Raw genomic sequence first — 72,089 nt, 5'->3', positions numbered from 1 at the left:
ATCCTTGATTTATATCTGAGAAGATTTAACCGAAATCTTACCTTGTAGTTCGGACCTCAGCCCTTCTCAGCAGAGTTCGTCTTCGGGGGATCTTCTTCCGGAGATGATGGAGAGCGGGACGCCTCCCCCTTTCGTACCGCCCAGCGAAGCGGGCGACCCTGAGGTGTCGTCGCAAAGGGTTTCTCCGAATCCGGCAGGGGCGGAAGATAGCCATGCGGCCCCCAAGGTTCTCCACGTCCGGCCTTCGAAAGAGGCCATAGGACAAGTCCGGCACCGTCTGGTGCTCGGTCGGAGGAGCTAAAGATTCTGCTGGGGCGAGCCTCTATCTCGGAGGAGCACCGTGCATTGATGGGCACGGTGATTGAAAGGATTTCATCCGCAGAAAGCGGATTGCATGAGGCCGTCAATAGTTTACTGACATGTTTTGAGGTACGTTAGATAATGTATACTTGTGTCAGTTGTGCATAAGTAAGGTGCGCCCTGTGTAGATAGTAGCCCCTGAGACTCTGTGCATCGTCCAAATTGACGGCGCGCAGAGGATCTTAATCCCATGTCCTTTAAGTGGCACCTTTATATATAGGTGGCTAAGTGTCCGGAGTCAAGCCGGATTGGTGATTTTGCCGAACTGAAGCGGCAACTTGATGTGGCGGATGCCGACATCGCGCTTGTCAACAAGCAGCTTGATGATGCTCAAGGTGTGTAATTCATCGGTCGGCGGCTAGTAAGAAGAGATTTATGTCAATATCTTACCGTGTGTGTGCTTGACGCAGATGGTGCGGCCGCCGTGGAGGGTCTTAGGGCGGAACTCGCCCGAGCGAAGGAACAAGCCAGAAAAAGCGATGCAGCCACCGGAAAAGCCCTTGAAGAGCTGAAAGCCGAACAGGCTGCCCATTGCCGAAGCAAGGAGGAGATGGCCGATATGGCCGTAAAGTTAAAGAGTGTTGCTGACCGTTGCAAGCTTCTTGAGGAAGAAGGCCGGGCAAGGCAAACGGGCTTAGAGAAGGCCGTTGCTGATGCCAAGGATGCTCGCTCTATGATGAGAGCAGCAAAGGAAGAGCTGCATCAAGCCGGACAGATTGCGGATGGAAAGCCATTTACGCTGCGGAGGAAATTTTGTGATCCGAAGTTCGCTCCATTGGACCGGATGTGGAGTGTGGAGGACACCTATCTGGATTTGGCGGCGAGTGCCGCCGATGCGACCGAACACTTTCGAGATCAAAAAGATCACGAAGTGGAAAAGCTTTTCTGGTTGCAGTTCCTCAATCCAGAGCGTCCACTAGCAGTGGACGATTGCGTGGCTCAATGGGCCGAACTAAATAGGTTGTGCGGACTCGCCATGAAGTATGTCATGGGTCATCTGTGGCCGGGGAGGTCGGAGCCGAAGAGTTATTTTAGCTTGGTGCAGCAGCTCCTTGACGCAGTGCCGCACATTAATGCAATGAAGAGGTCAGCATGCATAGAGGGCGCACGGATGGCTCTTGCCCGTGTCAAGACATACTGGGCAGATATGGAGACCACCGTTGTTGCATCCCGGGATTCGGACAAAAGCCAAGTACCCTCCAAGCACTATTTTCAGGAAGTCCTTGAAGGCGCTCGTGTAATAGAGACGCAGTGCTCGAAGGATGCTATTTTATGATAGCATATGTAATCATAAAGCAGTATTTTGATAAATTTTAGTGGCATTTTTTGACTTGTGCCTTCAAGTATTTGGAAGATGGAAGTCGTTGGCTTCAGCCCCCACGCACATAGTGCGGGGGTGCGCGCAGAAGACGCATTTTCACATTTAACCCAACGTCTTGGTCCTACAAAGGAGGTGATAGCGCAGCGGGCTAGGCAACCGGACTATAATGCTTTAACACTTTCACTTAGCCATAGGACCTTGATAGTGGGACTATTTAGGTAGCCCCTTAATGGCGACTGCGCTCGCCCGAATTCGGGGCGCATATGTGCCTGGCCGGGAAACGGCACTTAGTCAAAGCGGAGGAATCTGATAAATTCCGATAAGTCATCGAGTGGCTGACCAGTCTCACGCTACATCATGACAGTCAGTTTTCGGCTTTCTCTACTGAGGTGCTCGCCCGGCCGAACCTGGGCACAATCGCAGTAGTTCTCCTGGTGCTACCTTAGCCGATAGAGCGGAACGTAAGGTAGCCGAACTCAGGAGCCGGGCAACCCAACATTTGACCAAAGACATGATTCGGAGCTGATGCATATAGTGCCAAAACTCGCGACACCGAACACTCCCTATGGTGTTCGGTCTTTGTGAGTGCGGGCGAAACAACACTCTTTATTATTTTAAAAAGCCCCTAGTGTCCAGGTACGTGCAAAAATTCTAGCGTGGCCACATGCCAAGACGCCAGCCTCCTCCTTGGTTATAGCAGAGGAAACCGGGGGATGTATAGCAGCTAGATACAGTAATAAAGGTTTACGCAGGGTCTTAATCTAAAAAGAATCCTTAGGACGGGTCCCTACTGCACGTCTGCGCATGTGTCTCCGCTGTGCCGTATCGTGGACGGGCGCCGCACGACGTTCATCTGTAAGAAAGAGGAACTGAATTGAAAATGGGTCGTGCGGAACAAAAATTTGATAATAAACAAAGTATAAACTAAAAAATATATAAAATTGAGCTTTATTGTCTCTACGTATAGCCCCTAGTACGGGGGTATATGGCCTCTAAGCCTGTGTTGATGATGGACTTGTGCCGAACTCATCTATTCCGGGTCCGTGCCCTTTAATGACCTATGTCGAAAAGTCTTTTGGCTGGTGAGGCCATTTTATTGTGCAGCTGTCTAAGCGGCCGCACAGTCCTCCGTTTTGGGGGAGGCGCACACTAGTGCGTACCCTTCAAAGATATGACGCCTCGTGGACCGGGCATCTTAAGCGTGAGAGATGCGTAGTGCGGTACTGCGTTAAAGCGAGCGAAAGCTCCGCGTCCCAGTAGTGCTTATAGCGACTTGAAAACCCATACAATGGGTGTCCGAGCCAGGTAATACCCCTTGAAAGGAGGTTTTGCTGCGGCGGATTCTTGCTGGGTTTATCCCCATGCGATGGATTGTATCCTGATATATCAGGTTTAGTCCACTGCCGCCGTCCATAAGGACATTTGTAAACTGGAATCCGCCAATTATTGGATCGAGTATCAGGGCAGTCCAGCCTGCGTTTTTGACATTTCTAGAATAGTCTAGCTGATCAAAAGTAATTGGTTTTAATAACCAGTGGCGGGACCCCTTAGGTATAGGTTGTATTGTGCGTACCTTTATGGGTGCCACACGTTTTGTTACGTGAAGTAACACTAGTAGAAAACCGGCCTATTGTCCTGGTTCGTAAGGGCCTTTAGTCCCGGTTCCTGAACCGGGACTAAAGGGTCGTTACTAATACCCTCACCCTTTAGTCCCGGTTCAAACCAGAACCGGGACAGATGGGCCTCGACGTGGCCTGTGCGCCGAGCCCAGGCAGGAGGGCCTTTGGTCCGATTGGTAGCACCAACCGGGACAAATAGGCATCCACGCGTCAGCATTTATGTGGCTGGTTTTTGTTTTTTTTTTTGAAAGGGGGAGGGGATTTGGGGGGTTTGGGGGGTTAATTTAGGTATTTCATATATTGTGTTAGCTAGATAGCTAATTAATAGAGAGAAGTGTCCTCTCTTATGTCCGTGCTTGGTCGACGTTACGTATTAAACATACGTATAGAGAAGACTAGGCATATGCTAGCTAGTAAGCAAACGAAGGAAACAGAAGATCGTCATGAACATATATGCATACAGAGAGAAGTGATATCGACCACATCTCCTTCTCCGAGAGATTGGTCGAACAACAAGTTCTCGTATATCTATCGTCCGACACTACCGGCTACATATATACAATAATTATCTTTAACAAATATAATCTCTTAAATTACGGACGCATGGTCCACATAGTATTCTCCGTCTTCAGCGATCACGTGGTCAAGAAAGAATGCCGCCAATTCCTCTTGAATGCTCGCATGCGATCTGGTCCTAGGAGTTCATTCCGCTGCCGAAACATCTAATTTGAAGAAGGGGGTCAATATATATATATATATATATATATATATATATATATATATATATGAATGAATGAAACTCAACACAAATGATGGTAATAAACAAAAATTGTGAATATTATTTCTTACGCACTTCATATTGTTTCTCAGAGTACCCGCCCCGCTCACAGGTCGTGTGGCGGATGGACTCGCAGACGTAGTATCCACAGAAATCATTCCCTTGTTCCTGCCACAACCACTTTACAAGAAATAGAGGTCAATCAAACAGATAAGCAAGAATGCCAAATGGTATTGATGAAACTAGCGCTTGAATCAATAGCTAGGAGACGCGCGGAACATGGTACTATAGTACTTACTTTCGGGTATATAAATTCCACCTCCTTCGGCAGTCCCGGGGATTTTGTGCTGAATTTTCTCCAAACCCTGCCAGACAAAAGAAAACAACTACTTGATATCAGGAAATGAACAATTTGTTGATATGGTGGATAATGATCGATTTAACTTACTTCTTGAGGATTTCAGTCATGTCCGCATACTCCTGGGGATCTTTTCGTCTCGAGTCCAAGACAATTACTACTCCCTTCTCAAGCCTAATCTCCAGGAGAATATAGTTGAAACTGCGCACGCATGCATAACTCATCAATTACATTACTATAACCTGGACTAATATATAAGGGAAACTGAATATGCACAAGACAGTAACACTCACTTGAAGTTGTAAGAAAAGAGTATTATATCTTTGTGTTCATTTCTTTTGAATGATCGTAGCAAGTTGACCTCGGTATCTTCGGGCCTTTTTTCAACCTCAGTTGCATCTATGAGATATGTGTTAACGAACCCAATATCACCGATTTGTCTTTTCTTCAATTCGGCGATCTTCAATCTACATAATATAGTGAGGATAATTATAAATACATGCAATGAAAGAGCTGAGCTATATAGAGAGACTTAATGACAGAAGTAGTAGTACTTATAGACTGTAGCAGGTGACCGTTGCTTTATCGAGGGCCAATTGATTGAAAAACTGATAGAACTCCTCAAATGGAACATGCAACAGTTCAATTCCAACGAGGTCATGCTCCGGTTTAACTCTCACATACAAAGTATTCCTCCCCCAGACTCTCTGCAGGTTTTCATGTACTACTCATGCAATCTTCGCATCATCATTGTTAGAGATCTTTCATCTTTGACGAGAGGCTTCCCATACTCGTATATGTGTATCTGCACGTCCAGGAAACCATAATCTACATTGTCGGGCAGGTAATCGTCAAGATTGGTATAACCGGGCGCCATCCTCGGATCGACGCTAGGCACCTTGAGCGGGGGGCACGATTTCTTTGCTTGTTCGCCGAGCTGGGCAATTTGTTCCCCAGCTACTCGTCGTTCTTTCAGCCTTTGATCACTGACTGTACTTCCCGACCGCGACGCTTTGACCCATGTATTTGCAATAATGCGCTCATAGTTGCCTTCCGGCGGAGACTTGGGTGGTTTTGCCAGGGCAGCCAGACTGCGCTTCACTTTCACCAAATCTACCTTCTCCTTCGGAGGTGGATGTCTCTGTGCTTTCAACCCTTGAAACCATTCATCCTTCTCGGTTCGCGCGATCCTCGCGTTCTCCTCCGGGCTCATCTCGTATGGTAACTTCTCTGGAGATTTCAGAGAAGGACCAAATTTGTATTTTCTCCCGCCTATGGCTGTACTGCTAGACGCCGGCAGAGCAGACAGAGCGGCAGTCTTCTTTACTGCTTGCTTTTTGCGACGCAGAGGAGAAGGACTACGACGCGCCGGAGCAGCTGCCGGAGCGGCGGCGGGTCTCTTCCGCCCTTGCTGACGAGACGGAGAAGGAGTAGGCTGGCTGCTCGGGCGCGCCGGCGTAGTTGGAGAAGGAGGCGGAGTGCCGCCATGCGCTGGAGAAGGAGCCGGCCGAGGGCCCGGATCGTCACTCGCCGGAGGAGGAGGCGGTGGAGGAGGCGGAGTCCCCTGACTCGCCGGAGGAGGAGGAGGCGGCGGAGGCGTCTAGTTTGGAAGGTTGATGAGCTCCTTCCGCCATAGGCATGGAGTCTTCAGAGCAGAACCCAGCCGAGTCTCCCCTTCTCCGGTAGGGTGGTGAAGCGGGAGGTCCTCAAATACCTCCGTTATTTCATCCACCATCACCTTAGCATATCCTTCTGGAATCGGCCGGCAGTGAAAAGTTGCGTCGGGTTCATTAGGATAAACAGAGCCAACAGCCGCCTTGACCTTCATATTCATCCACTGCGTCATAAGGTGGCAATTTTGAGCCTCCGTGATAGCATCCACGGGATAGCTGGCAGGAGCCGTCAAGACAAGCTCTGGCTGAAGCAGCTCGGTGGAAGCCACGCTGCTTCTCCGCTGAGATGGCGGGGTAGCTTCAGGGGAAGCTTCGGCAGTTCGTTTCTCCCGGTCTGCTTCTCGTTCCTCTATCCCGAGTACCCTTTCTTTAAGCGCCTGCAGTTCGGACTGCTGCACTTTCTTCCTCCTCTCCTGGCTTTTGTAACCGCCTGCGTCTGGAAACCCAGCCTTCCACGGAATGGATCCTGGCGTGCCTCGTGTCCGTCCAGGGTGCTCAGGATTCCCGAGGGCCTTTGTGAGCTCGTCGTTCTCTCTGTCTGGAAGGAACGTCCCTTCTTGCGCTGCTTTGATATAGTACCGAAGCTTCTTCAAGGGAATGTCAAGTTGCTTGTCCGTCCAAATGCACTTCCCTGTTACAGGGTCCAAGGTTCCGCCAGCCTCGAAGAACCAAGTCCGGCAACGGTCTGGCCAGCTCATTGTCTCTGGTTCGATCCCTTTTTCAACCAGATCATTCTCAGCCTTGGCCCACTTAGGCCGGGCTACCAGGTAGCCACCTGACCCCGTGCGATGGTGAAGCTTCTTCTTCGCAGCATTTTTCTTGTTTGTCTCCGACATCTTCTTACTCTTTTCCGATGTCTTGTGGGCCACAAATGCAGGCCAGTCATCTCTGATCTTCTCGTATATGCCCTTGAATTCTGGTGTCTCTTTTTTCTCGACAAACCTATTCAGGCCTTTCTTCCACCTCCTGAATAGGTCTGCCATCCTCTTAAGAGCAAAAGACTTGATTAATTGCTCTTGAACTGGCTTCTCCGGATCATCCTCTGGCGGTAGGGTGAAATTTGACTTCAGCTCAGTCCAAAGATCATTTTTCTGCAGATCATTGACATAAGACACCTCAGGGTCTTTGTTCTTATGCTTATACCATTGCTGGATGCTGATCGGGATCTTGTCCCTAACCAGAACCCCGCACTGAGCAACAAATGCCTTCTTTGTTCGGATGGGTTCAATAGGTTGGCCGTCGGGCGCGATTGCTATGATCTCAAACATTTCATCTGAGCTCAACTTTCTCTTCGGGCCTCGTCTCTTTACCTCAGTTGTGCTCGATCCGGAGGCCTAGAAAAAAGAACAAAGACTTAATTAATATGTGTACATACCAAAACAATGAATGCATCAATTAGCTAGTCAGCGCAGGCTTAACTATATATACCTAGCCGGACTCGGCTCGGTCGCCGGACTCGTTTCGGTCACCGGACCCGTCCTCACGTTCTTCTTCTTGCACCGGCATTAGGTCACCAGAGCCAGCTTCTTCACCCTCTCCTTCCAGAGTACCATCGGTGTCGTTGAGATACAACGAGACGGCATCACTTCCTTCTGCGATTATGTCCCTCAACAACGCTTCTCTTGCTTCGTCTCGGGCGATAGTGTCCATAGTTTCTACAAATATTTACAACATGGCAATTATTATTCAAACATGACAAATGGATATATTAGTGGCAAACGTAGAACTAGCTAGCTAATCAAAGTAAGGAATCATATATATTAATTAGTGGCCTAGGCGCTGCTTCTCTAGGGTTTGGGGTGGCCTCGACAACGCTTCAAGGGTTTGGGGTGGCCTCGACAACGCTTCAAGGAGGGGGTAATATCGACCCCCCCCCCACGTGTTGAAGCTATCGGGAGGGGGTATATCAACAACGACGACACAACATCTATGTCCCTCGACGACCCTCGTTCCTGATAAAAAAAAGAGGAAGAAGAAGAAAAAAGAGGAAGAAGAAAAAAAGAACTCCTCTATTCTTTCTCCTCCTCTTTTTTTCTTCTTCCTCTTCTTTTTTACCCTCTTCTTCCTCTCATGTTCGAGAGGATCGCAGAGTGGTCGGGAGGTTGCCTAGTGTCAAAGGATTCAACAAAACCATGTCTTCATCATTAGGCGAAAATAACAGGTGCATGATGGTACGAAGCTCTCCAATGTTATTTTGGAACGGAGTCCCAGATAGGATAATTCGCTTTTTCGTACAAAGTTCAGTTGCTGAAATTCATACAAAAAGGCAAATTATCCTATCTGGGACACCATTCCAAAATAACTTTGGAAGACTTCGTACCATCATGCCCTGGTTACTTCCGGCTAATGATGAAGCCATGGATTTCTTCAATACTTTGACACTAGGAAACCTCTCTCGACCCCTCAAACCCTCGACGACCCTGGAACCCTCGACCCCTAGACGACCCTGCTGGAACCCTCGACCCTGGAACCCTCGACCCCTCGACCCTGAAACCCTCGACCCTTGACCCCTTAACGACCCTTGACCCTCTACCCTAGTTCCCGACCCTCGATCCCTCGGCGATCCTCGACACCCTCGTTATATCGACAACGACGCGGCATACATATACATGGGAAAATAATGTTATCGGGGAGGGGGTATCGGTACCCCCCCCCTCGTGTTGAAGTTTTTCTTCTTTCTCCTCTATTCCTTTGTCTTCTTCTCCTCTTCTTTTTCTTCTTATCCCTCGAGAAAGGAAAATAAGGAAAAGGAAGAAAAGAGAAAGAAGGAAGAAGGAAGAAGAAGAAAAAAAGAAGAAAAAAAAGAGGAGAAGAAGAAAAGAATAGAGGAGAAGAAGAAAAAATAAAAAAAATCTATTTTTTCTTCTTCTCCTCTATTCCTTTCTTCTTCTCCTCTTCTTTTTTCTTCTTTTCCCTCTCATTCTTTTTCTTCTTCTTCTTCCTTCTTCCTTCTTCCTCTTTTCTTCCTTTTCCTTATTTTACTTTTTCCTCTACACTAACCTAATTAAAATGCACTAACCTAAAATCGATATCTACTAACAACCTAAATAAAAAATTAATACATATATAAACAAAAAAATTTATGAACATTGTATTCGTACATACATATATAGCCACATCCATTCATCATATAGCTATAAACAAAAAAATTAATACATATATGAAAAAACATATATATAAAAAATTGCTCGACGGCGGCGGCTCACAACGGGTGCTGCCGGCGAGGGCGACGGCGGCGGCGGCGAGGGCGTCGGCGACGGCGACGACGGGCTCGGGGCGGCGCCGGGACAGCCGGCTCGGGGTGGCGGGGGGACAGCCGGCTCGGGGCGGCGGGGGGCAGGGGCGACGGCCGGGGCGGCGACGATGTCGGGGCGGCGCGGGCGACGACGGGGCGGCGCAAGGCGGCGCGGGGCAGGGGCGACGGCGACGGCGACGACGGGCTCGATCGGGGCGGCGACGGGGACGGCGGGCTCGGGGCGGCGCGGGGCAGGGGCGACGGCGGGGGCGTTGACGACGTCGGGGCGGTGCGGGCGACGACGGGGCGGCGCGGGGCGCGGGCGGCAACGACATGCACGGGCGACGACGACGAGGTGCAGGGCGTCGGGGCAGAGGGCGGCGTCGGGGCGGGATCGAAGAACTGAACGAAATTTTTCACAAGTCTTGCTTATATAGACGGCGCATTGGTCCCGGTTCGTGGCACACATCGGGACTAATGCCCCCCTTTAGTCCCGGTTGGTGCCACCAACCGGGACCAAAGGTCCCTTTTCAGCAGCCCAAAGGGCGGGAAGTGGCGGCCGTTGGTCCCGGTTGGTGGCACCAACCGGGACTAAAGAGGGGGCATTGGTCCCGGTTGGTGCTACGAACCGGGACCAATGCACCCTTTGGTCCCGGTTCGTACCTCCAAACGGGACCAAAGGCCTGTGCTGCCCCGAACCCAAGTATTTAGTCCCACCTCGCTAGTTGAGAGGGAGGCGCACCTGTTTATAAGGTGCGGTGCGCCATCCCTCTCGAGCTCCTCTATAAAGCAGGCTTTCGGGCCTAACACTGCAACATGTGCCTGTGGGCCTAGTGGGCCTCCCTCGGGCCTGAATCCTGGCACATGGTAGGGTTTCTAGTCGTATTCAGGCCGTGGGGGCCCAGTAGGTGGCATTTTTTGTTTTTTTTGTTTCTACTTAGAACTAAATACTTATATTTTGTAGTGATTTCTTTTTTATTTTAGGTCAAAAAAATTATAAACTTTCTGTTAGTGCCATTAGTTTTAAAATTTGAATAGTTTAACTTTGAATTTTTTAAAATTTGTGTGAATCACTAGTTTATGAATAACTTTACTATAAAAGATTCCTGCTATTTAATATTACAGTGTTTATGAATATCCCTTTTTTGTGATCCTCTAACATGCGATCGAATTTCAGCTTCTCCTTTTCACTTTCGCATTGCGTCCTTGCATCGACAATTACCTGGCGAAGATCATCATCATTGGGCACATCGTCTGGTTCCTCTTCATCTTCAGCAGCTTCACCCGTTGCAGCATCATTGGGCACATCGTCTGGTTCCTCTTGATCTTCACGAGCTCCCCCCGTTGCAGCATCACGGTATTCAGGGGGAACGTAGTTGTCATCGTACTCTTCTTCTTCATCGTCTTCCATCATAACCCCTATTTCTCCGTGCCTCGCCCAAACATTATAGTGTGGCATGAAACCCTTGTAAAGCAGGTGGGTGTGAAGGATTTTCCGGTTAGAGTAAGACATCGTATTCCCACATTTAGTGCATGGACAACACATAAAACCATTCTGCTTGTTTGCCTCAGCCGCATCGAGAAACTCTTGCACGCCCTTAATGTACTCGGAGGTGTGTCTGTCACCGTACATCCATTGCCGGTTCATCTGCGTACATTATATATAATTAAGTGTCCAAATTAATAGAAGTTCATCATCACATTAAAACCAAAGTACATACATAGTTCTTATCTAACAACATATAGCTCTCCAGAGCATCTAATTAATTAAACCATACATTAATTAATACAAAGGCGATCATAATCGCAACCAAGGTAACAATTGATCCAACGGCATAATGATACCAAGCCTCGGTATGAATGGCATATTTTCTAATCTTTCTAATCTTCAAGCGCATTGCATCCATCTTGATCTTGTGATCATCGACGACATCCGCAACATGCAACTCCAATATCATCTTCTCCTCCTCAAATTTATTTTATTTTTTCCTTCAAGAAATTGTTTTCTTCTTCAACTAAATTTAACCTCTCGACAATAGGGTCGGCTGGAATTTCCGGTTCACTTACATCCTAGATAAATAAAATCTATGTCACGTTGGTCCGCATAATTATCATAAACAATAAATGAACCAATAGTTATAAAGATTAATATACATACCACATCCGAATCATAGACAGGACGAGGGCCAACGGGGGCGGATACCAAAACCATCGCACTATATAAGGTGCAATAATAAAAGTAAGAAAATGATACAACTATCTATCTAAACATACAAGTAAGAATATTTTTCCTTTCAGAAAGAAGATAAGAGCAAGAGGCTCACCACGGTGGTGTCGGTGATGAGATCGGCGCGGGTGATCGACCGCGGTGAAGACAGGGGTGGGGCGTGACGGACCGCTAAATCTAGACAAATCTCGAGGAAAATGGAGCTTTGAGGTCGAGCTTCGAGAGGAGAAAGCTTAACTAGTGTGGCTCGGGCATTTCATCGAACACCTCATGTGCATAGGAGGTGAGCTAGAGCACCACAAGCCCCTCCTCTCGCCGGCCCAGAAAAACAGAGCACTCAGTGCTCTGCTCCGGCGCGAGGGGTATATATAGGCGGCACCACTCGTCCCGGTTCGTGGCATGAACCGGGACTAAATGGGAGCCTTTGGTCCCGGTTCAAGCCACGAACCGGGACCAATGGTGGTGGGCCAGGAGCCAGGCACATTGGTCTCGGTTCGTCCCACCAACCGGGACCAAAGGGTCAAGACGAACCGGGACCAATGGCCCACGTGGCCCGGCCGGCCCCCTGGGCTCACGAACCGGGTCCAGTTCTAGATTGAACCGGGACTAATGGGCTAACCCACCCTGGACCGTTGCCCCCTTTTCTACTAGTGTAAGTTCACTGTTTTTACTTCTTGTGGGAAGTTCTTTTGTTTCCTGGTGCTCTGCTTCTGGGGTTCGTCCTTGTCTTCGCTTGGTGTGTCGAGCCCCTTGTGTTCGGCGTTGAGTCTTCCGGATTGTTTAAAAACCCAGCAATCTCTGTGGGTATGGTTAGCAGGCTTCCCAGGAGTACTGTGTATCTGACATATCCTGTCCAGGATTCTGTTTAAGTTGGACGGATCATCCCTATTATCCTGGAGGGGTGGTTTTGTTCGATTTTGTCGCGAGCCTTTGAATCTGGCATTGACTGCCGCGCTCTTCGGACTTTTTTCTTTTGTTCGGCGACGATCCTTGTTGCGTCGCGGTTTTCCGTTTCCATCCCTGATTTCGGATGTACTTGGGTCGCTGGGGCTGCATCTTGCCAACCAGCTGTACTCTCCTACGCAAAAGCGGGTCATGAGGCTTGTGAGTGCGGCCATTGTTCTTGGCTTTTCCTGGCCGAGGTGTCTGGCGAGCCATTCATCTTGGACATTATGCATAAAAGCTGCTAAGGCTTCGGCGTCTGGACAATCCACTATCTGATTCTTTTTAGTAAGGAATCTATTCCAGAACTGCCGACCTGATTCTCCGGGCTGTTGAGTTATGTGGCTGAGATCGTCTGCATCCGGGGGCGGACATAGGTCCCTTGAAAATTTGCTCGGAAAGCATCCTCGAGCTCTTCCCAACTTCCAATTGTGTTTTCGGGAAGGCTTTTAAGCCAGTGTCGGGCTGGCCCTTTGAGCTTAAGGGTTAAATATTTGATGGCGTGAAGATCATCTCCTCTAGCCATATGTATGTGGAGGATATAGTCCTCGATCCAGACTCTGGGGTTTGTTGTTCCATCATACGCCTCTATGTTGATGGGTTTGAATCCCTCTGGAAACTCATAGTCCAGAACCTCATCGGTGAAGCATAGGGGGTGTGCGGCGCCCCTGTATTTGGGTGTGTCGGATTCTGATGATGGCTTTTTTGCATTGCTTACAAGAGCTTGCTTTTTTGGCCCATAAATGGACTTGGCTGGGCCATGATGCGACTCCTTAGGTGGGTCGCATACCGATTTGAGTGCGATGCCACTTGCCGCCTTATTGGGTCGTCTATCCGACCGCATGGCTTTTTTATTTTTTGAGTGCGAGGGCTCTAGGGCCTCTTCGTCGAATTCGGGCAGTAGCTTTCTCTTTGGATAGCTTTTAGTACGGCGACCGTCGCCGTATCTGTCTGCGGTGTTGATTATTATGTTCCATTTAATACGGAGTGCATCTTCCGCTGTCTTTAGCTTCCGCTTCTGCTTTTTCAGGCTTCGTGCAGTTGCAACAAGCCTCTTTTGGAGACTTTTCTGCTCCATGGATTTATCCGGCGTAAGGTCGTCCGGAGTTCCGTTATGGCCGGGGGAGGGACGTTCGGTTTCTCTATCCGAGTTGCCCTGTTTGGACGGTTGCTCTAAGGCATGCTCGTCATCTACCGGTTCATCCTGCTCTATGGCTGGGTCTTTATCGAGACGGGGCTTGGGTCGGCGTTTGCGCCGACGCTTTGATTTCTTTTCAAGGGATCGATCCCCTGTTCCATCCCCTTTTTCCTCGTTGTCATTTCCTTTAGGGGTATCCACCATGTACACATCGTCAGATGGGGTGGCTGTCCAATGCCCTATGGGCGTTGATTCATCTGTATCTCCTGCATCGTCGTCCATGCTGTCGATGTCTGCGGAGTCGAAGTTGAGCACGTCGTTTAAATTGTCAACAGTAGCTACTAAGTGGGTGGTGGGTGGGCTTTGAATTTCTTCGTCGTCCGAATCCCAACCTTGCTGACCATAGTCCGGCCAGGGCTCTCCTGATAAAGAGAGAGACTTTAGAGAGTTTAGGATATCGTCGAAAGGCGAGTGCTGAAAGATGTCCGTGGGGGTGAACTCCATTATAGGCGCCCAATCGGGTTCGATCGGCAGGGGCGCGGGAGGCTCGGAGTTCGAAGAAGAATCCGGCTCCTCGGAGTCATGGGCCGTGCGGAGTGCAGGGCTGACGTTCGGCTTGATTGCCTTTGAGATCGCAGCCCCCGAGGTGACGTCCAACCGCTCATCCTCGCTTGGAGTAATAGGCTCCGAGTCTAGGGTCGGAAGCGGTGTATGCGCGGCCTCCAGGGCACTGTTCGGAGGCAGAGCTAGATCATGCCCCTCGAGATAGTGTGGCGCGCTTGGCTGTGGCTCGAACCCATCGAAGATCAAGTCTCCGCGGATATCAGCCGTGCAGTTTGAGCTTTCAAGCCTGACTTGATGGCCAGGGGTGTAGCTTTCGATCTGCTCCAGATGACCAAGCGAATTGGCCCGCAGAGCGAAGCCGTCGAAGACGAAGATCTGTCCGGGGAGAAAAGTCTCACCCTGGACCTCATTGTTGTTGATGACCAAAGGAGCCATCGGGCCTAAAGGCGACGACACAGAGGAACTCTCAATGAAAGCACCAATGTCGGTGCCAAAACCGGCGGATCTCGGGTAGGGGGTCCCGAACTGTGCGTCAAGGTCAGATGGTAACAGGAGACAAGGGACACTTTGTTTACCCAGGTTCGGGCCCTCTCGACGGAGGTAAAACCCTACTCCTGCTTGATTAATATTGATGATATGGGTAGTACAATAGTAGATCTACCACGAGATCAAGGAGGCTAAACCCTAGAAGCTAGCCTATGGTATGATTGTGTATGATGAAGTTGCTTGTCCTACGGACTAGAACCCTCCGGTTTATATAGACACCGGATAGGGTTAGGGTTACACAGAGTCGGTTACAATGGTAGGAGATCTTGAAGATCCGCATCGCCTAGCTTGCCTTCCACGCCAAGGAAAGTTCCTTCCGGACACGGGACAAAGTCTTCAATCTTGTATCTTCATGGTCCTGGAGTCCGGCGATCCGAACACCCCCTAATCCAGGACTCCCTCAACTATCCTGCTTTGTTTTCCAATACATCTCGCAGGTCCTACGTGTAGCCCCGGGCCTTGGTATTATCGTTTGATTGGCGGCGGGGTGCAGTCTGGACTTTGGGCTGGTACGTCGTTTTGTCGCGGCCACGGGGTGGCTGGTCAACCACATCATGCGCTGGTAGCGTGGGCTTTGCAGCCTCTTCCTCGAGTTGAGGCAGCAGCCTGTGCTTTGGGTAGCTTTTGCTAGGGCACTCGATTCCGTGTTCCTCGACATCTAGGACCTCGGTCCATCTGTTAGTTAGCAGACCTTGATCAGCTTGAAGCTGTTGTTGCTTTTTCTTCAGGCTTTTTGCAGTGGCTATAAGCCGGCGTTTGAAGCGCTCCTGCTCGACGGGATCCTCGGGCACGATGAATTCTTCGTCGCCAAGGCTCACTTCGGCTTCGTAGAGAGGCATGTAATTATCGTCCTTCGATTCTCCATCAGTTGCCTGTTCTTTAGGGCTAGCTTGCCCATTCTCTTGCTCGGCCTGCTCGAAGCCTGGCTGGGTAGGATTTTCTTCATCTTCGGCACCATCCGGATTGTTATCTATTGTGCCGGTATCACTATTATTGCTATGGCGGGGCTTGGAGCGGCGCCGATGACGCCGGTGTCTAGATTGCTTCCCCAAGGGGCTATCTTCCGTTGCCTCATCGCCATTGTTTTCTTTAGGGGTGTCCACCATGTAAATATCATATGATGAGCTGGATGTCCATCGCCCTACACATGGTGGTTCCTGTTCTTCTCCTGCATTGTCGTCCATACCGTCGATGTCTTCGAAGTCGAAGTCAACCACGTCGGTTAAGTCATTGACAATGGCTATGAAGTGGGTGGTGGGTGGGGGACGAATTTCTTCGTCGTCTGCTCCCCACTCGAGCCGGACACAGTTCGGCCAAGAATCTCCTGACAAGGACAGAGACCTTAATGAGTTCAACACGTCACCCAGGGGTGAGTGGTGAAAGATATCCGCGGCAGTGAACTCCATGATGGGTGCTGACGGTGTCCTGGACTAGGGGGTACTCATCATGTCGTCTCCCGATCATTTGGATTGGGCCGAGGACCCCCATGGCCGTATACTCATCGGCCAGTTCAGACAGCTGCCGCATACAAGGAAGATTCCACAAGACTTGGTGATAGAGACAAGGACTCCTTCCCACCGGCGTATTCGACTAGGACTCTTGTTATCCTAAGGCCTCTGGTGCATTATATAAACCGAGGTCGGGCTAGTCGATATATCATATACAACAATCATACCATAGGCTAGCTACTAGGGTTTAGCCTCTACGATCTCATGGTACATCAACTCTTGTAATACTCATATCATCAAGATAAATCAAGAAGGACGTAGGGTATTACCTCCATCGAGAGGGCCCGAACCTGGGTAACATTGTGTCCCCCGCCTCCTGTTACCATCCGCCTTAGATGCACAGTTCGGGACCCCCTACCCGAGATCCACCGGTTTTGACACCGACATTGGTGCTTTCATTGAGAGTTCCGCTGTGTGATCGGCAAAAGGATCAATGGCTTGTCTGCAGTTTAACTGCGACGTCGACTTCTTCGTCGCCGGCTCGACTGGTCACCTTGGCTTAACCAAGGACTATGCCCTGCCTCCGATCATCATGATCGGGCAAGTGCCTTCATCAACATCAACTCCGATCTCTATCAAAGATCATGGAGGATTCATCCATGGAGCTCGGGGGCTCAACATCAACATTGTCCTCGGGCGATCGTGCTGTTTTTCTGTACAGCGAACTTGCATCCGCCGCCACCACCTCCTCGAGTGTCGTTTAACGATCGCTTCAGTGGAATTGTGCGGAATTGAGTCTACAACAACCCTGGAAAATTTCGTCGAGTTCCGATGGAGGAATCTCTGGCAATCCACGATATACCGGAGCCCTGCCGAATCCGGACGGGAATCTGGATGAGTTTAGGGCGTGGTGTCCAGCTTCTAGATCGGACGTACTTTGGAAGATCCAACCGTTGATCGGCTGCGTAATTCCTACATCGACCACCCCTCAAAATTTCTGCTCGATCCGACCGTCCAAACTACGGGAACCTTCCGATTAGTGCATCACTTTTCGGATTTGTTTTCTGCGCGAATACAGGTCCGACCCGAATTCATGTTTGTTTGTGAACGTGACATTGGACAACCTTTTTAAAGGAATTTTCTTCTAGGGTACTATGCGTCATTTTTAAACACGTGCCCATAAAATCCTAAGCCTCCTCTGAGGTAATCTTCACCATCAAGCTGGTGTCAAACCAGTCCGGCAATATTGTTGTACGGCGGCAGACCTGCGCTAGACGGGTCGTCACTTCATTGAGCCGACCTCAACTTCTTCAATCATCTCGGCAAGCCGAACAAGAGTTCGAAATCGCAAAGGATAAATCATCACCAACATCGCCGCCCCACAGATCACACGGGCGCGGGCACACCGGCATCGCCGCATGGTCACTTCATCAAGCCGGCATTGACCACGTCACGACCTGCATCGGCATCGCCGCACTGTTGCCTCTTCAAGCCGATGTCCATCACGCCGAACTGCTTCAACGCCTCGGCTGACATGGCAGCTGCAACGTCTCATACCGACCTGCTCCGTCACCTCGTCTGGACCGGGGGCTTCACCATATCTTCATCAACATACTCTGGTGACTTCGGCGTCACCAGCCGACCAGCTTCGTCATGTTAGCTGGACCGGGGGCTTTGCCTCGGCGAGCCAACCTTTGCCAGCATCGCTACGCCATCGCCCTATCGTCCATCAGGCAATGGGTGTGCGGATCGAGTCCCAATTTTGGGAGTAACCTCTCTTGAGATTGCCACAACAGATAAACCAGGTGCTATTAATCCTAGTTTTTTTCCTGCTTGGGTTTATTTTTCCCAAGGAATTATTACTCTGGTTTGTTTCATCACCTATACACAGGTCTATCAAATGGTGGCCGCATTAACGACGGCCGCGTGGTGGTTCGGTCAGTTTCCGTATACAGTTCGGCGAATGCCGCATCCGGAACTCGGACCGGCCTGTGAATTCAGGCTTTGCCACGCCTTCACCGCGTCACGCCGATGCCCTGCATCGACATTGACTTTGGTGCCGGGCCACGTCTTTTTGAATAGATTATTTTTTGTGAAAAGCAATTATGCAAGGATTATATACATATTTATATTATCTTTTTGGACCTCACTATTTTATGTGTGTAGGTAATCAACTTTGGCTGCGTCATGCGATCACTTCGGCAAGCCGACATCATCATCCCAATCGGCATAAATTGGCTCGCATGATAACCTTGTTGGTCGAATTGCCATACCGACATATTTGGTTGCCTCGGAGACTTTGGCGTCATATGGAGGGTGCTACCTCGTTGGGTGTTCGGCACACGGCCATATTCCTTTAATCATTCACTTTGCATAAATTATTAATTACGCAACACTTTTTTTCTTATTATTACTGCTATCTCCGGCTTGCACTATTTTCTGTGCATAGGTAAATGATCCGGGTTGGGCGGCACTGTCACCTCGGCGCACCGACGTCACCTTGGCTAGACCGGGTGCTTCGTCATCACTTCACTTACCCACGCTGGGGATTTCGGCATCACTCTGCCGGCCTGCATTGGTCGCGCTATGTCACCACTTCGGAGTGTCGAGCTCTTCGCTCCGCCACCTCGGGACCGGCTTGGGGGATGGAACCTTGTCCCGCATCAAGCTCGGACCGCGTCATCAATACCGAACACATTAACAAGCTAAGTTGCCTTCATGCTCAAAGTTTTAAATTTTTAACTTGTGTCCGGTTCGACCAAGCATTATACTTTCTTGGGAAAAAGTTGCTTGTAAAAAATTTCCTTGTCAAAACTTTGTTGTGACACACAAATTCAAATACCCCGTTTACTTGGGGGCTTCCTTTATGAAGCCTTTCCTTTTGCAAATGATTATACTTGTACGGCTTCGTTCCTTGTTCGTGTATTATGCCACAATATGCACCATGTTGACTTAAGCGATTTGCAAGCTGGGTTGCCTCGCTCCTGTGTTTACCCCTACATTCCCGATTGTTTGGCTAGGGAGTAAAGGGAGCACCTCTGCGATTGTCACGATCGGGTCACCCGAGCCGGACCTCAAACAGGGTGAAGCTGAAAGCTAGCGCTCTTATTGTTTTCAATTATGGTTATCATTATTCTTTAAAGCATACGTGTCATCACAATAATCATCATAGATAGGAGGCATGCTTTCATCATAGTAAATTTGCTCATCAAAGCTTGGGGGACAAAAAATATCATCTTCATCAAACATAGCTTCCCCAAACTTGTGACTTTGCATATCATTGGCATCATGGATATTCAAGGAATTCACACTAACAACATTGGAATCATGATCATCATTCAAATATTTAGTGCCAAACATTTTATAGATCTCTTCCTCTAGCACTTCAGCACAATTATACTTTCCATCATACTCACGAAAGATATTAAAAAGGTGAAGCATGTGAGACAAACTCAATTCCATTTTTTATAGTTTTCTTTTATAAACTAACTAGTGATAAAACAAGAAACAAAAATATTCGATTGCAAGATCTAAAGATATACCTTCACTTACCTAGCCTCCCCGGCAACGGCGCCAGAAAAGAGCTTGATGTCTACTACGCAACCTTCTTCTTGTAGACGTTGTTGGGCCTGCAAGTGCACAGGTTTGTAGGACAGTAGCAAATTTCCCTCAAGTGGATGACCTAAGGTTTATCAATCCGTAGGAGGCGTGAGGATGAAGATGGTCTCTCTCAAGCAACCCTGCAACCAAATAACAAAGAGTCTCTTGTGTCCCCAACACACCCAATACAATGGTAAATTGTATAGGTGCACTAGTTCGACAAAGAGATGGTGATACAAGTGCAATATGGATGATAGATAAAGGTATTTGTAATCTGAAAATATAAAAACAGCAAGGTAACAAGTGGTAAAAGTGAGCGTAAATGGTATTGCAATGATAGGAAACAAGGCCTAGGGTTCATACTTTCGCTAGTGCAAGTTCTCTCAACAATAATAACATAGATAGAACATATGACAATCCCTCAACATGCAACAAAGAGTCACTCCAAAGACACTAATAGCGGAGAACAAACGTAGAGATTATGGTCGGGTACGGAACCACCACAAAGCTATTCTTTCGGATCGACCTATAAAAGAGTTCGTACTAGAATAACACCTTAAGATACAAATCAACCAAAACCCTAATGTCACCTAGATACTTCATTGTCACCTCAAGTATCCGTGGGCATGATTATACGATATGCATCACACAATCTCAGATTCATCCAACCAACATAAAAGTGCTACAAAGAGTGCCCCAAAGTTTCTACCAGAGAATCACGACGAAAACATGTGCCAACCCCTATGCATAGGTTCCCAATGTCACGAAACCCGCAAGTTCATCACCAAGACATACATCAAGTGTTCTCAAATCTTTAAAGACTCAATCCGATAAAATAACTTCAAAAGGGGAAACTCAATCCATTACAAGAGAGTAGAGGGGGAGAAGAAACATAAGATCCAACTATAATAGCAAAGCTCACGATACATCAAGATCGTGTGAAGTCGAGAACACGAGAGAGAGAGTGGCCAAACACATAGCTACTGGTACATACCCTCAGCCCCGAGGGTGAACTACTCCCTCCTCGTCATGGAGAGCACCGGGATGATGAAGATGGCCACCAGAGATGGATCCCCCCTCCGGCAGGGTGCCGGAAAGGGGTCCTGATTGGTTTTTCGTGGCTCTAGAGGCTTGCGGCGGCGGAACTCCCGATCTAATCTCTGTTCTGGAAGTTTTAGGGTATGACGGTATATGGGTGAAAGGAGAACGTCGGTGGAGCTACGAGGGCCCCACGAGGCAGGTGGGCTCGCCCTCCACCCTCGTGACCGCCTCGTGGCTCTTCTGACGTGGGGTCCAAGTCCATCAGGTGGGTTTCCTTCCAAAAATAACTTCTCCAGTTGATTTCGTTCCGTTTTGACTCCGTCTGATATTACTTTTCCTCGAAATACTGAAATAGGCATAAAACAGCAAATCTGGGCTGGGCCTCCGGTTAATAGGTTAGTCCCAAAAATAATATAAAAGTGGATAATAAAGCCCAATATTGCCTAAAACAGTAGATAAAGTAGCATGGAACAATCAAAAATTATAGATACGTTGGAGACGTATCAATGAGCAACCGAAGAAAGGTATCGGTGGGGGTACTATTTTCTTCGAAGATGCTTCTTACACTTCGTCAGTAATATAGCATAAGTTCCCAGAGCCGCTTTGTCTGTTACAGCCTTATGGCCTGATTGCCTGGTTATTGGAAACACCATCGATATTCTCGACAGGTGGAGTACATAACACTTTTCGGTCCTTGACCGAAGAGGGAGAAGACGACGGTCGGTTAAGACGCGTTTAAAGTTCGGGTGAACATACATATGATATAAGTACTTCGTACATACAATCATTCTTTTACCCAAGTCACTTGGGGGCTCTTAAGTTTATTTGAGCCGTTTTATAATAACTGTTTTTCTTCTTAGTCCTTGCAAAGTTTTTATTATTATTTATCATTCCTTTTTTTCGACACAAGTATGTGGTCACTAGCTGAGGAGCCTTATTTCTTTATCAAAGCCGCTAGAGTTTAGTTTGCTAAACTGGCCTAATGAGAAGTACTCCGCCTTCGGGATAGGAGGTTGAAGCTGTAAGCTGACCCGCTTGAAGTTTTGAGATATGATGTGTCATGTTAAAGCACGAAAGAAGCACTTTTTTCTTTCTAAAGTCCAATTTTCGATTTGGCACCGAACACCCGATCTAGTTCGGACGTCCAGTTTTTACTGAAGTTTTTTGGTTTTCAAGCCTATGACACTTTTAAACTATTTGTGCCTTTCCAGCATTAGTCTCGCAGTGCAACGCCGGATGCCTTTAGGGATTCGGCAAAAACATTCTCAGATATTTCTATATATGCATCGGTTTCGAACTGTGTCTTCGGTCAATAGTTGGGTTGCCCGGCTCCTGTGCTTACCTCCTACGTTCCGCTTTGTTCGGCTAGGTGTGCAAAGGGAGAACCACTGCGATTGTGCTTCCAGCTCACATGGTCAAGCACCTCAGTGGAGAAAGCAGAAAACTGACTGTCACAATAGGCGTACACTGGTCAGCGATCCGATGACAATGTTAAATGACGGGTCGTTCATGACATTGGCCGAAGTGTTTACGGCTTGACCTCGGACGTCGTCGAACACTAACAGGGGGATCATAGCTAGCTTCCCCAGTTTAAAGCTCCTATGACTAATCGAAAGTTATAAACCCCGCATATCTGATTGCCTCTTTTCCGCTAACACAACCGCCTTCGGGCACCGAGACGTCGGCTATGGGTTGTTTTGTTATTGTGGAAACACCCTGCGTAGTATCTACCAAGGGGTAGCGGCCGACGATGGTCCACTTTCAACTGATAAACGGTCGAAATGGAGTCAAAATAATGATGTAAAGTACTTGGATACATAGAATCATTACAAGTAATCTGTGATTTTGCTCTAGATATCGATCCCTAATTCGGCCACCCGTGCCCACATTAAGGCTCGAGGGCTACTGGGCTTTGCGCTCATTATTTACAAATATTAAAGGGGCACATCGATCCCCTGATCTGGTGTTGTCACCCGACCAGTGTCTCGGGGGCTACTGCATTGCCTATTCAATGCAGAAAATTAAAAGGACTCAGTGTTTGGCTTGATCGAACTATGGGAAAGCGCATCTTCGGACAACAATAAGTACCATCTGGACCTATCTGGCATCACGCTAATATATCACGACAACTTCTCACGACCCTCTCTCAGGGGCCCATTCTCCGATCACTATTATCTCTAATACATTACAATGCGTTTTTATTCCTATGTATGCTGCCGAGCTAGGAGTTGATCCTCAGGATGATTTCGCGCATCGACCTGAGTCTCAAGGGCTACTGGGAACAACGGTTTCATGTTTTCCTTCAGGTGCATCTCGGGTTTTAGACTGATACACACCTTGAGGGCTACTGGATATACATATACTGGCTATATACCTCAGTAGAGAATAAACTGCACCAGTTAAAAGTATTCACAAAAATCAGCCCGCGGTCGGGGTGGTGCACCACCTTGGAGGAAGTCCGGCATAAAGCTCGGGCGCCAACGGCTAGCTCCATAGAGGGCATTTCCGGCATTAAGCTCGGCTAAACTCCTTCAACTTTTTTGAACCAGGATGATCTATGACATCTTGGATATAGTCCGGCGTTGGAGCTCGGATACAGTCCGGTGTTGGAGCTTGGACACAGTCCGGCGTTGGAGCTCGGATACATTTTGGCGTTGGAGCTCGGAACCATTCCGGCGTTGGTGCTCGGCTGCAAAAGATACCTCGAATGCAGTCCGGCGTTAGAGCTCGAACGCAAGAGGACACTGCCTCCCGTGTCGGGTGGTAGGTGCGACATATGCCAATGGGTGGCTTATCTATGTGGGAGCCAGTAAGACATCGACGGTGCCTGGAAGCGGGATGAGGCGAAGACATGCACGCCGGCGAATCTTACCCAGCTTCGGGGCTCTCCGTGGAGATAATACCCCTACTGCTGCTCTGCAGGGTCTCCGCATGATCACTTGATGAACAAGTAACTACAAGGTGCTCCTTGAGCTGTCTGGCGAGAGGAAGAAGAAGGGCCAGGCTAGCTCTACTCCTCTCTCTATGTGTCTCTAAAACCTAGCAGAGATCAACCCTTTGCATGGGTGCCCCGGGGGGTTTATATAGGCCTACCCCCCGGGGGTACGATGGTAATCTGACTGGGAACGGGTCCCAGTCGTCAGCGTCTACGCTCGCCGGCTTCTGCGCCGGCTGCTGGGGCCCGCCGGCTGGTGGGCCCCGCCGGCTGCTGGCATCTGGGTCGACAGGCAGACCCTACTGCCTAGGGCCCTGTGGGCGGCTGATTACTGTTGCCTCAATCTTGATGATGAGGGCTTTGTCGAGGTAAGCGTGGCTACAGTGCCGCCGCCCGGCAGGCGATCGCTGTAGCCTCACGTCGTCTTGTCCTCTTAATGGGGCGTCTCTTTCGAGGGAGGGAGCAAGCCGGCTTTGGGGAAGCTGGCCATGTCTTGGGCCGACTAGGGGAGGCTTGACCGCCCTCGGATGTCTCTCTGCCCAAAGGGGCCCACCGCCCATGGGCTGCGCTGACAGCCCGCCGTGGGTGGCGTCGTATTCATCATGGCAACAGTGTCGCGCCGGACGGGTCATGGCCGCCCCGTACGGCGCACTGTGCCATGCGTGCTCCAGGTTTCGGGGATGGCAGGCTTCACTGTAGCCACGCCCCGTCCCATCGCCGTTATGTGGGTGCGGGCCTCGAGGGTACAATCTTGACCACGTCGTGGGGGCGGCTTCTGGGAGTCGGCCTTCTCGTGGCCGGCTTCGCGAAGCCGGCCCTCCCGCGGCTTTCTTCATGAGGGTTGAGGTCGGGCCGCCTTCCGGCAGTCGGCTAGAGGTGTAGCCGGCAGGGGGAAGGCGGCCCCTCGTCTTGGGTCTTCGGAAGCCGGATCGGCTTGTAATTTTTTCTGAAGTGCCGAGGGGAGCCGGCTTGACTACTCGTGGTCATTTACCCCGACATCCCGGGAACAACTTCAAACCCGAGGTGTGGCATAAAAATAACAAGGCATTGATAAAGGCCGAAAACTTAAAGGGGCTCCTCGGATACCCGTCATGTAAACTCTTCGAATGCACTTCGGCGATCCTCAAGATCGAAGATGAGAAGATTTGTTGAACCAGTTTTCAAGACCGACGACCGAAGGCGAAGCACAGTTCGGAAGAGTCGAGGAGCGTCCCCAACTTGAAGACCGGTTCAGGGGGCTACTGACGGTGTCCTGGACTAGGGGGTACTCACCACGTCGTCTCCCGATCAGTTGGACTGGGCCGAGGAGCCCCATGGCCGTATACTCATGGGCCAGTTCGGACAGCTGCCGCATACAAGGAAGATTCCACAAGACTTGGTGATCAAGACAAGGAATCCTCCCCACCGGCGTATTCGGCTAGGACTCTTGTTATCCTAAGGCCTCTGGTGCATTATACAAATCGAGACCGGTCTAGTCGATATATCATATACAACAATCATACCATAGGCTAGCTTCTAGGGTTTAGCCTCTATGACCTCGTGGTAGATCAACTCTTGTAATACTCATATCATCAAGATCAATCAAGTAGGACGTAGGGTATTACCTCCATCGAGAGGGCCCGAACCTGGGTAAACATTGTGTCCCCCGCCTCCTGTTACCATCCGCCTTAGACGCACAGTTCGGGACCCCTACCCGAGATCCGCCCGTTTTGACACCGACATTGGTGCTTTAATTGAGAGTTCCGATGTGTGATCGGCAAAAGGATCAATGGCTCGTCTGTAGTTTAACTGCGACATCGACTTCTTCGTCACCGGCTCGACTGCTCACCTTGGCTTAACCAAGGACTAAGCCCTGCCTCTGATCGTCATGATCGGACGAGGGCCTTCATCAACATCAACTTCGATCTCTATCAAAGATCATGGAGGAATCATCCATGGAGCTCGGGGGCTCAACGTCAACATTGCCCTCGGGCGACTGTGTTGTTTTTCTGTACAGCGAACTTGCATCCGCCACCACCACCTCCTCGAGTGTCGTTTAATGATCGCTTCGGTGGAATTGTGCGGAATTGAGTCTACAACAACCCTGGAAAATTCGAAGGTGCCATCAAGCCTTATCGCGACAGCACAGTGGAACTCTCAATGAAAGCACCAATGTCGGTGTCAAAACCGGCGGATCTCGGTTAGGGGGTCCCGAACTGTGCGTCTAAGGCTAATGGTAACAGGAGGCAGGGGACACGATGTTTTACCCAGGTTCGGGCCCTCTCGATGGAGGTAATACCCTACTTCCTCCTAGATTGATCTTGATGATATGAGTATTACAAGAGTTGATCTACGACAAGATCATAGAGGCTAAACCCTAGAAGCTAGCCTATGATTATGATTGTTCTTGTCCTACGGACTAAACCCTCCGGTTTATATAGACACCGGAAGGGGCTAGGGTTGCACAGAGTCGGTTACAGAGAAGGAAATCTACACATCCAAATATCCAAGCTTGCCTTCCACGCAAAGGAGAGTCCCATCCGGATACGGGACGAAGTCTTCAATCTTGTATCTTCATAGTCCAACAGTCCGGCTAAGGTATATAGTCCGGCTGTCCGAGGACCCCTTAATTCAGGACTCCCTCAGTGGTGCCGGCAGTGTGCTCCTAGCTGGTGTTGCCTAGTTGGATGACGAAGTGGTGCCGGTGGCGGAAGTGCAGGTGCGCACGCCAGTTGCTTGAGCAAATGCCCACTAGAGAGGGATGAGAGGAAGAAGAGATAGGTGAGTAGAAGAGAGAAAATTTCCGTGTCAACGGAGACCGGTCAAAACCATGCAGAGTTAGCATCAATACCGAGTTTGCTGACAAACTTATTCGGTTTGAAGAGTTGAGGGACTAAGTTTTGTCGGTTTTGAAGTTGAGGGATCAAATCAAAACTTTGCAAAGAGTTGAGGGATGAAAATATATATTCCCCCTAAATTATATGAGGCATTTGCAACTACAAAAGCATATCAATCAAGAAAAGTTGACAAATACAACAACTGGACGATACTAAATAAACTGCCTCAACAATATCCATCTATCTTCTCAGGCATGCAACAAAGAATATCTAGCTATCCTTGGTCGATGTTCATCCCTTATTTTATCAAAACCTTAGGAATTTGTAAGGGCATATTTATCCCTATGGCGTTTTGGTGATTGATGACAATGCTTTTGCGGACTAATCGTGTGCCTTGAGTTTTTCAGAGTTTCATCCTTTGGCACGAGACGATTCCCTCCCCTTGGAGTGTTATTCAATACGGTGCAGCTCTTTTGTTTCTATTTTGGTGGACTAGTTTCGTAGGCATCACCGTACTATCAAGAGGGGGTCCGCTTTGGTAAGGCTAGGGTGGAATCAACACGTACACATCCTTGTCACACCCTCTGAGCCTTTCCGCTTCAATGGAGAGCTCTTTCCCCTTCATATGTGCATCGTTTGGTCCCAGCGGTAGTACCGCGGGCCACATCGGTAGTACCGCCCGAGTGCTACAAGCGGCAGTACCGCTCAACAGCGGTAGTACCGCTTGAAGCCCTCCGCCGTAGTACCGCTGCAATTTCGTGCTCCTACCGCCTCGACTCAAGGGCTCTTTTCTCATGTCAGGTTTTGTGGCACTAGTTGCGGCAGTAGAGGCGGTAGCACCGCCCTTAAGCGGTAGTACCGCCCTTACCACCACGGTAGTATCGCTCTGGGTCCAGGTCCCCCCCTTTGCTCCTCGCTCCCCTCTTCTGCGTAGCACTACCGCGAGATGGGTTGGCAGTACCACTGGCCACAGCGGTAGTACCGCCCACCCCTGTGGTAGTACCGCTCTCTACGGGGCTTCTTTGGGGGGTAACAGTTGGATTGTTCCCCCCATTATATAAGGGAGTCTTCTTCCCCAAAGTTGACCTACCTCTTCCTCAAAAGCTCCATTGTTGCTCCAAGCTCCATTTTCGCCCGATCTCTCTCCCTAGCCAATCAAACTTGTTGATTTGCTCGGGATTGGTTGAGAAGGCCCCGATCTACACTTCCACCAAGAGAAAATTGATTCCCCCCACTAATCCCTAGCGGATCTTGTTACTCTTGGGTGTTTGAGCACCCTAGACTGTTGAGGTCACCGCGGAGCCATAGTCCATTGTGGTGAAGCTTCGTGGTGTCGTTGGGACCCTCCAATTAAGTTGTGGAGATAGCCCCAACCTTGTTTATAAAGGTTCGGTCGCCGCCTTCAAGGGCACCAATAGTGGAATCACGGCATCTCGCATTGTGTGAGGGCGTGAGGAGAATACGGTGGCCCTAGTGGCTTCTTGGGGAGCATTGTGCCTCCACACTGCTCTAACAGAGACGTACTTCCCCTCAAAAGGACGGAACTTTGGTAACACATCCTCGTCTTCACTGGCTCCACTCTTGGTTATCTCGTGCCTTTACTTATGCAAGCTTATTTGTGTTTATCCCTTGCTTGCTTGTGTACTTGTTGTTGTTGCATCATATAGGTTGCTCACCTAGTTGCATATCTAGACAACCTACTTTGTTGCAAAGTTTAATTTGGTAAAGCAAAGTTAAAAATTGTTAGTTGCCTATTCGCCCCCCCCCCCCTAGTCAACTATATCGATCCTTTCAGAAGTGGATGATGGCAAGTGACCCCATGCCGCGAGGCATTCGCTTTTGCACTAAACGCCGCTCCTCACTTTTAGTGGGAACTTTATCGGCGGATGCGGGCCTGGGCACATGTCACGTACCAAGCTATCATGCGGGTGCACATATCGTAGTTTTCATGGGCATTTATCACATATCAGTCTATCATACGGGTACACATCTTGTAAATTCATTGCTGCTTTGAGGACACGCCTGACATGATCCACCATGTAGTCATTAACATGAAAGCCGAACATGATGAACTTGATCAGACGGTGGTGCTTGAAATTTGATGTAGGTGATTCCATTGGACACCCTTGTTCTCGCTAATCTCTTGGTTCGTTTGCATTTCACATGGATGATCCATTACCTACATGCATGCCACACATATGACAAAGGTAAATGGAACGGGTTAATCTAGTTAAAGAAGAAGCTTTAGGTAGGAGCATATACCATCATGTAGAGCTCCTCCAGGATCGGCGCCGCTTCAAAAACGAACATTGTCCAGGTGAGATCATACCCTTCAGGGATGTTAACTAGATTGACAATCTTTAGTTGGCAGAACACAAATGCCAACCTTTTATTCAGACACTCTGCAACAATAAACACGTAGGATGAGCAGAGAACAAGTGAAGATAAAACAAAGCAATCATCCCGACTTACCTTTTCGAATTTAAACCCCAACCTCAGGTCTCGAACAGAGGTCTCATACAGAAACTTACTTAACTCGACCATTTTGTGGCTACTACTAGCAACATTTGAAAGGCTCAGAATCATAAGTAATGGTACATAACCAATTGACAGTGGTGGTTCTTCATAAGACAGCCAATGCTAAAACGCCAACCGGGTGAGTTTTGGAAGCCTAGTGAGCTTGACCATGCCAAAACGACAATTGATAATACATTTTTTTTGGAACGAAGATGCTAGAAGCGTCAAAGCCCATAAGGCACCAGGTTCAAACAGTTACAACTTAGCACACTTAAGATAGTACCAACGGTCCACGACCAGCATGAGACGAAACAAAGGTTCATCGCGACGGAAATTACACTCGGCCTAACCATCAAACGCGATGAGCTAGCTAACAAACAATCCATAGAAGACCTCCAAAAGCTTCACCGACTCGCCGGATCTTGTCTTGCCAATGCCTGAATTGACTTGATGCGCGCCATAGCCTTTGACATACGCTCAGCATCACGCTCCTTCCCTAGTGGGGTCCACATCTGCAAAAATAGGTGGCATTCGAAGATCACATCTGCAGGATGGTTGGGGAATTTTTTTTCTCAATCGTAATTTTATTACGCGTCGTCCAAATATCCCAGAGGAGCGCCCCTACGTAACGCCAAGCGATTCTACTAGTAGTCCCTTTCGTGGACTTGAAAATGGAGACTAATTGGTTCCCCGAGGCAGGGTTCTAGTTCGTGTGGAAGGCCTCCCGGACCGCGCTCCATGCGAACCTGGCCAAGTGGCATCTAAAAAATACATGGTTCGCATCTTCGCCTAGGCCGCAAATCGTGCAGGTACCATCAGCCGGACTGTTTCGTTTGGCCATGTTATCCGAAGTAGGCAGTCTATTCCTAAGCATTTGCCACATGAAGATTTTAATCTTCAGGGACAGGCCTGCCTTCCACAGCCCCTTAGCTATATCAAGCGCTGGCCCTCCAGTTAGCTTGTTATAAAGGGACTTCACCGAGAATTTTCTCGAAGCTGTCAAGCTCCACTCTATCGTGTCAACCCCCGTCCCTAGGCGGTTGGTACTGATTTGCTGAACCAGCCCGTCCCAAGACGCACTCTCATCGTTCGTTAGGGCCCACATAAAGTGAATCGCAGGTGGATCAGTATGGATAGCCTCCCCAACTAAAATGTTGATGTTTGTGGCGATCCGATATAAGTTAGGGTGACTTTGCCAAAGGGGAGAGGCATTGAGGGAGTCCTGGATTAGGGGGTGTTCGGATAGCCGGACTATACCTTCAGCCGGACTCCAGGACTATGAGATACAAGATTGAAGACTTCGTCCCGTGTCCGGATGGGACTTTCCTTGGCGTGGAAGGCAAGCCTGGCGATGCGGATATTCAAGATCTCCTACCATTGTAACCGACCCTGTCTAACCCTAACCCTATCCGGTGTCTATATAAACCGGAGGGTTCTAGTCCGTAGGCTAGCTCCTAGGGTTTATCCTCCTTGATCTCGTGGTAGATCTACTCTTGTACTACCCATATCATCAATATTAATCAAGCAGGAGTAGGGTTTTACCTCCATCGAGAGGGCCCGAACCTGGGTAAAAACATCGTGTCCCTTGTCTCCTGTTACCATCCGGCCTAGACGCACAGTTCGGGACCCCCTACCCGAGATCCGCCGGTTTTGACACCGACATTGGTGCTTTCATTGAGAGTTCAACTGTGCCGTCGCAATCAGGAAGGATGCATCCTCCCGTCTTGAAAGACGGCGCCGTCGCTAAGGGAGCCTTGGCTATCGGCCAAACCCTCCGGCTAGGTGGTTTTCTCATGACTGCCTGTTCGGCTGTTGTGCCGACGGTGACCTCTCAGTTCATCAAAAGCAACCTTCACGTCATCTCGGAACTTGTCGAGCAGCTAGATCCAATGGAGCTCTCTTCCGTAAACGAGCTCTTGGATCGCCTCGCCGCCCTGGGGGTCGCCAGGGATTACGACCAGGTTGGGCTTAAACCCGATCTAAGAGAAATTAACTCTCCCCAGGCCACCCACCACGTCGTCGTGGTAGATGTGCAGTGCGGCGACCCTACATCTATTTTAAGGACAAGTTACGTCCGAATTCCCGACCCCTCCAAGCCGGATACCCGCGGAGGGAAGGATGCAACTCGAGACCTGAGCTTAGAATCAAGCAACGGGCTAAATTCATTGGACAACATCCAAGAATTCGAACCACAGAGTTCAGAAGCTCTTCGGCCTCTGAATCTTAGATTGGGCGAGGTTTCAGATTCAATGCCACCCGCCCACCCGAACATAAGCGATCTTTCCCAAATCAGGCAACAACCCGAGGAAACAGTACATCATTACTGGGCCAGATTCCTCCTGGTTATGAACAGGATAAAGGATTGCCGCGAGGGAGATGCAATATCAATCTTCTGCAGTAACTGCACGGACAAGGGAATCCTTAACGCCATAAGTCGCCGTGATATTACACGCTTCGCTGACTTGGCGTCCATAGTACAAAAGTATTGTGCGATGGAAAGCGCCTGGAAAACCGAAGTAAAATTTTGGGATAATCCGGCCCTGAATAGCAATCCCGTCCGAACTAAGAGGGTGCATCATCGTAAGGCACCCGGGTTAAACACCAAAAAACCAAAACCCTCTACAGGGCATGGAACGGTACTGGAAAAATGGCTTGATGGACCCTGTAAAATTCATAGTAGAGGACGCCACACCAACTCACAGCCTTAGAGCATGTTGGATACTCCGGCAGGTGGCCAAAATTGGCGAGGACCTCTTAATTTTGGAGGCCACAGAAAACCACCCCGGGGACACCAGTACCGTTCTCACAGTCTTCGAGACCTTCGCATCAAATAACATGTGAAAAAGAACACTCCGCAGCCTTGCCGAAGTCTACCAAGTAGCAACAATAAACCCATGGAGCGACACGGCTATTACCTTCAATGCTAGCGACGAACCATATTACCTTCAATGCAAGCGACGAACCTAAATTCCGAACAGCCCGAGCACCAGCTGCATTGGTCCTCAGTCCAATAGTGGACGGCTTTCGCCTCACCAAGGTACCCATGGATGGAGGCAGCGGATTGAACCTCATTTATGAGGAAACCCTTCAAAAAATGGGATTAGACTGGGGCCGCGTTGAGCGAAGCAGCACAACCTTTAGAGGAATAATCCCTAGTCGGGAAGCGTGTTGTACAGGAAAAATCACACTAGATGTGGTGTTCGGCACGCCGGATAATTACAGATCCAAAGAGGTCACATTTCAGGTGGCCCCGTTCAGCAGCGGATATCACGCCCTACAAGGGCGGGAAGCATTTACAATCTTCCAAGAAATACCCCATTACGGGTACATGAAGCTCAAGATGCCCAGGCCGAACGGAATTATCACTCTCGCTAGTGATCCGGACATAGCACTCCGTGCCGAAAACAAGACAGCCGCACTAGCCCTAGAGGCACTATCCGAAGCCTTAGCAGCTGAGGAACTGACTGCGCTGTGCTCCATGGTTAACAGGGATGATGTGATACTCGATAAGAGATCCAAGTCCACATCCTTTAAGCCAGCAGACGAAATAGTCAAATTCCAGGTCCATCCAACGGACCCCAATAAACCAGCTTCCATCGGGGCACGATTAAACCCCGATACGGACGCCGCACTGCGAGAATTTCTACGTGAAAATTGGGACATCTTCGCCTGGCACCCTTCAGACATGCCAGGAATCCCACGCAGGCTGGCCGAACACAGCTTAAATATCCTAAAAGGATTCAAACCTGTCAAACAAGCCCTTCGACGTTTTTCCGAACCCAAGAGACAGGCTATGGGAGAGGAGCTAGCCAAGCTATTGGAGGCCGGATTCATCAGAGACATAAAACATCCGGACTGGCTAGCAAACCTGGTGATGGTACCAAAGAAGGACAAATCGTGGCGCCTGTGTGTCGATTTTAAAGACCTTAACAAGGCTTGCCCAAAGGATCCCTTCCCCCTCCCCCGCATCGATCAAATTATCGATGCCACGGCAGGACACGATTCATTGTGTTTCCTCGATGCATACTCCGGTTACCGTCAAATTAAGATGGCAGAATCAGACCAAGCCGCAACAGCATTCATCACACCATACGGCCCATTCTGCTTCAACACAATGCCCTTCGGGCTGAAAAACGCCAGCGCAACATATCAACGCATGATTCAGACATGTCTGGCAAACCAGATCGGCAAGACAGTAGAGGCATACGTGGATGATGTGGTCGTCAAAACAAGACACGTCGAAACTCTAGTAGACGACTTGAGGCTAACATTCGACAACCTTCGAAAATACGACATCAAGTCAATCCAGAAAAATGCGTCTTCGGCGTTCCATCCGGAAAGCTTCTGGGCTTCATTGTATCCGGTAGAGGAATTGAAGCAAATCCAGCCAAGATCCGAGCTTTGTCGCAACTGGACATCCCAAAGGACCTCAAACAAATACAAAAATTAACCGGATGCGTGGCCGCTCTAAGCCGCTTTATCTCCCGCTTGGGAGAAAAGGCACTGCCCCTTTATCGCCTCCTTAGCCGCACCGAACGCTTCGAGTGGATGGATGCTGCCACGGCCGGACTCGATGAAATAAAGGCCATATTGGCAACAAACCCAGTCCTGGCCGCGCCAAACACCGGTGAACCAATGCTATTGTACATTGCAGCAACTCACCAAGTTGTCAGCGCAGTGCTCGTCGTCGAGCGGGAAACGGACGGACACAAACTCCCCCTTCAAAGGCTAGTCTACTACGTGTCCACTGTCCTCACTCCATGCAAATCACGGTACCAGCATTATCAAAAGATTGCATACGTGGTATTCATGGCATCCCGGAAGCTACGACACTACTTTCAAGAGTGTTCCATAACAGTAGCCTCGGAAGTACCACTCAACGATATTATCAACAACCGCGATGCAACGGGCTGGATAGCAAAATGGGCCATCGAGCTCCTCCCGTTCGACATGGACAGAGGCGGAGCTCCCTAAAGAGTACGGCACATATTCAAACTAGATCATGCATTTCGACGGCTCCAAAATGTTGGCCGGAGTAGGGGCTGGCGTCGTCTTAACGTCCCCCACAGGAGACACAGTTCAATATGTGCTCCAAATCATGTACACGGATTCCAACAATGCAGCCGAATATGAGGCCCTCCTACATGGTCTCCGGATGGCAGTATCCATGGGCATTCAACGCCTAGAGGTACGCGGGGACTCGAACCTCGCGATGTCCCAAATAAACGGAGACTTCGACGCCAAGGATCCAAAAATGGCAGCTTACCGCAATGCTGTCCTAAAAATGTCAGCTCGGTTCGAAGGGTTGGAGTTTCATCATATAGCCCGAGAAAACAATCAGGCAGCGGATGTCCTGGCACGTATTGGGGTAAAACGCGATGCAGTCCCCCCTAACATCTTTTTAGAAAGACTTTTTAAACCATCCATAGCATGGGAGGGGGAACCCACAAATAACAGCCCGGACACAACCGCACCACCCGACGCCGAACAATCTGACATAATTGGTGGCTCTGCCACCAAAATTACACCTTCAGTACACGTAATAATGGCGGTCATCGCCCCGTGGACAGAACCGTTCCTAGCCTACCTTACTAGGCAGGAACTCCCAGAAGACCAAAACGAGGCACGCTGCATAGTGCGGCGATCTAAAGCCTATAAAGTCCATGAGGGAGAGCTTTATAAGAAAAGTGCTACCAGAGTCCTTCAAAGATGTATATCCGAAGAGGAAGGGCAGAACCTGCTGGCTGAAATTCATGCCGGACTCGGTGGCCATCATGCTGCAGCTTGGTCCCTTGTAAGCAAGGCTTTCCGTACGGGCTTTTACTGGCCGACGTCCCGAGCAGACGCTCAGGACTTGGTCCAACGATGCGTCGGTTGCCAGCTCTTTGTAAACCAAAGCCATATGCCACCCACCGCCCTCCGAACTATCCCCATCACTTGGCCTTTCGCGGTCTGGGGGCTTGACATGGTTGGCCCCTTAAAGGTGGAACCCACAAGAAAAAATACTTACTGGTCATGGTGGATAAGTTCACCAAATGGATAGAAGCCAAGCCTGTTAAGACGGCCGAATCCGGACCTGTGATAGACTTCATATCTGGGGTTGTACACCGTTATGGCGTCCCCCACAGCATCATCACTGATAACGGCACAAACTTCACCTCCGATGAGGTAAAACTCTGGTGCAAAAAGATGGGCATCAAGCTCGACTATGCTTCTATCTATCACCCACACACCAACGGCCAGGTCGAACGTGCAAATGGCCTTATCATGAGCGGCATTAAACCCAGACTAGTGCGGTCCCTCAAGGAATCTAATACGCACTGGGTGGAGGAGCTCGACTCCGTACTCTGGGGGCTGCGCACCAAGCCGAATCGCACCACCGGATACACGCCATTCTTTGTGGTGTACGGCACAGAGGCAGTTCTGCCCTACGACATAATTCATGACTCACCTCGAGTGCGCATGTACGAAGAAAGAGAAGCCGAGCTCGATCGGCAGGACAACTTGGACGCTTTGGAGGAGGAGCGTGATGTGGCAAAAGCCTGTTCCGCATTTTATCAACAGCAGGCTCGAAGATATCAAAGCAGAGAAGTACGAGCCAAAAATTACAATGTTGGCGAACTAGTTCTACGCCTGCCGAATAAGAAAAAGGACAAACTCAAGCCCAAGTGGGAAGGTCCCTTCAAGATCGACCAAGTCATGACTGGTGGAGCGTACCGCCTGCGAGATGTGTCGGATAACCGACTCGAGCCGAACCCATGGAACGCCCACGTCTCCGAAGATTCTATGCCTAGCGCCGGACTCTGTTATTGTCTCCTTCCTCTGTCCATTTTTTACATTTTCCGTCTTCATTTCTCTGCTTCCACTCTTTTCTCTTATAGCCCTTAAAGGCTCATCAAGTGATGCGCTACCTGCGCTCATGAAACCTGGGGGCTTCTTTAACAGAAGCTTATTTATATGGGTTTCATGCCCAACACATGCGTCAAACTTCCGCATGAACCTTTTCTTCACCATTATATGCATCGATATGACTTAAGTTTTGGCCAAGCTGGGTTGCCTGGCTCCTGTGCTTACCCCTACGTTCCCGATTGTTCGACTAGGTGGTAAAGGGAGCACCTCTGCGATTGTTACTGCCGGATCAGCCGGATGTGTACCTCAGACTGGGTGAAGCCGAAAGCTAGCGTTCTTAAGGGAATATTTGGTCGGTGAACTAAAAGATGACCTTTTTTACTTATTTATATACCTGCCCCCAGATGATTTTCCTGCATTTGCAGTCCGGACATGCACTTTAGGGCATGCCTCCCAGAGAAAGGAACCCCTAACGGAACTATTCTCTCTGGAAGATGTTTCTCACTAACCATGTAATATAACATAACTAGTTGGGCACTTGTCTGATAAAGCACTAATGACCTCTACGCCTGGTCTCCATGCAGACTCTGGTTTATACTTAACCGTTAGGGTATTCGGACACACTCCGTACCGTCAGGTCCCGAGGTCGAAGCGAAAAGGTCGGCAACGACAAATGATCTACAATCCGGCAAGAAGGCATTCTACATGTCAATTAAAAATTACATAGTCACTCTGACTGTTTGTATTCCTCTTCTATACCATCTAACAGGCTGTCTAATTTACAGTCCTGCTGGGAATACTTTGCGGCCAATTCTACTTGGTCGTATACTAAGCTTACAGGGATCTCCTTCCCGTCAGGCCCCACAGGTCTGACCTCGGCCATGTGATTTGGGTCAGCCTTGGTGTACCGCATCTTCACCATGGCCTAGACCTCCCTTGCGCCTTGGCGGCAGGCTGAAATCTTCCACAATCGGAAGCGCCGCCGCGCTCCCTTCAGCTTCTCCGCAAGATCTCCAAGGCCTTCGATCTTGGGAAGGGATGGCCATAAGGCTTGGGCAACACCCTGCATCGCCTGCCGAACTCGCTTGTGCAGTTGCGAGAGCTCGGGCAGAAGGTCACCCATTGAACCGGGCATCTCCTCTGCAGGACGACCTGTTAGCATACCTACAGACATAACTCTGTTAGTCGCCTTCCTCGCCGAACTCCTTTTTCAAGAGTTCATTTAAGCACTTACTAAAAATGCCGCATCGAAGTCGCTGATTCTCCTTAGTGGAGTCTGACAGCTGGCCACGAACGTCTTTCAGTTCAACATCCATCTTGGTGTTGGCATCCTGAAGATCATTCTTCTCCCGCCTCACCCTTGTCAGCATACTCTCACCGGCCTTTAACCGGCGCAAGAGTTGTTGCTTCTCCGGATCTAGTCCGGCGTCATCTGCAATATGATTTGTAAGATTTGCACACACGCCGCAAAACACTAATCTTTTAAAGTGTATTTTACCTGAGGGGGTCTCTTTTGGCTCCCCTGCCGCGGCTAGTGCGGCCTCCAGTTGGGCTTTGCACTCTTCCAGCTCCTGGGACAGTACGGTATTCTTCTCTGTAAGAACCTGCATAACAAATGATCCTTAAATCAGTTCCTCACACTGCTTCAAGTCTCGGGGGCTACTGGTATGTCTATATTTACCAAAATTTCCTTACCCGTATGTCTTTTACATACTGCTCCGTGGCTCTGGCCAAACCATTTTGAGCGGCATGGAGGTACGCATCTCCCGAATTGAAGGCATCTAATGCCTCTTGGGAGAAACAAGCGTCGCGAAGGACTGTCCGGCGACGCCTGTGGTTCATGGCACTCTCCACCTCGGAATTAGTGGCAGACAGCCTGTCCGCATCCTCTGTCGGAGGAGTGTTCGGTGCGCGCCTTGTGCTTGTCTCCGCTTCCGGGCCAGGCGTTGGATCCTGGCTGGTGGAAGCGCGATTGGCAACCTCCCCGGATGTAGTCCCGCGAGGTCTCTTCGTCCTGAAGATAGCACGAACGTTAATATATCCTGAAGGAATAAACACCAAGGAAAAAGAGGGTGCACTATACCTTTGCGCCGGCATCTCAGTCCGAACCACATTCCTTTTTACCCCACGGGGCCCTGCGGCCCCTCGTTGGCTAGTCGCCGCAGATTCGGCCTCCCGCCTCGGAAATCTCCCCTGCAAAACACAGTTGCCGTGAGAAAAACCGAAATACGTGAGAATGGAACCCTTCTGAAGGGAATGAGGCTCCGTTATTTGTCACCTGGGAGGCCGGGATTAACCCTGGGTAATCAGCCGTAATGGCCACCAAGGTATTGTCCTTGCTCAGTGATGAAACACCCCGTCAATAAGCTCCACCGATATGTCCGGATCCTCTTTGGAGTCCGGATCAAGGGACCGTTCTGGGTCCTCGGGCTGTGCAGGACGGCTGTTTATATCTTTTACCTCCTGGCGCAGTTCCTGCGTTGAACTCGTTAGACTACATATTTAAACATGAGAATATAAAATGAACGGGAAAGCACAATTGTCCGCTTACCCAATTCGGAGGATTGTACATAGCAAATCCGCCCTGCGGGTTGACGCGGAGGAATTCCTCCTCTTCTCCCTTGTACAAAGAGGATAAGATCTTTGCTAGAGCGGCAGCTGAGGCTGGCCCCTTTCGACCATAACGAGTGGCGTCATCCTCCCCGTTAAAATTCCACATGGGGTGGCCTCTATATTGAAGCGGCTGCACCCCCCGCATAATGCATACGGCCATGACTCTAATCATGGTTAGTCCGGAATGAGCCAACAGTCTTATCCGGCCCATCAAGTAAAGGACGTCTCTGTCGCTTTCTCTCTGAGAGCTCCGCGGACGCCAGCTCAAGCGTTTCTTTAATGGAGCACTGTTGAACTCGGGGAGACCGACCCGTATAGGGTCCGGTAGCGGGACGTCGTCTATATAAAACCATTCCGAAGGCCAGTCCTCGGACGCCTTCTTTGGGGTTCCGGATGGGTATCCGGTCCCTGCGATGCGCCACACTTCGGCTCCACCCACTTGATATATAGACCCCACTTGAGAACGGGGCACCAGACAGAATATCCTCTTCCACAGCGCGAAATGAGCCTCAACACCCAAAAATAGCTCGAAAGGGCGACGAAACCCGTGATATGCAGTATAGAAGCGGGCGTGAAATTGTGCAGCTGGAGGCCGTAGAACTCCAGAAGCCCGCGAAGAAATGGATGAATTGGAAATCCTAGTCCCCTTATTAGATAAGGGACGAGGCACACCCGCTCTCCTTTAGAGGGACTGGGTGTGCTCTCCGCTTGTTTTCCGCCATCATAGGTGGTGAGTCCGGCTCGGACCGAGACCATATAAGCCTGAGGGAGAAATCCCTTGGCCTGAAGTGACATTAACTTGCTATGCGGGATGGAGCAACTCTCCTAGTCTCCAGGTTTAGGACTGGAAGGGCGAGAGGAGGAGCTGCGGCGGCTGACCATGTTGGAATGGACCTCTGCTAGAGGCGCTCTGATGATTTCTCGCAGAAAGGGGAAGGTGTGGTTTGGATCTGAATCCCCATCCCGTTAAATAGGCGGCTCGTTTATACGGCTAGGGGTGTGGATGTAAAAACGCCCCAGCTTTTCGCATTCGTTCGACACGTGGAAGACGGCCATTACTGGGCGTGGAAGCCAAGGAGCGCTACATTAGAAAATCGGACATTATTCCTACAGGTACACAGAATTTGGAGAAGAGCCCACCTTGCAATGCCGAACACAATATTCGCGCCAGACTCGTCGTCATTGAAGCCTGGTTCGGGGGCTACTGAGGGAGTCCTGGATTAGGGGGTGTTCGGATAGCCGGACTATACCTTCAGCCGGACTCCAGGACTATGAAGATACAAGATTGAAGACTTCGTCCCGTGTCCGGATGGGACTTTCCTTGGCATGGAAGGCAAGCTTGGCGATGCGGATATTCAAGAACTCCTACCATTGTAACCGACCCTGTGTAACCCTAACCCTATCTGGTGTCTATATAAACCGGAGGGTTCTAGTCCATAGGACAACTCCATCATACAACAATCATACCATAGGCTAGCTCCTAGGGTTTAGCCTCCTTGATCTCGTGGTAGATCTACTATTGTACTACCCATATCATCAATATTAATCAAGCAGGAGTAGGGTTTTACCTCCATCGAGAGGGCCCGAACCTGGCTAAAAACATCGTGTCCCTTGTCTCATGTTACCATCCGGCCTAGACGCACAGTTCGGGACCCCCTACCCGAGATCCGCCGGTTTTGACACCGACAGGCATCCAGCCAATGGTCTAGCCAAAACCGAGTAGATTGACCATTGTTAATCAGGAATCTGGCCCCAATGTCAAAAGCAGGCTGCACCGCCTGGATCCCTCTCCAAAACACGGAGCCGTTGGCCGAGGCTGTGAAGGGGTTCCCATTCGGATAATACTTGGATTTTAACAGCTGAGCCCAGATCCCCGACTCATCTTGGGCCATTCGCCACCACCATTTGGAAAGGAGGGCAACATTCATTAGTTTGGAATTTAGGATTCCCAATCCTCCAAATTTTTTAGGCCTACAGACCGCCGCCCATTTTACGAGGTGGTATTTCCTCTTGATGCCAGTTCCTTCCCAAAAGAACCGGGATCTCGGAGTGTCTAGCTTAGTGTGCACACCGTCGGCTAGTAAGAACATCCCATAGTGAAGAGGGGAAGAGAAGAGAGACTCGAGCTCATCAGAATAAGCCTCGCGGCTAAGGACATGAAACGCCCTCGCCACGGGCTTACCCTGTTGGCCACTTTCCCGTACAGGGGCTCCCACTCTGAAATCGAAAGTTTGCAGTGAGAGATAGGGAGCCCTAGGTACTTGATTGGTAAGCTCCCGCGCTTACAATTAAGTTGGTTTGCGACACGCATTCTGAGCTGGTCGTCCATCCCCATGGTAATGACCTTGCTCTTAAGGAAGTTAATTTTGAGTCCGGAGAGGAGCTCAAAGGCTAGAATCAGGAGCTTAATCGCAGCAATACTATGGTCGTCCTGCTTGAACAACAACAAAGTGTCGTCTGCGTATTGTAGGTGTGTCACACCACCCGGGATTAGGTGAGGGACAAGCCCCTTGATGTGCCCCGCCTCCCTGGCCTTGGACAGCATGGCTGCCATGGCATCCGCCATGAAGTTAAAGATGAGTGGGGAGACGGGGTCGCCCTGTCTAAGCCCTTTCCTATTACGGAAAAACTTCCCCATTTCGCTGTTGACAATAACCGTGGTGTTGCCACTTGAGATCAAATGCATGATCCGGTGGACGAACCCTGCCTCAAAACCCTTTTTGAGGAGGACCTCCCGTATAAACTCCCAGTTTACACGGTCGTATGCTTTTTCGAAATCTAGTTTGAGGATAACACCCTGATCACGCGTACGTTTTAACACATGGATTATCTCCGTAAGAGCAATAGGCCTTTCAAGAATGTTCCTGCCTTTAAGGAACGTGGTTTGGCTCTTGCTAATGACACGTTGGGCGACCGGTGCTAGCCTAGAAGCGTAAGCTTTGGCACATATCTTGAAAGGAACGTTAATGAGCGTGATCGGCCAAAACTGCTTAATTGATTCCGCCCCTTTGACATTGGGAATCAAGCAAATAGCCCCAATTGAGACGCGACAGGTCCATCGTACCCAGGGCAAAACCATTGATAATCGCTTGGAAAAGGTCCCTAAGCATCGGCCAGAAGCGTTTGAAAAACTCCACCGGCCACCCATCCGGGCCTGGAGCCGTGTCGTTCTTCATTCCAGCAAGCGCGCGGTCGATATGTTGGGGCAAAAAGGACACCATCAAGGCGTCGTTTTCCTGCTGCGATACATTCTCATGCGGTCCCCATAGGTCTTCCCTTAGTCTTAAGCTCTTTGCTCCGGCTGTTCCCAACAGCTCAACAAAGAAGTCGTAGATGTGCCTAACTATTTCATTTTGGGTGGCCAACGTCCCACTCTCCGAATGGAGCCTAAGAATTGTACTCTTGCGTTTACGGCCGTTAGTGTACGCGTGGAAGTATGTCGTGTTGGCGTCGCCTTTAACGACCCACTTGACGCCGCCCCTACGGCGCCAATACTCCTCCTCCGCCCTAAGAATAGCTAGGACTTGGTGTTCTAGGGAGTACCTAATCTCCCATTCATCACCAGAGAAGGACCTAACATCAGCCTGCGCGTCTAGGTGAGCGATTTCTTCCACAAGGTGCTCCCTTTCCCTTTTAGATTCGCTGCCATGATTGGCCCCCCATCCCCTGAGGTAAGCCCGCAAGGCCGCAGCGCAGAGGACCAGAGCTCAATTGGTCCTCGTTGTCGTCCTACCTGGTTACCAATCAAGGTCCAACGGTTTGTGACAAGTTGGCAAAAACCCTCATGTTCGAACCAAGCTGTCTCGAAGAAGAATCTACGGCTGTGACGCACATTGTCCTCCCTGAGGACAGGATCAGAGTGGTCTGATCCAATGCGCGCTTCAGCCACTAAGGTACAGAGGGGAAACAAAACCTCCCAGTCACTTGAACAAAACACACGGTCGAGCACACATCGAACTGGCTCCCGCTGTTTGTTAGTCCAAGTGTATCTCGCCCCTGTACGCGCAATCTCTCTAAGAGCAGCGGGCGCGATGGCATTGTTGAAAAGGGACACCCTAGCCCAGTCAATGTTGTCGTTGTTCTTGTCCGCCCTCGAGCGGATCAAGTTAAAGTCTCCTCCCACCACAACTGGTAGGTTGGACACTTGCTTGGCCCCCACCATAGCTGTGATTTCTCCCAAGAAATCAGCAGACCTCGCATGGTCAGCCGGCCCGTAAACACTTACGATCACCCAAGAGGCATGGGAGACCCGGTGATGAACCGTGGCAGCGATATAGAACGAACCAGACTCCCACAAAATAACGTCACAAACATCTTTATTACAGCCCAACAATTGGCCACCAGAAAGGCCCACGGAAGGAGTCCAGAACCAATCAAAACACTGGAGCGGATCGTACGCCAAAAGATCTCTAAACGTAAAATCGGCCTTAATCGTCTCCAGGAGCGCGACAAAGTCGATGCGTTCTTTGGACATATACTCTCGGAGTTGCGTATGCCGCCCCCATGCCCGCAACCATGAATATTCCAGAATATATACCGCATTAAATGATCCGGTTGTGAAGGCGGACTCCACGGGAACTAACCGCCTTGGCCACTCGCTTCCTAGCCGGCACCCGGCTAGGAGAAGGCAAGTCCGAGGCCACCACGGCCTCGGCTTCCTCGATGGGCAGAGCGACAGTACCAGCCCCTATAGGTACTGAGACCTGGCCGTCCACGGGCTGTGCAGCCACACACCTGGCAGCTGCAGCCGCAAGGGCGGCCTGAGCATCTTCACGCGCGCAAACTAACGGGATAATATCCAAAGGCGAGGAATCCAGCACAACGCCACTATCGTGAAGAATCTCAGTGAGATGCTCATCGGAGAAAGCATTCAGGATCTTATAAGAGGGGGAGGGATTACCTGAAACATCCATGTTTTTGTCAGCAGCATGGAGCTTGGCACTTTCCATAGAGATCATGTCCCCAAGCTTGGCCTTGGCGCGTGCGCTTGGAGGCCGGGACGCCACCGGGGTTGCCCTTGAACGCTTGGCCTTGGTTGCCGGCCCAGGCGCCACCAAAGCCGCACCCAACTCACCCCCCAGCACCGCCACCAAACCCGCAGCTTCCGTGGCCACCATCTTGCACCCTACCTTCCTCCCAGCAGTCTTCTTGGCCTGCCGACCGGAGTCGCTCGACAGGCGCCTGTCCGAGGCCGGTGTAGGGTCCGAGTCCATGAGGACGCAGTCCATCCCCGAGCCCCCTCCACGCGCTGGAGAGATAGCCAAGGCCTCGGAGTCCATGGCCACCAGCGACAGAGGCAGTGGCGCATTCAGAGCTGGCATGCTGGAGCCGAGCACTTTGAAGGATGGGTCCAGAGAGCGAGCAAGGGGAGGAAGGCTGACAGCCGTGTCTTGAGTCGGGATCACGCCCAGTTTTTCCCAAGTCTCAGTATCTATTGAAGTGTCTTGGATGCTATCTTCGTGCTCGTCCGCCAGCTCGCCCATCACCACATCTTGACCCACCACCAATGCACCGGGGCCAGATGCCTCCTTCTGGGGCACCACCGCCAAAGATTTGGGCGCCTTCGCACCGGTGGCAGCCGCCTTGGAGGAATTGTCCGCGTGTGACCCAGGCTTGTGTGGCCCGCCCTTGCCTTGCTGGCTATCTGGCGGGGGAGCAGAGGGGGCCGCCCCTGGAGCACCACCCCCTCCCCCAGCCGCCGCGGCAGCCGTTCCAGCTCCAGCTTGATCTGATACCCTTCGTGGTTAAACCAGACCTCTACTGTGCCATTCAGCATGGCCGGCGACTTGCAAGCCAGTTTCATCCTCACCGGACCCAACTTAATGAGGGAGAGCTCGTCGACCACGATAGGCCATCCCAACATCTTGAAAGCTTCCTTGATACGCTCGATCTTGCGGTGTTTCTCAGGTATCCCATGGAGCTGCACCCAAGCTTCTGGCATCACTCAGTTGATAATACATAGCTCACTTAGTTGTGTGTGTTCAACTTCGAGCGTTATCAAACCCTCCGTGTAGGTGTAGCAATGGAAAAAACCTAAATCTTTTAGTTGCTTGCAAGTGACCATGATGTTGGATACAAAGTCAGATGTAGAAAATATCAATTTCTCCAGGTAGAGGCGTGTGAGACCAGTAAATGCATTTGGACACTCGTTGAAAAATGACACGAACAGTGCCCCATTGTTCTCCAAATCATCAGTGGTGTACTCTACACATTTCTTGTCCGCCAAAACTGTGAATTCGGCTTGCTCAATCTTATGCGTCTCCATGGCATTGCTAACAGCATGCCCAATGAATATGGGGGCATCATCTCTCAAGTAGAATGTCATCCTCAAGAGATTGATGATGCATCCACCTGGATCCCTCCATGCCAGTATGCTCGTGGCTTTGACCACAGCTTCATCGGTCCTCCAAACCAATTCATGTTTGGACAAGCTGGTTTTAGTTTTCGAGGGTAGGAAGTCGTGAGCACTTATTGTAAGCCGTGAGAGCATGGCAGGAAGCTGACGCCACCATCTGGAGAGGACGCAGGTTCTAGCAGCATCGCGTACGTTGAGTTGGTCGAGGATGTTGACCAAGATGTCGTCGGGCAAGCTGCTGATCCTGTCATCTCGATCGACTTTCTGCGTTTTGGCATTGAAACAAATCAGAGTTGATATCACATTAAAGTCAAATATGCATTATTTTATAGTATCGAAAGCGCAAGTTTTGATAGGATCATAGACACAATGTGTCTACTATCACAGAGATGCACCTTTGATATATTTTTGTACCAAAAAAGAGTAGATGTTGATGCTGTTTGAAAGACCGAAATTTTACGCCTTGTTTCAAAGCAAGGATACATTTTTTTTGAAAAGGAGGATATGCCTTCGGCCTCTGCATCTGTACGATGCATGCAACCATTTTATTAATTATTCACAAAAATCTTACAAAGTAATACATCATTATACCTGAAGTCACCATTTTGACAACACATACGTCGCTACTCCTATCCCCTTATGAAGGGTGTCAAATGTCCGAGCTTAATACCAAGAAAACATCGCATCAACTCCTAACATCTAATACCGGATGCCCCAACCAAGCCACAATGTTGGAACTGGGTCACACACCGGTCTGGCGCACTCTCATAGGCCGCCGCCACCTCCAACCGTTGATCCATCTCCAGAGCAGGTACTGACGCACCAACCTTGCTAGGCCTACCGTCAACGCTACCATCGCGTCAGATAACACCACCATCCTGCACGTGTCCATCCACACGTGCCCATCGACGGAACTCCGCAGCGCCATGCCACCATGACCCGTCGTCAGCCTTGCGGTAGATGTACCACCTCTCCTCCTCTTGTCACCTCCAGCCATCACTTGCTCCGAGACGATGCCCCCAGGAGGAGAAGTGATATTGAGAACACCATTGAGGGAGTCCTGGATTAGGGGGTGTCCGGATGGCCGGACTATAACCTTTGGCCGGACGCCTGGACTATGAAGATACAAGATTGAAGACCTCGTACCGTGTCTGGATGGGACTTTCCTTGGCGTGGAAGGCAAGCTTGGCGATACAGATATGTAGATCTCCTCCCATTGTAACCGAATCTGTGTAACCCTAGCCCTCTTCGGTGTCTATATAAACCGGAGGGTTTTAGTCCGTAGGACGAACAACAATCATACCATAGGCTAGCTTCTAGGGTTTAGCCTCTTTGATCTCGTGGTAGATCTACTCTTGTACTACCCATATCATCAATATTAATTAAGCATGAGTAGGGTTTTACCTCCATCGAGAGGGCCCGAACCTGGGTAAAAACATCGTGTCCCTTGTCTCCTGTTACCATCCGCCTAGACGCACAGTTCGGGACCCCCTACTCGAGATCCGCCGGTTTTGACACTGACATTGGTGCTTTCATTAGGAGTTCCTCTGTGTCGTCATCTTTAGGCTCGATGGCTCCTTCGATCATCGTTGGCGATGCTGTCCAGGGTGAGACTTTTCTCCCGGACAGATCTTTGTATTCGGCGGCTTTGCACTGCGGGCCAATTCGCTTGGCCATCTGGAGCATATCGAAAGCTACGCCCCTGGCCATCAGGTTAGATTTGGAAGTTTGAACTACACGGCTGACATCCGCGGAGACTTGATCATCGACGAATTCGAGCCATGGCCGAGCGCGCCGCACTGTCACGATGGGCATGATCTAGCTGTGCCGCCGAACAGTGCCCTGGAGGCCGCACCCGTGTCTGCTCCGACCCTTAGCTCGGAGGCGACTGCACCAATCGAGGACGGGTGGCTGGACACCGCCTCGGGGGCTGCAATCTCTATGGCAATTGAGCCGAACACCAGCGAAGCCCGTGACTCCAAGGTGCCGGACTCCTCTCTGGACTCCGAGCCCTCCGCGCCCCTACCAATCGAATCCGATTGGGCGCCGATCATGGAATTCACTGCCGCGGATATTTTTCAGCACTCGCCCTTCGGCGACATTCTGAATTCACTAAGGTCTCTCTCTTTGTCAGGAGAGTCCTGGCCGGATTATGACCGGCAGGATTGGGATGCGGACGACGAAGAAATTCAACGCCCACCCACCACCCACTTCGTAGCCGCTGTCGACGATCTAACCGATAGCTAGACTTTGACTCCGAAGACATCGACGGTATGGACGACGATGTAGGAGACGAACAGGAACCAGCGCCTATAGGGCACTGGAAAACCACCTCATCTCACAATGTATACATGGTGAACACACCTAAAGGAAGCGACGACGAGGAACAAAGGGACGCAACGAGGGATCGTTCCCTCGAAAAGCAGTCAAAGCGGCGGCGTAAGCGCCGCTCCAAACCCCACCTCGACAGAGACAACAACCATACAGACCCAGCCACGGAGCAGGGCGAGCTGGCGGACGACGAACATGCCATCGAGCAACCGTCCGAACAGGGCAACTTGGATAAACAAGCCGAACAACTCGCCCCCGGCGAAGATAACAGTCTGGATGACCTCACGCCGGACAAGTTCCTGCAACAGAAGAACCTCCACAAAAGGCTCGTCGCCACCGCGCGTAGCCTGAAAAAGCAGAAGCGGAAGCTCAAAACTGCGGAATATGCACTCAGAATCAGATGGAGCAAAGTACTCAACACGCATATAAATACGGCGGTAGCCGCCACACAAAGAGCTACCCGAAGCGAAAGCTACTACCTGAATTTGATGAGGAGGCCCTAGAGCCAACCAAATCAAAAAACAAGGAAGCCACCCGGTCGGATAGATGACCCCATGGCCAACATAGAGCGGCAGGCGGCGCCGCACCCAAGCCAGCACGCGATCCACTCAAGGATTTGCATCACAAAGATGGCCCAGCCAGATCTATCTACGGGCCAAGAAAGCATGCTCTAGTAAGCAATGCAACACAACAAATATCCGAACAACACGGCACACCCAAGTACAGGGGTGCCGCACACCCCCTATGTTTCACCGATGAGGTGCTAGAGCATGAATTTCCAGCGGGATTCAAGCCCGTAAACATAGAGGCATACGACGGAACAACAGACCCTGGAGTCTGGATTGAGGATTATATCCTCCACATACACATGGCCAGAGGAGATGACCTCCACGCCATAAAATACTTACCCCTCAAGCTCAAAGGGCCAGCCCGGCATTGGCTTAAAAGCCTTCCCGAAAACACCATTGGAAGTTGGGAAGAGCTCGAGGATGCTTTTCGGGCAAATTTTCAAGGGACCTATGTCCGACCTCCGGATGCGGATGATTTAAGCCATATAACCCAACAGCCCGAAAACTCTGGAACAGATTTCTTACTAAAAAGAATCAGATAGTCGATTGTCCGGACGCCGAAGCCTGAGCAGCTTTCAAACACAGCGTTCGAGACGAATGGCTCGCTAGACACCTCGGCCAAGAAAAGCCAAGAACAATGGCCGCATTAACAAGCCTCAGGACCCGCTTTTGCGCAGGTGAGGACAGCTGGTTGGCAAGATGCAGCACAAGCGACCCAAATACATCCAAAGTCAGGGATGGAAATGGGAAACCACGACACAGCAAAGACCAGCGCTGGAATAAGGGAAGCAGCCCGAAGAGCACGACGGTCAACGCCGGATTCAAAAGCTCTCGGCAGAATCAGAAAAATCTGCCCCTTAAGGATAATAGGGACGATCTATCTAACCTGAACAAAATCTTGGACAAGATATGTCAAATCCACAGTACCTCTGGGAAGCCTGCAAACCACACCCACAGAGATTGTTGGGTCTTCAAGCAATCCGGCAAACCCAATGCCGAACACAAGGGGCTCGACACACCAAGTGAGGACGATGACGAACCCCACAAGCAGAGCACCGGAAAACAAAAGAATTTCCCGCAAGAAGTCAAAACAGTAAACTTACTTTACGTGACAAAAGGGAATAACAGAGTGGCGCCTATAGAGATACACGCCACACGGCCTATCCCAAAGGAGTCTCGCCACTGGTTGTTAAAACCGATCACCTTCGACCATCAAGATTACTCTATGAGTATCCAGAAAGCAGGCTGGACTGCCTTGATATTGGATCCAATAATCGACGGACTCCACTTTACACATGTCCTGATGGACGACGGCAGTGGTCTAAACCTGCTATATCAGGACACAATCCGCAAAATGGGGATAGACCCAACAAAAATTCACCATAGCAACACTTCCTTTCAAGGAATAACGCCAGGCCCGGATGCCCATTGCATGGGTTCTCTCCGGCTAGAAGTTATGCTCGGCTCCCCCGATAACTTCCGCCGTGAAAAGCTAACCTTCCACATCGCCCCATTTTCAAGTGGCTATCAAGCACTACTGGGACGCCAAGCTTTCGCCCGCTTTAACGCGATACCCCATTATGCATCTCTTACGCTTAAGATGCCTGGTCCACGAGGCATCATCTCACTAAAGGGAAATATCGAGCATCCCTCGAACGCGAAAGAATATGCGGCTGCCTGGACAGCCATGCATTAAAACAGCTTTACCAACAAAAGCATCTACAAGGTCATCAAGACCACGGACACGGCTAGGCAAGTCCGGAGGAAACATATAACTGATAAAGGTTTAGCAGCCGTACACCCCTATACAAGGGGCTCCGTGTATGTCAAATACGCGACAGTAAGGCTCAATTTCACCTGCCTTAAATTATACATTGTTTATCTAGTACAGCGTACATTCCGCACTACTATTCCTTTTCCTTTTTAGCTAAGTTCCTCTCTTTTACAGATGAACACCACGCTACGCCCGTCCAGGACACGGCACAACGGAGACACAGGCGCAGTCGTGCAGCAGGGACCCATCTCCAGGATTCTCTTTAGATTAAGACCCTGCGTAAACCTTTTTTACTGTCTCTTGTTGATACACATCCCCCGGATTCTCAGTATAGCCGAGGAGGAGGCTGGCGTCTTGGCATGTGGCCACGTCAGAGTTCTGCACGTACCTGGACATCAGGGGCTTATTACCAAGGGCATTGTTCCGCCCGTTTTCATAAAAGACCGAATACCTTAGGGAGTGTTCGGCGTCGTGAGTTTGGCCTTATATGCATCAGCTCCGAATCATGTCTTTGGTCAAATGTTGGGTTTGCCCGGCTCCTGTGTTTTGCTGCCTTACGTTCCGCTCTATCGGCTAAGGCGACACCAGGAGAACTACTGCGATTGTGCCCCGGTTCAGCCAGGCGAGCACCTCAGTAGAGAAAGCCGAAAACCGACTGTCATGATATAGCGTGAGACTGGTCAACCACTCGATGACCCGCCGGAATCTTTAGGATTCCTCCGTATTGACGAAGGGCCGTTTCTCAGCCAGGCACACACGCGCCCCGAATTCAGATGAGCGCGGTGCCCCCAGGGGCTATATAGTAGCCCCACTGTCGGTGTCAAAACCGGCGGATCTCGGGTAGGGGGTCCCGAACTGTGCGTCTAGGCGGATGGTAACAGGAGACAAGGGACACGATGTTTTTACCCAGGTTCGGGCCCTCTCAATGGAGGTAAAACCCTACTCCTGCTTGATTAATATTGATGATATGGGTAGTACAAGAGTAGATCTACCACGAGATCAAGGGGGCTAAACCCTAGAAGCTAGCCTATGGTATGATTGTATGTTGATGATGTTCGGTCCTACGGACCAAAACCCTCCGGTTTATGTAGATTCCTGAAAGGGTTAGGGTTACACAGAGTCGGTTACAATGGTAGGAGATCTAAATATCCGTATCGCCAAGCTTGCCTTCCCCGCCAAGGAAAGTTCCTTCCAGACACGGGACGAAGTCTTCAATCTTGTATCTTCATAGTCCAGGAGTCCGGCTGAAGGTATAGTCCGGCCATCCGGACACCCCCTAATCCAGGACTCCCTCAGTAGCCCCTGAACCAGGCTTCAATTACGACGAGTCTGGCGCGCAGATTGTCTTCGGCATTGCAAGGCGGGTTCCTCCTCCAAGTACTTCATAAAAGATTTTGAACACTAAGGATAGTGTCCGGCTCTGCAAAATAAGTTTCCACATATTGCCATAGAGAGAATAATATTTAAACAAATCGAATCTGCTGACGTATTCCGCAGCGTGACATCACACCACGGCCAAGCCTTTATTCGAATCATTTTTACTGTCCCACCTCAGCGTGTTTTGCGAGGCAGTTTCCTTGGCACGTCTTGTCGAAGCAGAGATCGTGTCCCCTTTATTTACGGGATTCTCATCAATACGGACGTGGGTAAACTAATCGCACACGTTGGCATATTTGCTCGATTAAGGGAGAGTCCCAAACGGTCACGGGGGGGCGGCTCTTGGTATTCAACCTCTTATAAAGAGACCAAGGCCTTACTCCTTTCTTTCAATCTCAAACGATTTCGCCCCTCACCTCGAGTTCCAACACCCAAGGCTCCAGATCTTGGGCGCTTTAGATCTTCAACAATGTCTGATTCCAACCTTCGAGGACGATGGCTGCCTTCTTCCGTTACGGAGGAGGACGTGCTAAAGCTGAGAGAGGCCAGGTTCTTGACCGGCGAAATCCTGCACAGGTTGCCTGCTCAAGGGCAGGTCATTCCCACTCCCAGGCCTAGTGAGAGTGTAGTGTTCATGTCTCACTTCCTTCGGGGGCTAGGCTTCCCGATGGATCCCTTTGTGAGGGGGCTCATGTTTTATTACGGGCTGTAATTTCACGACTTAGCTCCGGAGTCCATCCTCCACATTTCATCTTTCATCGTCGTGTGTGAAGCCTTCCTCCATATTGCTCCTCACTTTGGACTATGGCTCAAGACCTTCAAACTAGTGCCGAAGATGACCGAGGGGCGGCACGCAAAGTGCGGAGGCGCTGTTATAAGCAAGAATGTCAATGCTCCATGGCCCGAGGGCTCTTTTCCAGAGGAGCTCAACTTGTGGCAACGAGAGTGGTTCTACATCACCGCTCCCAGAGGCACCAAGTGGGTGGCGGCACCTGCCTTTCGCTCGGGTCCCCCAACACAGCTAGCGTCATGGGTCAACAAAGGACTAGACTGGGGGTTAGCCAAGGACGTGCCCTTGTTACAGGGTCGCATCAGGGATCTCTTAGAAGGGGACCTCAGCCTGGTCAAAGTAACGCAGGTCATGCTGATCCGCCAAACCCTGCCCGGCAAACGTCGCCCCCTTCGCCTGTGGGAATTTAATCCGGAGGGACCACGAGTTCTCCAGAATTTCATGGGCGCAACACCCACGGAGATGTATAAATTGTCCTTCGGATCACAAGCCATGTGTCCGGACTTGACCGAGGATGCAGGTCTGAGCTGCAATCGCCCGGATACTAAAGTAAGTAGCCTTGTGCCCGGACTCGCTATCCGTATATTTGTCATTAAACTTGTCCCTAAAGAGTTGTTCTTTAAGCAGGAGTGGATAGCGAAAGCAAAGCTTATCAGGTGTCCGGCTCCCCTCCCCGAGATCACGCCGGATCCCGTGCTGGTTAGGATGTTGAAGGTCGCGCCTATAGAGGAAAGCATGGGAGGGGACAAGGAAACTACGGCCTCCTCGAAGGAAGCTGTTCGGAGGGAAGGAACCGGAAATTCCCCTCCTCAGGGAAAGAAGAGGACCGCCTCTGAAGACCCGGAGACCGTGGCCTCAAAACGGGGGAAGAAATCCTCGTCAGAGGGCCCTGCGCCGGGGAGTACCCCGGCCGAATTATTCCCTCAAGGGGGTCAGCCCTCCACCGAGCCGTAAGTAGAGAGAGGTTTTTTTCTTGAACAGAATCCTTGTTTTATATCTGAGAAAAGTAACCGAAAATGTACCTTATAGTTCGGACCTCAGCCCTTCTCAGCAGAGCTCGTCTTCGGGGGATCTTCTTCCGGAAATGATGGAGAGCGGAACGCCTCCCCCTGCCGTACCGCCTAGCGAGGCGGGCGACCCAGAGGTTTCATCACGGAGGGTTTCTCTGAATCCGGCAGGGCCGGAAGGAAGCCATATGGACCTCCAAGGCTCTCCCCATCCGGCCTTTGAAAAAGGCCATAGGACGAGTCCGGCACCGTCCGGTGCGCGGTCGGAGAAGCTGAAGGATCTGCTAGGGTGAGCATCTATCTCAGAGGAGCACTGTGCATTGATGGGCATGGTGATTGCAAGGATTTCGTTCGCGGAAAGCGGATTGCACGAGGCCGTCAGAAGTTTACTGACGAGTTTTGAGGTACGTGAAATAATGCACCTTTTTGACAGTTGCGCACCAATAAGATGCGCCCTGTGTAGATAGTAGCCCCTGAGACTCTGTGTGTTGTCAAAAGTGATGGCGTGCAGAGGATCATAATCCCAGGTCTAAAATGTCGCCTTTGTATGTAGGTGGCGAAGTGTCCGGAATCTAGCCGGACTGATGAATTTGCCGAGCTAAAGCGGGAACTTGACGTGGCAGATGCCGACATCGTGCTTGTTAACAAGCGGCTTGACGAGGCACAAGGTATGTAATCCCTCTGGTGGCACATGGTAAGAGGAGCTTTTTACGCCAGTATCTTACAGTGTGTGTGCTTGATGCAGACGGTGCTGCTGCCATGGAGAGTCTTCGGGCAGAACTTGCCCGAGCCAAGGAGCAAGCCAGAAAAAGTGATGCGGCTGCCAGGAAGGACCTTGAAGAGCTGAGAGCCGAACAGGCTGCTCACTGCCGAAGCAAGAAAGAGATGGCCGAGATGGCCGTTAAGCTGAAAAACCGCTGCTGACCATTGCAAGCTTCTTGAAAAAGAAAACTGGGCGGAACAGATGGACCTAGAGAAGGCCGTTGCCGAAGCCAAGGATGCCCGCTCTGCGATGAGAGCTGCGAGGGAGGAGCTACGTCAGGCCGGAGAGATCGCGGATGGAAAGCCCTTCGTGCTGCGGAGGAAGTTTTGTGATCCTAAGCATGCTCCGTTAGACCGGTTGTGGAGTACGGCGGACTCCTATCTGGATTTGGCAGCGAGTGCTGCTGATGCGACCGAACACTTCCGAGATCAGGAAGATCGCGAAGTGGAAAAGCTATTCTGGTCGTAGTTCCACAATCCAGAGCGTCCACTATCAGTGGCCGATCGCCTGGCCGAATGGGCCGAGCTGAATAGGTTGTCCGGACTCGCCATGAAGTGCGTCCTGGATCACCTGTGGCCGGAGAGATCGGAGCCAAAAAGTTATTTCAACATGGTGCAGCAGCTCCTTGGTGCGGTGCCGCATATTAATGCTATGAAGAGGCCAGCGTGCATAGAGGGTGCGCGGATGGCTCTTGCCCGTGTCAAGACATACTGGGCGGAAATGGAGACCACCGTTGTTGCATCCCAAGATTGGGACAGAAGCTGAGTACCTGCCGAGCACTATTTTCCAGAAGTTCTGGAAGGCGCTCGTATAATAGAGACGCAGTGCTCGAAGGGTGCTATATTCGAATAGCATGTGTTATTGTAAAACAATATTTTGATAAATATGTAGAAGCTTTTTATACTTGTGCCTTCAAGTATTGTAACACCTCCTGTGCAGCCGTTTTAAGATATATATATATATATATATATATATATATATATATATATATATATATATATATATATATATATATATATATAATCTGAAAGACGCAGTCGTCGGCTTCAGCCCCCACGCAAATAATGTGGGGGTGTTCGCAGAAGGTGCATTTTCACACTTAATCCAACGTCTTGGTCCTACAAAGGAGGTGATAGCGCAGCGAACTAGGCAACCGAACTATAATGCTTTATCACTTTCACATAGCCATAGGAGCTTGACAGTGAGGCTACTTAGATAGCCCCTGGTGGCGCCCGCGCTCGCCCGAATTCGGGGCGCGTATGTGCCTGGCCGGGAAACGGCCCTTCGTTAATGCGGAGGAATCCTATAAATTCCGATAAGTCATCGAGTGGCTGACCATTCTCACGCTATATCATGACAGTCAGTTTTCGGCTTTCTCTACTGAGGTGCTCGCCTGGCCGAACCGGGGCACAATCGCAGTAGTTCTCCTGGTGCCGCCTTAGCCGATAGAGCGGAACGTAAGGCAGCAAAACACAGGAGTCGGGCAACCCAACATTTGACCAAAGACATGATTCGGAGCTAATGCATATAAGGCCCAACTCGCGACGCCAAACACTCCCTAAGGTATTCGGTCTTTATGAGGGCGGGCGAGACAGCGCCCTTAATTATAAGCCCCTAGTGTCCAGGTACGCGCAAAAATTCTGACGTGGCCACATGCCAAGACGCCAGTCTCCTCCTTGGTTACACCAAAAAACCAGGGGATGTATATCAACAAGAGACAATAAAAAAAAGGTTTACGCAGGGTCTTAATCTGAAAAGAATCCTTGGGACGGGTCCCTGCTGCACGTCTGCGCCTGTGTCTCCGTTGTGTCGTATCCTGGACGGGCGTAGCACGGTGTTCATCTGTAAAAGAGAGGAACTTAGTTGAAAAAAGGTTGTGCCGAACAAAAGTGATAATAAATAGACAAAGCATAATTGAAATGGGTAGAGTTGAGCTTGATTGTCTCTTGTTTTACATGCGCGGAGCCCCTAGTACATGGGTATACGGCTATTTAAGCCTTTATCAATTATATGTGTATGTCGGACTCGTCGAGCCGTGTCCATGGTCTTGATGACCTACTTAGATATTTAGGCTGGTAAAGCCGTATTATCGTGGGGCAGTCAAGGCAGCCGCACAGTCCTCCGCGCGGGGGTGTACTCAATGTTTTCCCTTTAGTGAGATGATGCCTCGTGGACCGGGCATCTTAAGCGTAAGAGACGCATAATGCGGTATTGCGTTAAAGCGGGCGAAAGCTTCGCGTCCCAGTAGTGCTTGATAGCTGCTTGAAAATGGGACGATATGAAGGTTAGTCTTTCGCGACGGAAGTTGTCGGGGGAGCCGAACATGACTTCTAGCCGGAGAAAACCCGTGCAACGGGTATCCGGACCTGGCGTTACCCCTTGAAAGGAGGTATTGCTATGGCGAATTTTTGTTGGGTCTATCCCCATGTGACGGAGTGTGTCCTGATATATCAGGTTTAGACCACTGCTGACATCCATCAGGACATTTGTAAAGTGGAGGCCGCCGACCACTGGGTCAAGGACCAAGGCAGTCCAGCCTGTGTTCCTGGTACTTCTAGAGTAATCCAGATGATCAAAGGTGATTGGTTTTAACAACCAGTGGCGAGGCTCCTTTGGGATAGGCCGTATGGCGCGTACCTTTATGGGCGCCGTTCGTTTTGTTATGTGAAGTGAGTTTACTGTTTTTATTCCTTGTGGAAAATTCTTTTGCTTCTTAGTGCTCTGCTTGTGGGGTTCGTCATCGTCTTCACTTGGTGTGTCGATCCCCTTGTGTTCGGTGTTGAGTTTGTCGGATTGTTTGAAGACCCAACAATCTTTGTGGGTATGGTTAGCAGGCTTACCGGGAGTACTGTGTATTTGACAATATCCTGTCCAGGATTTTATTTAAGTTGGATAGCTCGTTGAGGGAGTCCTGGATTAGGGGGTGTTCGGATAGCCGGACTATACCTTCGCCGGACTCCAGGACTATAAAGATACAAGATTGAAGACTTCGTCCCGTGTCCGAAAGGACCTTTCCTTGGCGTGGAAGGCAAGCTAGGTGTGCGGATATTCAAGATCTCCTACCATTGTAACTCACTCTGTGTAACCCTAACCCTATCCGGTGTCTATATAAACCGGAGGGTTGTAGTCCGTAGGCCAACCCTCATCATACACAATCATACCATAGGCTAGCTTCTAGGGTTTAGCCTCCTTGATCTCGTGGTAGATCTACTCTTGTACTACCCGTATCATTAATATTAATCTAGCAGGAGTAGGGTTTTACCTCCATCGAGAGGGCCCGATCCTGGGTAAAATAAAGTGTCCCTTGTCTCCTGTTACCATCTGACCTTGACGCACAGTTCGGGACCCCCTACCCGAGATCCGCCGGTTTTGACACCGACATTGGTGCTTTCATTGAGAGTTCCTCTCTGCCGTCGCGATCAGGAAGGATGCCTCTTCCCGTCTTTAAAGACGGCGCCATTACAAAAGGAGCCTTGGCTGTCGGCCAAACTCTCCGGCTAGGTGGTTTTCTCGCGACCGCCCATTCGGCTGTTGCGCCGACGGTGACCTCCCGGGTCATCAAAAGCAACCTCCACGTCAGCTCAGAACTCGCCGAGCAATTGGATCCGATGGAGCTCTCTTCTGTAAACTAGCTCTTGGATCGCATCGCCGCACTGGGTGTCGCTACAAATTACGACCAGGTTGGGCTTAAACCCGATCTAAGAGAAATTAACTCTCCCCACGTCACCCACCACGTTGCCGTGGTGGAGGCACAATGCGGCGACCCTTCATCTATCTTAAGGACTAGCTACGTCCGAATTCCCGAACCCTCCATGCCGGATATCCGTGGAGGGGAGGATACAATCCAAGACCTGGTCCTAAAATCAGGCAACGGGCTAGACTCATCGGATAACATCCAAGACTCCGGATCTCAGAATTCGGAAGTTCTTCGGCCTCCGAACAGTAAATTGGGTGAGGTCTCAGATTCAACGACACCCGCCCGCCCGATCATAAGCGATCTTTCCCAAATCAGGCAAATGCCCGAAGAAACAGTACATCATTACTGGGCCAGATTCCTCCTGGTTATGAACAAGACAAAGGACTGCCGTGAGGGAGACGCAATTTCAATCTTTTTCAGTAACTGCACGGACGAGGGAATACTTAACGCCGTAAGTCATCGTAATATTACACGCTTTGCTAACTTGGCGTCCATAGTACAAAAGTACTGTGCGATGGAAAGTGCTTGGAAAACCGAAATAAAATTTTGGGATACTCCGGCCTTGAATAGCAATCCCGTCCGAACTAAGAGGGTGCACCACAGTAAGGCACCCGGACTAAATATCAAAAAATCAAAACCCTCCAGAGGGCATGGAATCGTACTGGAAAAATGGCTAGATGGACCCTGCAAGATTCACAGTGCAGAGGACGCCACTCCAACTCACAGCCTCGGGGCATGTTGGATACTCCGGCAGGTGGCCAAAATTGGTGAGGACCTCCTAATTCCAGAGGTCGAAGGAAGCCAGCCCGAGAATTCCAGTTCCGTTCTCACAGTCTTTGAGACTTTCGCATCAAATAACATGCGAAAAAGAACACTCCGCAGCCTCACTGAAGTCTATCAAGTAGCGACAATAAACCCATGGAGTAACACGACTATCACCTTCAATGCGAGTGACGAACCTCAATTCCAAACAGCCCGAGCACCAGCCACATTGGTCCTCAGTCCCATAGTGGACGGCTGTCGCCTCGCAAAGGTACTCATGGATGGAGGCAGCGGATTGAACCTCATTTACGAGGAAACCCTCCAAAAGATGGAAATAGACTGGAACCGCATTGAGCGAAGCAGCACAACCTTTAGAGGAATAATCCCCAGTCAGGAAGCGCGCTGCACCGGAAAGATCACACTAGATGTGGTATTCGGCACGCCGGATAATTGCAGGTCCGAACAAATCACGTTCCAGGTGGCCCCGTTCAAAAGCGGATATCACGCTATATTAGGACGGGAGGCATTCACAGTTTTCCAAGCTATACCCCATTACGGGTACATGAAGCTCAAGATGCCTGGGCCAAACGGAATTATCACTCTCGCTAGTGATCCGGACATAGCACTCCACGTCGAAAACAAGACAGCCGCATTGGCCCTCGAGGCACTATCCGAAACCTTAGCGGCCGAAGAACTGGCTGCGCTGCGATCCACGGTTAATAGGGATGATGTGATACTCGATAAGAGATCCAAATCCACATCCTTCAAACCAGCGGACGAAATAGTCAAATTCCAGGTCCACCCAACGGACCCCAATAAAACAGCCTCCATCGGGGCACGACTGAACCCTGATGTAGACGCCGCACTGTGAGAGTTCCTACGAGAGAACTGGGACATTTTCGCTTGGCACCCCTCAGACATGCCAGGAATCCCACGCAGGCTGGCCGAACACAGCTTAAATATCCAGAAAGGATTCAAACCTGTCAAACAAGCCCTTCGGCGTTTCTCCGGACCAAATAGACAGGCTATGGGAGAAGAGCTAGCCAAGTTATTGGAGGCCGGATTCATTACAGATATAAAAGACCCGGACTGGCTAGCAAACCTGGTGATGGTACCAAAGAAGGACAAATCCTGGCGCATGTGCGTCGATTTTAAAGACCTTAATAAGGCTTGCACAAAGGATCCTTTCCCCCTCCCTCGAATAGATCAAATCATCGATGCCACTGCAGGACACAATTCGCTGTGTTTCCTCGACGCATACTCCGGTTACCATCAAATCAAGATGGCAGAATCAGACCAAGCCGCAACGGCATTCATCACACCATACGGCCCATTCTGCTTCAACACAATGCCCTTTGGGCTAAAAAACGCCGGCGCAACATATCAGCGCATGATTCAAACATGTCTGGCAAACCAGATCGGCAAAACAGTGGAGGCGTATGTAGATGACGTGATCGTTAAATCAAGACATGTCGAATCTCTAGTAGACGACTTGAGGCTTACATTCGACAACCTCTGAAAATACGACATTAAGCTCAATCCGGAAAAATGCGTTTTCGGCGTTCCAGCCGGAAAGCTCCTGGGCTTCATTGCATCCGGTAGAGGAATTGAAGCAAATCCAGCTAAAATCCGAGCTTTGTCACAATTGGATGTCCCAAAAGACCTCAAACAAATACAGAAACTCACCGGATGCATGGCGGCTCTAAGCCGCTTTATCTCCCGCTTGGGAGAAAAGGCATTGCCCCTTTACCGCCTCCTTAGGCGCACCGAACACTTCGAGTGGACGGACGCTGCCACGGCCAGACTCGAGGAAATAAAGGCCATCTTGGCAACAAACCCAGTCCTGGCCGCGCCGAACACCGGCGAACCCATGCTATTGTACATTGCCGCAACTCATCAAGTTGTCAGCGCAGTACTCGTCGTCGAGCGGGCAACGTACGGATACAAACTCCCCCTTCAAAGGCCGATTTACTACGTGTCCACTGTCCTCACTCCATGCAAATCACGGTACCCGCATTACCAAAAGATTGCATACACGGTGTTTATGGCATCCCGGAAGCTACAACACTACTTTCAAGAGTGTTCTATAACAGTAGCCTCGGAAGTACCACTCAACGATATTATCAACAACCGCGATGCAACGGGCCGGATAGCAAAATGGGCCATAGAGCTCCTCCCGTTCGACATAACCTACAAACCACTGCGAGCCATTAAATCGCAAGTCCTAGCCGACTTCGTCGCCGAATGGACAGAGGCCGAACTCCCTAAAGAGTACGGTACATATTCAAACTGGATCATGCATTTCGACGGCTCCAAAATGTTGGCCGGACTGGGGGCTGGCGTCGTTTTGACGTCCCCTACAGGAGACACAGTCCAATATGTACTCCAAATTATGTACACGGACTCCAACAATGCAGCCGAATACGAGGCCCTTCTACATGGTCTCCGGATGGCAGTATCCATGGGCATTCAACGCCTGGAAGTACGCGGGGACTCAAACCTCGCGATATCCCAAATAAATGGCGACTTCGACGCCAAAGACCCAAACATGGTAGCTTATCGCGATGTCGTCCTAAAAATGTCAGTTCGGTTCGAGGGGCTAGAGTTTCACCATATAGCCCGAGAAAATAATCAGGCAGCGGATGTCCTGGCACGCATCGGAGCAAAATGAGATGCAGTCCCCCCCCCCCAACATCTTTTTAGAAAGATTATTCAAGCCATCTGTAGCATGGGAGGGGGAACCCTCAGATAACAGTCCGGACACAACCGCACAACCCGACGCCGAACAATCCAACATAATCGAAGGCTCTTCCACCGAAATTACACCTTCAGCCCACGTAATAATGGCGGTCATCGCCCCATGGACAGAACCATTCCTACCCTACCTTACTAGACAGGAACTCCCAGATGACCAAAATGACGCACGCTGCATAGTGCGGCGATCGAAAGCCTATAAAGTCCACGAGGGAGAGCTCTATAAGAAAAGCACTACACGAGTCCTTCAAAGATGTATCTCCGAAGAGGAAGGGCGGAGTCTGTTGGCTGAAATTTATGCCGGACTCGGTGGCCACCACGCTGCAGCTCGGTCCCTTGTAAGCAAGGCTTGCCGTATGGGCTTTTATTGGCCGACGGCCCGAGCAGACGCTCATGACTTAGTCAAACGATGCGTCGGTTGCCAGCTCTTTGCAAACCAAAGCCATATGCCACCCAACGCCCTCCGAACTATCCCCATCACTTGGCCTTTTGCGGTCTGGGGGCTTGACATGGTGGGACCCCTTAAAGGCGGAACCCACAAGAAAAAATACTTATTGGTCATGGTGGATAAATTCACCAAATGGATAGAAGCCAAGCCTGTTAAGACGGACGAATCCGGACCTGTGATAGACTTCATATCCGGGGTCGTACACCGTTACGGCGTCCCTCACAGCATCATCACCGATAACGGCACAAACTTCACCTCTGACGAGGTAAAGCTGTGGTGCAAAAACATGGGCATTAAGCTCGACTATGCTTCTGTCTATCACCCACAAACTAATGGTCAGGTCGAACGGGCAAATGGTATCATCAAGAGCGGCATTAAACCCAGACTAGTGCGGTCCCTCAAGGAATCTAATACGCACTGGGTGGAGGAGCTCGACTCCATACTCTGGGGGCTGCGAACCACGCTGAATCATACCATCAGATTCACACCATTTTTTATGGTGTACGGCGTAGAGGCAGTTCTGCCCTGCGACATAATTCATGACTCACCTCAAGTGCGCATGTACGAAGAAAGAGAAGCCGAGCTTGATCGGCAGGACAACCTGGACGCCTTAGAGGAGGAGCGCGACGTGGCTAAAGCCCGTTCCGCATTTTATCAACAGCAGGCTCGAAGATATCAAAGCAGAGAAGTACAGGCCAAAAATTACAACGTTGGTGAACTAGTTCTATGCCTGCCGGATAAGAAAAAGGACAAACTCAAGCCCAAATGGGAAGGTCCCTTCATAATTGACCAAGTCCTGACTGTTGGAGCGTACCGCCTGCGAGATGCGTCGGATAACCGACTCGAACCGAACCCATGGAACGCCGCACGTCTCCGAAGATTCTATGCCTAGCGCCGGACTCTGTGTTTGTCTCCTTCCTCTGTGCATTTTTATATATATTTTTCTGTTTTTATTTGTCTCCTCCCACTCTTTCCTTTTATAGCCCTTAAAGGCTCATCAAGTGACGCGTTACCAGCCCTCTTTAAACATGGGGGCTTCTTTACAGAAGCTTATTTATATGGGTTTCACGCCCAAAACATGCGTCAAACTTCCGCATGTACCTTTTCTTCACCATTATATGCATCGATATGACTTAAGTTTTGGCCAAGCTGGGTTGCCTGGCTCCTGTGCTTACCCCTACGTTCCCGATTGTTCGGCTAGGCGGTAAAGGGAGCACCTGTGCGATTTCTACTGCCGGATAAGCCGGATGTGTACCTCAGACTGGGTGAAGCCGAAAGCTAGCGTTCTTAAGGGAATATTCGGTCGGTGAACTAAAGATGAACCTTTTTTACTTATTTATATACATGCCCCCAGATGTTTTCCTGCATTTGCAGTCCGCACGTGCACTTTAGGGCACGCCACCCCAGCGAAAGGAACCCTTAACGGAACTATTCTCTCTGGAAGATGTTTCTTACTAACCATGTAATATAACATAACTAGTTGGGCACTTGTCTGATAAAGCACTAATGACCCCTACGCCTGGTCTCCATGCATACCTTGGTTATTATATAACCGTAATGGTATTTGGACACACTCCGGACCGTCAGGTCCCGAGGTCAAAGCGGAAAGGTCGGCAATGACAAACGATCTACAATCCGGCTAGAAGGCATTACACATGTCAATTATAAATTACATAGTCATCCTGACTGACTGTATTCCTCCTCTATACCATCTAACAGGCTGTCTAATTTGCAGTCCTGCTGGGAATACTTTGCGGACAATTCTACTTGGCCATATACTAAGCTTACAGGGATCTCCTTCCCGTCAGGCCCAACTGGTCCGACCTCGGCCATGTGGTTTGCGTCAGACTTCGTAAAACGGGTCTTCGCCATGGCCCAGGCCTCCCTAGCGCCTTGTCGGCGGGCCGATATCTTCCACAACCGGAAGCGCCGCCGAGCTCCCTTCAGCTTCTCCGCAAGCTCTCCAAGGTCCTCGGGCATGGAGTGGGCAGGCCATAAGGCCTAAGCAATGCCTCGCATTGCCTGCCGAACTCGCTCGTGCAGTTGCGACAGTTCGGGAATAAGGTCGCCCGTTGTACCGGGCATCTCCTCTTCAGGATAGCTTGTTAGCATACCTACAGACATTACTCTGTTAGACGACTTCCTCGCCGAACTCTTTTTTATCAAAAGTTCGTTCAAGCACTTACTAAATACGCCGCGTCGAAGTCGCTGATTCTCCTTAGTAGAGTCCGACAGCTGGCCACGAACATCTTTCAGTTCGACATCCAGCCTGGTGTTGGCATCCTGGAGATCATTCTTCTCCCGCCTCACCTTTGTTAGCACGTTTTCACCAGCTTTTAACTGGCGTAGAAGCTGTTGCCTGTCCGGATCGAGTCCGGCGCCATCTGTAATACCATTTGTCAGATTTGGCATTTAAAGCAGCACAATACTAATCTTTTGATGTATTGTTTACCTGAAGGGGTCTCTTTAGACCCCCCCTGCTGCCGTTAGTGCGGCCTCTAGCTGGGCCCTGCACCTTTCCAGCTCCTGGGACAGCGCGATGTTCTTCTCGGTCAGAAACTGCATGTTATATGATCCTTAAATCAATTATTTTAACTGCTTCAAGTCTCGGGGGCTACTGGTATGTCTATATTTACCAAAAAAAATCTTACCCGTATGTCTTTCACATACTGCTCCGTGGCTCTGGCTAAACCATCTTGAGCAGCACGGAGGTACGCATCTCCCGAACTGAAGGCATCTAAAGCCTCCTGGGAGAAACAAGCGTCGCGAAGGACTGTCCGGCGACGCCTGTGGTTCATGGCACTCTCCACCTCGGAATTGGTGGCAGACAGCCTGTCCGCATCCTCTGAAGGAGGGGCGTCCGGTGCGTGCCTTGTGCTTGCCTCCGTTTCCGGGCCGGGCGTTGGAGCCTGGCTGGTGGAGGCGCGATTGGCAACCTCTCCGGATGTAGTCCGGCGGGGTCTCTTCGTCCTGAAGATAGCACGAATGTTAATATACCCTGAAGGAGTAAAACACCAGGGAAAAAGAGGGTACGCTATACCTGTGCTCCGGCATCTCAGTCCGGACTACGTTCCTTTTTGCCCCACGGGGCCCTGCGGCCCCTCGTTGGCTAGCTGCAGCAGGATCGGCTTCCCGCCTCGGGAATCTCCCCTACAAAACACGGTTGCTGTCAGAACAACCGAAACCCGTGAGAACGGAACCCCACTTAAGGGGATAAAGCTCCAGTATTTGTCACCTGGGAGGCCGGGATTAACCCTTGGTAATCCGCTATAATAGCTACCAAGGTATCGTCCTTGCTTAGCTGATAAAACACTCCGTCGATAAGCTCCACCGATAAGTCCGGATCCTCTTTGGAGTTCAGATCGAGGGACCGTTCTGGGTCCTCCGGCTGTGGAGGACGGCTGTTTATGTTTTTTACCTCCTGACGCAAGTCCTGCGTTGAAGTCGTTAGACTACATATTTAATCATGGGAATATAAAATGAACGGGGAAGCACGATTGTCCGCTTACCCAATTCGAGGGATTATACATGGAAAATCCGCCCTGCGGGTCGACGTGGAGTAATTCCTCTTCTTCTCCCTTGTACAAAGAGGACAAGATCTTCATTAGAGCGGCGGCCGAGTCCGGCCCCTTGCGGCCGTGGCGGGTAGCGTCATCTTCTCCGTTGAAATCCCACATGGGGTGGCTTCTATATTGAAGTGGCTGCACCCCCCGCATAATGCATATGGCCATGTCTCTAATCATGGTTAGTCCGGAATGAGCCAGTAGCCTAATCCGGCCCATTAAGTAAAGGACGTCTCTGACATTCTCTCTTTGAGAGCTCCGAGGGCGCCAGCTCAGGCGTTTCTTCAGGGGAGCATTGTTGAACTCAGGGAGACCGGCCCGGATAGGGTCCGGCAGGGGGACGTCGTCTATATAAAACCATTCTGAAGGCCAGTCCTCGGACACCTTCTTCGGGGTTCTGGACAGGTATCCGGTCCCGGCGATGCGCCATACTTCGGCTCCGCCCACTTGATATATGGACCCCTCTTGGGAATGGGGCACCAGGCAGAATATCTTCTTCCACAGCGCGAAATGAGCCTCGACGCCTAAAAATAGCTCACAAAGAGCAACAAAGCCCGCGATGTGTAACACGGAGCCGGGCGTAAGGTGGTGCAGCTGGAGGCCATAGAACTCCAGAAGCCCGCGGAGAAAGGGATGAATTGGAAATCACAGTCCCCTTATTAGATAAGGGACCAGGCACACCCGCTCCCCTTTAGAGGGACTAGGTGAGCTCTCCGCTTGTTTTCCGCCTTGATAAGTGGCGAGTCCGGCTCGGACCGAGACCATGTAGGCTTGAGGGAGAAATCCCTTGGCTTGAAGCGACACTAATTCGCTATGTAGGATGGAGCAACTCTCCCAGTCTCCAGGGATAGGACTGGAAGGGCGAGAGGAGGAGCTGCGGCGGCTGGCCATGTTGGAATGGACCTTTGCAGGAGGCGCTCTGATGATTTCTCGCAGAAGGGGGGAGGTGTGGTTTGGATCTGAATCCTCATCCTGTTAAATAGGAGGCTCGTTTATACGGCCGGGGGTGTGGATGTAAAAATGCCCCGGCTCTTCGCATTCGTTTGACACGTGGAAGACGGCCATTATTGGGTGTGGAAGCCAAGGAGCGCAACATTTGAAAATCGGACATTATTCTTACAGGTACACAGAATTTGGAGAAGAACCCGCCTTGCAATGCCGAAGACAATCTGCGCGCCAGGCTCGTCGTCATTGAAGCCTGGTTTGGGGGCTACTGAGGGAGTCCTGGATTAGGGGGTGTTCGGATAGCCGAACTATACCTTCGTCGGACTCCAGGACTATAAAGATACAATATTGAAGACTTCGTCCCGTGTCCGGAAGGAGCTTTCCTTGGCGTGGAAGGCAAGCTAGGCGTGCGGATATTCAAGATCTCCTACCACTGTAACCGACTCTGTGTAACCCTAACCCTATCCGGTGTTTATATAAACCGGAGGGTTGTAGTCCGTAGGCCAACCCTCATCATACACAATCATACCATAGGCTAGCTTCTAGGGTTTAGCCTCCTTGATCTCGTGGTAGATCTACTCTTGTCCTACCCGTATCATCAGTATTAATCTAGCAGGAGTAGGTTTTTACCTCCATCGATAGGGCCCGAACCTGGGTAAAATAAAGTGTCCCTTGTCTCCTGTTACCATCCGACCTTGACGCACAGTTTGGGACCCCCTACCCGAGATCCGCCGGTTTTGACACCGACACTCGTCCCTGTCATCTTTGAGGGGCGGCTTTTTCTGATTCTGCCGCGAGCTTTTGAATCCGGCATTGACTGCCGTGCTCTTCGGACTGTTTTCCTTATTTCGGCGCTGGTCCTTGTTGCATCGCGGTTTTCCATTTCCATCTCTAGTTTCGGATGTACTCTGGTCGCTGGTGCTACATCTTGCCAACCAGCTGTCCTCTCCTGTGCAAAAGCGGGTCATGAGGCTTGTTAATGCGGCCATTGTTCCTGGTTTTTCTTGGCCAAGGTGCTTGGCGAGCCATTCGTCTCGAACGTTATGCCTAAAAGCTGCTAAGGCCTCGGCGTCCGGATAGTCGACTATCTGATTCTTTTTAGTAAGGAATGTGTTCCAGAATTTCTGAGCTAACTCTCCGGGCTGTTGAGTTATGTGACTGAAATCGTCTGCATCCGGAGGGCGGACATAGGTCCCTTCAAAATTTGCTCAGAAAGCATCCTCGAGCCCTTCCCAACTTCCGATTGTATTTTCGGGAAGGCTTTTGAGCCAATGCCGGGCTGGCCCTTTAAGCTTAAGGGGTAAGTATTTTATGGCGTGGAGGTCGTCTCCTCTTGCCATATGTATGTGGAGGATATAATCCTCGATCCAGACTCCAGGGTCTGTTGTCCCGTCGTACGCCTCTATGTTTACGGGCTTGAATCCCGTTGGAAATTCATGATCCAGGACCTCATCGGTGAAACATAGGGGGTGTGCGGCACCCCTGTATTGGGCGTGACGTGATGTTCGGATACTGGTTGTGTTGCATTGCTTACAAGAGTTTGCTTCCTTGGTGTCGGTGTCAAAACCGGCGGATCTCAGGTAGGGGGTCCTGAACTGTGCGTCAAGATCAGATGGTAACAGGAGACAGGGGACACGAAGTTTTACCCAGGTTCGGGCCCTCTCGATGGAGGTAAAACCCTACGTCCTGCTTGATTAATATTGATGATATGGGTAGTACAAGAGTAGATCTACCACGAGATCAAGGAGGCTAAACCCTAGAGGCTAGCCTATGGTTATGATTGTGTATGATTCGTTGTCCTACGGACTAAAACCCTCCGGTTTATATAGACACCGGATAGGGTTAGGGTTACACAGAGTCGGTTACATTGGTAGGAGATCTTGAATATCCGCACGCCTAGCTTGCCTTCTACGCCAAGGAAAGAAACTTCCGGACACGGGACGGAGTCTTCAAACTTGTATCTTCATAGTCCTGGAGTCCGGCTGAGAGTATAGTCCGGCTAGCCGAACACCCCCTAATCCAGGACTCCCTCAGTAGCCCCTGAACCAGGCTTCAATGACGACTAGTCCGGCGCGCAAATTGTCTTCGGCATTGCAAGGCGGGTTCCTCCTCCAAGTTTCTTCAAGAAGATAATGAACACCAAGAGATAGTGTCCGGCTCTTTAAAACAAATTTCCATGTATTGCCATATAGAGAATAATGTAAGCACAAATCAAATCTGCTGACGTATTCCGCAGTGCGTCATAACACTGCGTCCAAGCCTTCTGTATGGGTTATTTTTACTGTTACACCGCAACACGTTCAACGAGGCGGTTTCCTTGGCACGTCTTGTCGAAGCAGAGATCGCGTGCCCCCTTTAACGGGATTCTCATTAATACGGACGTGGGCAACCGAACCGTGCCTGTTTAGCACGTCCTGCCTTAATTACAGGCTAGTCCAAGACGGTCACGGGGTGGGCTCTTGGTATTCTACCTCTTTATAAAGAGACCAAGGCCCCGTTCCCTCTTCTATTCTCAAAGTGCGCTCACCCCTCGCCTCGAGTTCCAACACCCTAGGCTTTCAGGTTCTAGACGCACCGGATCTTCAACAATGTCCGGTTCCGACCTCCAGGGCCGATGGATGCCCTCCTCCGTTACGGAGGAGGACATATCAAAGTTGAGGGAAGCTAGGTTCATAACCAGCAAGATTCTGCATAGGCTGCCTGTTCAAGGACAGGCGATCCCGAGCCCTCAGCCCGGTGAGAGCGTAGTATTCGTCTCCCACTTCCTTCGGGGTTTAGGCTTCCCGACGGATCCTTTCGTAAGGGGGCTGATGTTTTACTATGGGCTGGAGTTTCACGACCTAGCTCCGGAGTCCATCCTCCATATTTCCTCCTTTATAGTTATGTGTGAAGCGTTTCTCCACGTCACCCCTCACTTCGGATTATGGCTCAAGACCTTCAAGGTAGAGCCGAAGATAATCAAGGGGCGTCACTTAGAGTGCGGAGGCGCTATTATAAAAAGAATGGCCAATGCTCCGTGGCCCAAGGGCACTTTTCAAGAGGAGCTTGGTTTATGGCAACAGGAGTGGTTCTATATCACCTCCCCCCGGGGCACCACCTGGGTGGCGCCTCCTGCCTTTCGCTCGGGTCCCCCACCACGTTTAACATCGTGGATCAGCACGGGGTTAGACCGAGGCCTGCCTGGAGACGTTTCTCTACTGCAAGGCCGCATAAGGGATCTCTTGAAAGGAGACCTCAACTTGGTCAAGGTGACTCAAGTTATGCTGATTCGCCGGACTCTGCCTGGCCAACGCCGCCCTCTCCGCTTGTGGGAGTTCAACCCAAAGGGGCCGCGAGTTCTCCGAAATTTCATGGGCAGGATGCCTACGGAGATGCATAAATAGTTCTTCGGACCGCAAGAATCGAGTCCGGACGTGACCGAGGATGTCGGTTTAAGCCGCAATCGCCCGGATACAAAAGTAAGTAACCCTGTGTCCGGATCTTTTATCCGCACAATTAACTTGTTTTGTTAACCACTTTATCCTTATTATGAAGGAATGGGTGATGAAAGCGAAGCTGATCCGGTGTCCGGCTCCCCTCCCCGAGACCAGACTAGATCCAGTACTTATCCGGATGTTGGAGGCAGCGCCTCCAGAAGGAGGCGACGGGACGGATAGGAAAACCATGGCCTCTTCGAAATAGGCCATTCCGAAGGAGGGAGTTGACAATTCCTCTCTTCGGGGGAACAAAAGGGCCACCTCTGACAACCCGGAAGTTCAAGCTTCAAAATGGGGGAGAGCATCCACGTCAGAGGACCCGAAGCAGAGAAGCCCCTCGGCCGAACTAAATCTTCAAAAGGAGAAGCCCTCCAACGAGCCGTAAGTAAAAAAAGAGAGTCATTCTTTTAAGAGAAGTCCTTGATTTACGCTTTAAGAAGTTTTAACCGAAATCTTACCTTGTAGTTCGGATTCCGACCCTTCTCAGCAGAATTCATCGTCGGGGGACCTTATTCCGGAGATGATAGAGAGCGGAATGCCTGCCCCTTCTACACCGCCTAACAAGGCGGGCGACACCGAAGTGTCGTCGCAGAGGGTTACTCCGGATCAGCCAGAGGCGGGAGGTGATAATACGGTCCCCCGAAGTTCTCCGTGTCCGGCCTCCGAAGAAGGCCATGGGACAAGTCCGACACCATCTGGTGTTCGGTCGGAGGAGCTGAAGGTTCTGCTGGGCCGAGCCTCTGTTTCAGAGGAACATCGTGTGTTAATGCACACGGTGATTGAGAAGATTTCAGCCGCAGAAAGCGGGCTGAACGAGGCCGCCAAGAGTTTATTGGCAGGCTTTGAGGTACGTTTTAACAACGAACATCAATGTTAATTTGCGCATAATAACATGCGCCCTGTGTAGATAGTAGCCCCTGAGACTCTGTGTGGCGCAAAGATGTGCGGCGCGCAGAGGATCTAAATCCCAGGTCCTTTAAATGGTACCTTGCCTGTGCAGGTGGCTAATTGTCCGGGGTCAAGCCGGACTCGAGAGTTGACCGAAATAAAACGGCAACTTGACGTGGCAGAAGCCGACATCGTGCTTGTTAACAAGCGGCTGGATGATGCCCAAGGTGTGTAAGATTATTCGGCGATTGTTAGTAAGAGTAACTTTATGTTAGTATCTTACCATATAAATGCTTGATGCAGATGGTGCGGCGGCCGTAGAAGGACTTAGAGCCGAACTCGCCAAAGCCAAGGAGCAAGCCAGGAAAAGCGATGCGGCTGCCGGAAGAGCCTGCGAAGAGCTGAAAGCCGAACAGGCTTCCCATTGCCGAAGCAAAGAAAAGATGGCTGATCTTGCCGAAAAGTTAAAAAGTGCTACTGACCGTTGCAAGCTTCTGGAAGAGGAAGGTCGAGCCAGGCAGACGGACCTAGAGAAGGCCGTTGCTGACGCCAAGGACGCCCGCTCTGCTATGAGAGCGGCAAAGGAAGAGCTACGTCAAGCCGGACTGATTGCGGATGGAAAGCCCTTCCTGCTGCGAAGAAAATTTTGTGATCCTAAGTTCGCCCCGTTGGACCGAGCGTGGAGCGTGGAGGACACCTATCTGGATTTGGTGGCGAGTGCCGCTGATGCGACCAGGTACTTTCAAGAGAAGAAAGATCATGAAGTGGAAAAACTCTTTTGGTCGCAGTTCGCCAATCCGGAGCGTCCACTGGCAGTGGACGATCGCCTGGCCCAATGGGCCGAGCTGAATAGGCTGTCTGGACTCGCCATGAGCTATGCCATGGATCGCTTGTGTCCGGGGAGATCGAAGCCGAAGCTATTTTAGCTTGGTGCAGCAATTCCTTGACGTGATGCCTCGGATTGAAGCTCTTAAAGAGGTCAGCTTGCACGGAGGGCGCTAGGCTGGCTCTTGCCCGTGTCAAGACATACTGGGCGGATATGGAGCCCACCATTGTTGCGTCCCGTGATTCGGATAAAAGCCGACTGCCTGCCGAACACTATTTTGAGGAAGTCCTCGCAGGCGCTCGTATAATAGAGACGCAGTGTTCAAAGGATGTTGTCCTATGATAGCATATGTAATCATAGACTAGTAGTTATATGAATTGTAATGGCGTATTTTTAGACTTGTTCCTTCAAGTATGAATAACACCTCCTGTGCGGCCGTTTTAATTTAAATTCTGAAAGATTGCAGTCGTTGGCTTCAGCCCCCACGCACATAATGCGGGGGTGCGCGCGGAAAACACATTCACACTTAATCCAACGTCTTGGTCCTACAAAGGAGGTGATTGTGCCACGGGCCAGGCAACCGGACTATAATGCTTTAACACTTTCACTTAGCCATAGGAGCTTGACAGTGGGACTCTTTAGGTAGCCCTGGAGTGGCTGCTGCGTTTATCCGAATTCGGGACGCATGTTTGCCTGACTGGGAAGCGGCCCTTCGTCAAAACGGAGGAGTTCGATAAACCCCTATGAGTCATCGAGTGGCGACCAGTCTCTCGCTACATCATGACAGTCGGTTTTCGGCTTTCTCTACTGAGGCGCTCGCCCGGCCGAACCGGGGCGCAATCGCAGTAGTTCTCCTGGAGCTACCTTAGCCGACAGAACGGAACTTAAGGCGGCCGAACACAGGAGCCGGGCAACCCAACATATGACCAAAATCATGACTCGGAGCTGATGCATATAGTGCCAAAACTCACGACGCTGAACACTCCCTAAGGTGTTCGGTCTTTTGCGGGCGTGTGCGGAACAGTGCCCCTCCTTTTTTATTGAAAAAAAGAAGAAAAAAGCCTCTCGTGTCCAGGTACGAGCAATAATCCTGACGTGGCCACATGCCAAGACGCCAGTTTCCTCCTTGGTTACAGTGAAATAAACCAGGGGATATATAGCAGCAAGAGACAGTAAAAAAGGTT

General features: G+C 50.4%; 1 pseudogene; it reads right to left on the bottom strand.

Annotated features, from left to right (window-relative positions):
* Positions 1 to 28,547: 28,547 nt before the first annotated feature.
* On the bottom strand, positions 28,548 to 45,932 carry LOC123129835 (uncharacterized; annotated as a pseudogene).
* Between the last annotated feature and the right edge of the window lie 26,157 nt (positions 45,933 to 72,089).

Source organism: Triticum aestivum, chromosome 6A, assembly GCF_018294505.1.
Source record: "Triticum aestivum cultivar Chinese Spring chromosome 6A, IWGSC CS RefSeq v2.1, whole genome shotgun sequence".
Taxonomy (NCBI): domain Eukaryota; kingdom Viridiplantae; phylum Streptophyta; class Magnoliopsida; order Poales; family Poaceae; genus Triticum; species Triticum aestivum.
The sequence above is the reverse complement of the archived record's forward strand: the minus strand, read 5'-3'. Positions and strand labels throughout refer to the sequence as shown.